This window comes from Mustela erminea, chromosome 15 (assembly GCF_009829155.1).
Source record: "Mustela erminea isolate mMusErm1 chromosome 15, mMusErm1.Pri, whole genome shotgun sequence".
NCBI lineage: Eukaryota > Metazoa > Chordata > Mammalia > Carnivora > Mustelidae > Mustela > Mustela erminea.
Genome location: NC_045628.1, coordinates 52,255,829 through 52,327,917, shown reverse-complemented (window position 1 = coordinate 52,327,917; position 72,089 = coordinate 52,255,829). Strand labels below are relative to the sequence as shown.

General features: G+C 45.0%; 1 pseudogene; it reads right to left on the bottom strand.

Moving 5' to 3' along the window:
- Nucleotides 1–60,399: 60,399 nt before the first annotated feature.
- LOC116574083 lies at nucleotides 60,400–60,947 on the bottom strand (annotated as a pseudogene).
- Between the last annotated feature and the right edge of the window lie 11,142 nt (nucleotides 60,948–72,089).

Below are 72,089 nucleotides of genomic sequence, written 5' to 3'. Positions count from 1 at the left end.
CATCAGTTTGTTCTCTATAGTTGAGTCTGATTCTTGGTTTGTCTTTCTCTCTTTTTTCTTCCCCTTTGATCATTTATTTTGTTCCTTAAATTCTACATGTGAGTGAAATCATATGGTCTTTGTCTTCTCTAACTGACATTTCTCTTAACATAATACCTTCTAGTTCCAACCATGTCATTGCACATGGAAAGATTTCATTCTTTTTGATGGCTGAGTAATATTCCTCTCTCTCTCTCTCTCTCTCTCTCTCTCTCTGTGTGTGTGTGTGTGTAATATAAGTACATATACACACACCACATCATCTTTATCCATTCATCAGTGCATGGACACTTGTGCTGTCCTACCCAGCATTATAGGTAATGGTGCTATAAACATTGGGGTGCAGGTAACCCTTTGAATTAGTGTTCTTTGTTTTTTTTTAAATTTAATTTTATTTAAATTCAATTATTTAATATATAATGTATTATTAGTTTCAGAGGTAGAGTTCAGTAATTCATCAGTTGCATATAACGCCCAGTGGTCATTACATCACGTGCCTTCCTTAATGCCCATCACCCAGTTACCCCATCCCTCCACACACCTCCCCTTTAGCGCCCTCAGCTTGTTTCCTATAGTTAGGAGTCTCTTATGGTTTGTCTCCCTCTCTGATTTCTCTTGTTTCATTTTTACCTCCCTTCCCCTGTGAGTCTCTGTTTTGTTTATTAAATTCGATAAATGAGTGAAATCATATGATAACTGTCTTCTCTGCTTGACTTATTTCACTTAGCATAATACCTTCTAGTTCCATCCACATCACTGCAAATGGTAAGATTTCATTTTTTGATGGCTGAGTAATATTTCCTTTTATGTATATAGCATATCTTCTTTATCCATTCCTCTGTTGATGGACCTCTAGTCTCTTTCCATAGTTTGGTTATTGTGGATGTTGCTGCTATAAACATTGGGGTGCAGGTGCCTCTTTGGATCACTACACTTGTGTCTTTGGGGTAAATCCCTAGTAGTGCGATTACTGGGTTGCAGGGTAGCTCTATTTTTAACTTTTTCAGGAACCTCCTAACTATTTTCCAGAGTTGCTGCACCAGCTTGCATTCCCACCAGCAGTGTAAGAAGGTTTCTCTTTCTCTACATCTTCACCAACATTTGTTGTTTACTGACTTAATTTAAGCCATTCCCACTGGTATTGAGGTGGTATCTCATTGTGGTTTTGATCTGTATTTTTCCGATGCTTAGTGATGTTGAGCACTTTTTCATGTGTCTGTTGGCCATTTGGAGGTCTTCTTTGCAGAAATGTCTATTCATGAATTCTGTCATTTCTTTCTTTCTTTCTTTTTTTAAAAACCATCAGCAGCCCTTGTTCTGTTTAAAGATTTTATTTTATTATTTATTTATTTATTTATTTGACAGACACAGAGAGAGAGAGAGAGAGAGAGATCACTAATCTAGGCAGAGAGGCAGGCAGAGAGAGAGGAAGGGAAGCAGGCTCCTTGCTGCTTCCTGATGTGGGGCTTGATCCCAGGACCCTGAGATCATGACCTGAGCTGAAGGCAGAGGCTTAACCCACTTAGCCACTCAGGCGCCCCACTTCTATCATTTCTTGACTGGACTATTTGTTTTTTAGGTGTTGAGTTTGTTAAGTTCTTTACAGATCTTGGATTCAAACCCTTTATCTGATAAGACATTAGAAAATATCTTCTCCTATTCTGTAGGTTGTCCTTTGGTTTTGCTGACTGTTTCTTTTGCTGCACAAAAGCTTTTTATCTTGTTGAAGTCCCAGTAGTTCATTTTTGCTTTTGTTTCCCTTGCTTTTGGAGACATGTGTAGCAAGAAGTTGATGCAGCCGACGTTGAAGAGGTTGCTTGCCTGTGTTCTCCTCAAGGATTTTGATGGATTCCTGTCTCACATTTAGGCCTTTCATCCATTTTGAGTTTATTTTTTTGTGTGGTGTAAGGAAATGGTCCAGTTTCATTCTCCTACCTGTGCTGTCCAATTTTCCCAACACCAATTGTTGAAGAGACTGTGTTTTTTTCCCATCAGATATTCTTTCCTGCTTTGCCAAAGATTAGTTGACCATAGAATTAAGGGTCCAGGCTCTTTATTTTGTTCCATTGATTTATGTGTCTGTTTTTGTGCCAGTACCATGCTGTCTTGATGATTATAGCTTTGTAATAGAACTTGAAGTCTGGAATTGTGATGTCTCTGGCTTTGGATTTCTTTTACAGCATTCCTCTGGCTATTTGGGGTCTTTTCTGGTTCCACACACGTTTTAAGATAATTTGTTCTAGCTCTGTGAAAAATGTTGATGGTATTTTGATAGGGATTATATTAAATGTGTAGATTGCTCCAGGTAGCGTAGCCATTTTAAGAATATTTGTTCTTCCAGTCCATGTGCATGGAATGTTTTTCCATTTCTTTGTGTCTCCCTCAATTTCTTTCATAAGTGTTCTGTAGTTTTCAGAGTATAGAGCCTTCACCTTTTTGGTTAGGTTTATTCCTAGGTATCTTACGGTTTTTGGTATAATTGTAAATGGAATTGATTCCTTAATTTCTCTTTCTCCTTACATGTTGTTAGTGTATAGAAATGCAACTAATTTCTGTGTATTGATTTTATATCCTGCCACCTTGCTGAATTCCTATGAGTCTAGCAACTTTTGGGTGGAGTCTTTTGGATTTTCCACATAAAGTATCATGTCATCTGCAAAGAATGAGAGTTTGATTCCTTTGCCAATTTGGATTCCTTTTTATTTCTTTTTGTTTTCTGACTGCTGGGCAGGGAGCCTGACTCAGGGCTCGGGCTAGTACTATGTTGAACAACAGTGGTGGGAGTGGACATTCCTGTCATGTTCCTGACCTTGGGGGAAAAGCTCTTAGTTTTTCCCCATTGAGAATGATATATGAAAGCCCTGGGCTCTCTGTATATGGCTTTTATGTTATTGAGCTATGTTCTCTTTATCACTATGCTGTGGAGAGAGCTTTAATCAAGAAAGGATGCTGTGTTTTGTCAAATGCTTTTTCTGCATCAATTGAGAGGATCATATTGTTCTTGTCCCTTCTTTTATTCATGTTATGTATCCCATTGATTGCTTTACAGATGTTGAGCCACCCTTGCAGCCCAGGAATAAATCCCATTTGGTTGTGGTGAACAGTCCTTTTAATGTGCTGTTGGGTCCTATTGGCTAGTATCTTGGTGAGAATTTTTGCATCTGTGTTCATCAGGGATGTTGGTCTGGAATTCTCCTTTTTGGAGGGATCTTTGTCTGGTTTTCGATCAAGGTAATGCTGGCCTCATAGAATGTGTTTGGAAGTTTCCCTTCTATTTCTATTTTTTGAAACAGCTTCAGAAGCATAGGTATTAAGTCTTCTTTAAGTGTTTGGTAGAATTCCCCTGGGAAGCTGTCTGGTTCTGGACTCTTTTTTGGCAGGGAGAGTCTTGATTACTGCTTTGATTTTTTTGTTGGTTATGGGTCTGTTCAGGTTTTCTATTTCTTCCTGTTTCAATATTGGTAATGTCTTTGTTTCTAGGAATGCATCCGTTTCTTTCAAATTGCATAATTTGTTGGCACATAGTTGCTCATAATATGTTCTTATAATTATTTGTATTTCTTCAATGTTGGTTGTCATCTCTCCTCTTTCATTTATGATTTTATTTATTTGGGTCCTTTCTCTTCTTTTTGATAAATCTGGCTAGGGGTTTATCATTCTTATTAATTATTTTATATTTTTATTTTATTTTTTTTTAAAGATTTTATTTATTTATCAGAGAGAGAGAGGGGGAGAGAGCAAGCACAGGCAGACAGAATGGCAGGCAGAGGCAGAGGGAGAAGCAGGCTCCCTGCCAAGCAAGGAGCCTGATGTGGGACTCGATCCCAGGACGCTGGGATCATGACCTGAGCCGAAGGCAGCTGCTCAACCAACTGAGCCACCCAGGCGTCCCTTATTAATTCTTTTAAAGAAGCAGATCCTAGTTTGGTTGATTTGTTCCACTGTTCTTTTGGTTTCTATTTCATTGATTTCAGCTCTACTCTTTATTATTTCTCTTCTCTTGCTGAATTTTGTCTTTATCTGCTCTTCTTTCTCCAGCTCCTTGAGGTGTAAGGTTAGGTTGCGTATTTGAGAAAATACGCAACCTAACCTTGTTTCCTGAGAAACAAGGTTTCTTGTTTCTTGTTTCCTGAGAAATCTTATATTGCTGTTTACTTCCTTTTTAGGACTGCCTTTGCCACATCCCAAAGGTTCTGAACTGTTGTGTTTTCATTCTCATTTGCTTCCATGAATTTTTAAAATTCTTCTTGGGGCACCTGGGTGGCTCAGTTGTTAAGCATCTTCCTTCGGCTCAGGTCATGATCCCAGAGTCCTGGGACTGAGCCCTGTGTTTGACTCCCTGCTCAGTGGGAAGCCCGCTTCTTTCTTTCCCACTCCCCGACTTGTATTCCTTCTCTTCCCATCTCTCTCTCTCTCAGGTAAATAAAATGTTTTAAAAAAATTCTTCTTAATTTCCTGGTTGACTCTTTCACCCTTTCATTCTTTAGTAGGATGCTCTTTAACCTCCGTGTATTTGTTTTCCTTCCTTTTTTTTTTTTTTGTTATTGAGTTCAAGTTTTAAAGCACTATGGTCTGAGAATATGTAGGGAAAAATCCCTATCCTTTGGTACCAGTCAAGACTTGATTTGTGACCCAGTATGTGACTTTTTCTGGAGAATATTCTATATGCACACGAGAAGACTATGTATTCCTTTGCTTTAGGATGAAATGCTTTGAATGTAACTGTGAAGTCCAATGTGTCATTCAAAGCCCTTGTTTCCTTATTGATGTTCTGCTTAGATGATCTATCTGTTCATCGCTGTGTGTACGGTGTTAGGGTCCCCTATTATTATTTATTATCAATTATTTCTTTAATTTTATTGTTAGTTGATTTGCATAATTGGGTGCTTCCAAGCTAGGGGCATAAATATTTGTAATTGTTAGATCTTCTTGTTGGACAGACCCTTTCATTATGATATACTGTTCATCTCTTATTACAGTCTTTGGCTTAAAATCTAACTTGTCTCATATAAGGATTGCTACCCCAGCTTCCTTTTGAGGTCTGTTACCATGAAAAATAGTTCTCCACCTCCTCACTTTTGATCTGGTGGTGTCTTTGGGTCTAAAATGAGTCTCTTGTAGGTAGCATATTGATGGGTCTTGTTTTTTTTTTAATCTAATCTGATACACTATGTCTTTTCATTGGAGCATTTGGTCCATTTAAATTCAGAGTAATTATTGAAAGATATGAATTTAGTGACATTGTATTGCCTATAAAGTCACTGTTTCTGTATATTGTCTCTGTTCCATTCTGGTCTTTGTTACTTTTGGTCTCTATCTTTGCTTAGAAGATCCCCTTTAATTTCTCAGAAGAGAACAGTAACCGAAAAGAAAAGAAAAAGAAAAAAAAATAAGAATAAAATCAAAGAAGAAGGAGATCAAAACAGAAAAATAAATTGGATCCAGAGTGTATTTTGGTCTGTTTGTTAGAAGAAACTAGATTCTCAAATAGGCAAGAAATAAAATATGTATATATATATATATATATATATATATATATATGTATATATAAAGTTGAACACAATGAAAGGAAGCCCAAAATGAAAAATATATGTATAAACTTGTAAGTAAAAAATTAAAATTAAAAAAAACTTAAAAACATAATTGATGAAGTAAGAAAATAACTGAAAAGTAAAATAAAATACAAAACTAAAGGACTAAAGAATAATAAGAAAAAAGCATGAATGCTATATAAACTTCTTTTCCAAAGAGGTGGAGTTTTACAGTTCTGTATGATTGGTAAACTTGGTATTAGCCAGACTTTCCTGCTGGTCTTCTGGGGAAGGGGCCTGTTGCACTGATTCTCAGGTGTCTTTCCTTTGGTGGAAGTTCACCCCCTTTGGCAGGGGGCCAGGCTTGATGTAAGTGGCTCTGGAGCCAGTGGGGTGATGAAAATGGCAGCACCCCATCTATAGCCTGGGAACTGAGAGTTCGTGCCCCCTACTCTTCAGTGGGCCCTCACAGAAAATCAGTCAGTCACTCTTGTCTCCCTGGTCTTTGTCCATAATCTGTGTTCGCCCAGCCTGTGACCAAGCATTTTTATCTCAGGCATGCTACCTTGTTTGGAGTCTCCAAACTTTGCAGACTCCTGCGTTGTGCACGTGTGCTGCACCTTGCCCAAGTTCTGCTGCTTGCTGGGCCCCTGCTTGGAGAGCGGTAGCCAGATCCAGCCATGGCTCGTGGTTTATGGAAACACCTAGCTGAGAGGCCACTTCAGGGCTTGCTGATTGCAGCTGGCCTCCCCACTCTAAATCATGGGAACTCTGCTACACTCCAGCACCCCATTCTTTCTGTGACCCCAGGGATCCTGAAACCACCCAGGATTCTGCCCTGTTTTGCCTCCTGAGTGCCTTTCAGGTAAACTCAAAGTTCTGTTTTTGTACTTCATTGCTGTATCACTTTCTGGCAGCCAGCTTGCAAAGGCTCCCTCCACCCACGGTTTATCTTCTCTTATATCACCTCCGATTCACCTCTCTGCACTTCCTTACCTTGCAGAAAGTCATTGCTTTTCTTTTTGTAGAATTGTAACACTTCTTTTCTCAGATATTTAGTTGATTTTGCAGGTTTTCAGATTGGTTTGGTAACTATCTAGGTGATTTCTAGAGACCAGATGGAACTAGGATACCGTACTCCTCCACCATCTTAAAGCCACTCCTAGTGTTCTTGTGTTCTTTGTAAATACCTACTAGTGTGATTGCTAGATTGTGGGGTAGTTCAATTTTTAATTTTTGAGGAACCTCCACACTGTTTTCCAGAGTGGCTGCACCAGTTTGCATTCCCACCAACAGTGCAGAAGGGTTCCCTTTTCTCCACATCCTCACCAACACTTGTTATGTCTTGTGTTGTTGATTTTAGCCATTCTGACTGGTGTCAGGTGGTCTCTCATTGTAGTTTTGACTTGCATTTCCCTGATAATAAGTGATGTTGAACATCTTTTCATATGCCTGTTGGTCATTTGTATGTCTTCTCTGGAAAAATGTCTATTCATGACGAGTTATCACATGAATGAATATGTAAGTCCAAACTGAATGCATGCCCTGAGGGCTGAGAACATGGCTCTGTGAGAGAGTATAGCAAGGGAAACGATCTAGATGAAAGAGTGGAGTCAGTCAGAAAATGGTTCAGGGAGGGGGTCCCTGAGGAAAAGAAATTTGAGCTTAGATTAGAAAGATACCACCGTTAAGAGTAGGCTAAGTGTGTTCCTGACAGAAGAAATAGCATGTGCAAAGACCCTGGGGTGGGAGGTGAACAGTACATTTCAGTCACAGGACTGAAAAAAATGACAAGGTGACTGGAGCTAGAAATACGGGGAGAATGGTATAAAGGGAGGCTGCAAAGGCAGGTGCGAGCCAGACTGGGCAGGGATTTGGAAAGCTACAGTGGGGATTTTTGTGCCTGTCCCAACAGCAATGGGAGGTAACATAAGATTTTAAAACTCTGTGTGTGCATGGGTGCGAGTGCGAGTGTGTGTGTATGGGTCAGGCCTACCAATGAGCATGAACTGGAGGGGAGCAGAAGGGATTTGGAGAGAATAGTAGGGGCATAACAGTAGGAAAGGCAGAACATGGACGAATATTCAGTTAGGTCGGTAGTAGTGGGGAGGCTGAGGACTGGGTACACTTTGGATCTCTCCTGTATCATTTAGGAGGTGAAACTGATTAACCTGGGAGGTTGATTGGATGGAGGGGGTGTTGGAGAGGACCACTTACATGGTTTCTGATTAGTGGGATGAAATGGATGATGGGGGTGTGGGAGAACCAAGGAGGAGAGCTGGTTTTTTAAGGGGAGAAGATCATAAGTTCAATTTTAGACATGTTAAATTTAAGAACTTGGGAGGCATCCAGGAGGCAGTGTTGAGTAGGCAGGTGGGAGTGTGAATCTGAAGCTTGGAAGCAAGGTCTGACCTGGAGATATATGTTTGAGAGTCAAGAGATGGTTATTGAATTCACAGGTGTGGATGAGATTGCTTGGGAAGAAAGTGTGTCTTGAGGAGTGACCAGAGAGTCAGAAAGAAAGTCAGGATAGCGTTGTTTCAGGGAAGCCAGGAAATGACAGTGTTTCCCAAAAAGAAGGGTGTGGTTAACAGGATCAAGTGCTGCTGACAGATGAGATAGGATGAGGGTGAAATGTGTCTCTTAGATGTGATGATGGTGATAGTTAACATTACCGGGGAACTACGCTCAGACCTATATGTGTAACTCATCATTCCTGTTTTCCAGATAAGGAAACCCAGCCCAGAGAGCTTTATATAACTTGCCTGAAGTCACACAGCAAGTAGTTTGAATGAGGGTATATGACTCTAGAATCCCATATCCTTGACCACAGCCAAATGCTGCTCCCTCCTAGTTTGCAGAGGTCACTGTAAACTCTGTTGAGAACCGTTTAGGGATATGAATTGGGGAGAAGCTAGGTAGGAGCTGGTACTCTCCCGAGTTATCTGTAATCTTCCTGAGTCTCTGGACTTTTGCTTCTTGCTGTAGCTTCCCTTGTCATGAGCTTGAGACCGTCTGCTAGCTCATATATAATGGCTTCAATATTTTCTGTCATGTGGGAAAATATTTGGTTGTTTTCTGAGCCTTGTTAAGACACAGTGGGACTTTGTAAGGCAGATTTAGGCATTCCATAGATATGGTGACCATATGTTCCAATCTGCTTGTGACCGTCTCAGTTTATGCTTGTCCTGACATAATCATGAATAGCTCTTCCTTTCACTCTCCAGAGTATCCCAGTTTGGATGCTAAATTATATGGTCTCCTGGGATGGTCAGTTTTATGTGTTGAATTGGCTGGGCTAGAGTCATCAGTTATGTAATCAAACACTAATCTAGGAGCTATTGTGAAGGTATTTTGCTGATGTGAATAAAGTCTACCATCAATTTACCTTAAAGAGATTATCCCAGATAATCTGGGTGGGCCTTATTCAATCAGTTGAAAGATCTTTAAGGGGCAGAATTCAGGTTTCTCTGAAGAAGAAATTCTGCCTGTGAACAGGAGCATTAGCTCCTGCCTGAGTTCCAGGCTATCCTTTCTGATGGCTTGCGTTATGGATTTCAGACTTGTCTAGCCAACCCCTACAAGCACATAAGCCAATTTCTTGCAATAAATCTCTTTCTTTCTTGTTTTTTTTTTTTAAATATTTTATTTATTTATTTATTTGACAGATCACAAGTAGGCAGAGAGGCAGGCAGAGAGAGAGGAAGCAGGCTCCCTGCTGAGCAGAGAGCTCGATGTGGAGCTCGATCCCAGGACCCTGGGATCATTACCTGAGCCGAAGGCAGAGGTTTTAGCCCACTGAGCCACCCAGGCGCCCCAATAAATATCTTAATATATATCTCCTGCTGGTTCTGTTTCTCTGGTGGAGTCCTGACTGGTATATTTCTCTACCAATAGAACCATCTCTGCCCATGCTGCAGTCTCTCAGGAAATGGGGGTGGAGTGGGGTTTGCCATCTTCCAGGGCCCTAGACTGGATGTAGGGGGTGTTTGGGACTATTGGTGGTTACGGTGATTAGGGATACTATTGAGACTTAGTACCCAGGAGCTAGGATGCTAACTGCCTTGCTATGCATAGCAGCCCTGCATGACAGAGAGCTGTCTTACCTAAAATGTGGCCCATAATGCTTCATTTAGAGACACTGGAACTTTTGCAACCTGGGAATGATAAAAGGGAGTTAAGGAGTCTAGTAGAAGTTTGCTGACATGAAGGGCTCTATACGGTGCATTAGGAAGGAGATGAAGAAAGGAAGGCACTATAGGTCTCCATGAACTGCAGGTCACAATGAGGTTGAAATGACCCTGGAGGGAGTCAGTGAACAGTGGGTTGGATGGAGAGGAAATCATCATCTTGGATGACAACTGTAGGATTCCTGAATCAGTGGTTTTGAAGGTGAAAATTTCCTTTGATGTCAGAGTGCACGTGTGACCATGGAGATGGGTGGCGGAGCTGAGAAAAAGGTCAAGGATGACAAGTAGGTGATCCACACAGATATTTTGATGGAGAAGAAGTCAGGCCAAAGTTGTGAGGAGCGGGTGAAATGATGGACTGTGAAATTCTCTGTTAACTCACAATGGAGTTGCTGCGATTACAGAGCCTCTAGCAGAAGGGGTCTTGTCTTTTGGCCCTACAAGTTATTCAGGGTTTCTGTTTGCCTGGGAAAGTCAAAGCCGATTCTTCTGTCCTTCAGTCGCAAAGTGTGTTGCTGGAGTGTGGCTCACCTCTTTGGCCTGACTTTCCACATCCTAAAGCTCAGCATGTGCCACCTGATCTGACTTCACTCATAGGGTCATGTGCATGATACAGGGAGGATTTAGTGCATCCAAAGCAATAAAGAGAACTGAGGATCAGCGAAGAGAAGTGGCACACCTTGGGTTTTGTGCGCATTGACGCTTACAGTAAAACAGCTCAGCACTTGTTAACAAGACCAAAGCCATGGAAGGATCGGAGGCAGAAATGCTGGAGGCTCACCCACAACCAGAGTAACTCTACTCTGATTTCTCTCTGTGTAACTACAGGGATTTGCTGACCCAGAACTTGTTCCTCTCTGAAAGAAGGAAAGCATAAAGGCCCATTGGTCACAGGAGCAGGACATGCTATGTGACGTTACGGAGATGCCATACGTGGGTGTGGACATGGTCAATCATGGCAGGAAAATGTATTGACCCTCTGTTGAGTAAGGAGGTTATTCTGACTCTTCTATCAGAAGGATCGTTTTACTTAGAAGACAAAGCAACGTATTGTTTATGTTCCTTTCTGCATTTTTTTCTTCTGCTAAGCTGAGCTTTGTGTGTCTAACTAGAGCACTATTGCTGATCCAGACTGTTGGCTTTCTTTTTAAAAAAGGTTTATTTATTTATGAATTATTTTTAGACCTCTGGCTTTCCAACAGGGGTCATTGGAGCGACAGTTAAGTTGGTATAATTTAGGAACTCACTGTAGAGTCTAAACATAATTATAATCAAGTTTTCTTCATGACAACTCAAAGCAATAAGGATAGTTACCTCTTTCTCTGCCAGGAAGCTAGGGGCAGAGAAGGCAGGTGAAGGTAGTGAGATCACACAGTAAGTCAGTGGCAGGGACTGGTTCTGAAGTTGCAATTGGCATTTGAGCGCATACTATAAGCTAGGGCTTTGTTTGGTTTATTTGAACTACTCCTTATATCTGTATTATCTTCACTGTCACCACCACCACCATCACCGCTATTACCATCACCATACTAATTGCCACCGGCACCACTATTATCACCATCACCACTATTACCATCCCCATCCTGATCGTCATCACCACCACCATCATCACCATCATCATCATCATCGCAATTACCATCACCATCCTAACTGCCATCGCCACCACTATCATCACCGTCATCATCATCACTGCTATTACCGTCACCATCCTAATTGCCATCACCACCATCATCACTGTCACCATCATCATCACCGCTATTACCATCCCCATCCTGATCGCCATTGCCACCACCATCATCACCATCATCATCACCATCATCATTGCAATTACCATCACCATCCTGATCGCCATCACCACCATCATCATCATCCTCATCATCACCTCTATTACCATCACCATCCTGATCGCCATCACCACCACTATCATCACCATCATCATCATCATCATCGCCGCTATTACCATCACTATCCTAATTGCCATTGCCACCGCTATCATCACTGTCATCATCATCATCACTGCTATTACCATTGCCATCCTGACCACCATCACCACCATCATCACTGCTATTACCGTCACCATCCTAACTGCCATCGCTACCACTATCATCACTGTCATTGTCATCACCAATCTGAACTGAAAAATTATATGTGAAGAAACCAATATACAAAAAAGTGGAAAACCTATTTTTTCACATTAGATAACTGATGGACAGATGGACACATGGTGGGATTTGAACCTAGGCCTCTACCTGTCTCTGTACCAAGCACAGTGAACTCTTGTCTTGTACTGCCCTGCTTTGTCCTGCCTCCTAGCACTAATTCAGTGCCAACTTCCTAGAAAGTTACCCCTGCCAGGCACTATGTTGGATGAGAGTTACGAGCATCTGTAAGGTACCAGAGAAAGTGATAGAAACTGATGGGCCAGGAATATAGGAATAATACGAAGTCACTTTCCAGGTTATTACAGAGCAGTTGCACTGTTACTGCCTGTGAGCATCTCTTAAGTGAATATTGGGCTTGTAGGGAGTGGCTTTCTGACATGGCTATTCTGTTGGGGCCCACAAAATTAAGGTGGCCCTCGTCTGGGTGGGCGTGATCTTATGAAATCATTCCTGACATCTCTTAATTTGGAGCGAGATTCTTAATCAGGAGCCAAACCATGACAGTGGAGAGAACTCGACCCTCTATTTTTGTCCAGACTGAAGAATGACCATGTCTAGGATTATGCCCTGCCTGGTGGAGGTAGAGGACGGTGGCTGCCATGCTAAGGTGATGGAGAGACAGGAAGGAGGGGAGTGTTCTCGTGCTCTGCTAACTGAAAAAGAGTAAGTCGTGTTTTGAGAGAGAGAGAGAGAGGACCCAGAGATTTGGTAGTTTTTTCCTCTCCTGTTGCCCCCAGTCACTAACAAGAACTTTGATTGTTCCAACCCAGAGCCGACTGTGCTGCCATGTGTAAAGGAAGGAGGTGACTTTTGAACATTTGTGTCAGTTATAAAGTGGGACCTGCAGTGTACTTTTGGAACAAGCATGAAATCTGTGCAGAAAGTCTAGAGAAAGGTGCAGTTTCCTAAATCGGGTCCCAGTGTCCCCATAAGCTCTCCCTTCAGAAGACTCACCTCTAGATTCACACCTGGAGGTTAGGAGTTTTGTCTTCTCTATGTTGCTGATAGTGGTATCATTTCCTTCCTTCACAGCTACGTTCTGCACCTCCCACTGCCTGGTAAATTGTTCTTTTGAAGGAGTGAGCTACCCTGCAGCTAAGGGCAGACTTTTCTGCTCTGATTTCTCCCATCATTAACAAAATCCCATAGATGCCCACCAAACACAAGGCTCTCCATCATTCTTGCCATCAGAGAGCCTTATTGCAGAGAGAGATTTAAAAAATGTAATTACTTTCCTATATAATTTCATAACCACATGGAAACATTGAAGCAGAAAAAAAAATTTACCCACAGTCCTGCTACCCTAGCAAATCAAACTATTTTCATGTTTTTATGTCATAATAGTCATAGAGAAGGTACAGTTTAGAGGTCTTTTTCAGTGTGTGTGTGTGTGTGTGTGTGTGTTTCTCTACTATAGGGACAATATGCCCCAGATTTTCTGCAACACTCTTGCTTTCATTTATTTCTGATTTTTTTTTAAAAGGCAAATCATTAAATGTCTAACAAAATGTGATTAGTAGTGTACCTTTGTAAGATGGTAGGAATAAATTCATGTGTGCGGAAGAAATTGCCATCCTGTTCTAGTTTTTTATTCATTTTCCCCATATTTTGACATAGCTTTCATATTTACAATGTGATGCTTCTCAACTGGGAGGTGATTTTTTACACCCACAGGGGATATTTGGCCATGCCTGGGGACATTTCTGGTTGTCACCACTAAGGGATAGTGCTACCTGCATGTAGTGGATAGAGGCCTTCAGAAGTTATTAAACCTCCTGCAGTGCCCAGGAGGAATTCTCTGGCACCAAATGTCAGTGGTGCTGAGGTTGAGAAGCCCCATTATACTGCAGACCGGTGGTTGTGTAGTTCTTTGAGTGGATGTTCAGCTTTCTTAAGTGCCACTGTCCTTTGCTGGACGTTAGCTGTCCCCCGCCATGTCTCAGTGTTTCAAGGGGCGTCTTCAGGCCTTGAGCGTTGCCTTGCTCCGGGCTTGTACTGGGTCATTCAAGGGGAGGCTGCCAGCTGCTACCTGGCTTCCCTGGGTTTGCAAATCATTGCCAGACCAAGTGGGAGCAGCTTTCTACAAATAGCAGTAGTTGTGGGTCATTTCGGTTCTTGCAGTTTAGATGGGTGGACTCCCAGGGAGCAGGAATGCACAAAACTGGGAGGAGAGGCAGACCCTCAAGACCAGGAAGCTTGGGGATCTGAAGGTGAAGTGGATTCACGGCAGTGCTGGAAGCATTCTCGGAGGTCAATCCGCGTGGCCTCCCGAGTGCCTGACCATGTCCAACTGGAGTGGGAGCCTCCGCACTTCCCACCCACCTTCTGGGCTGACCGTCTTTCTTTAGCGCTTCCTGCTGTCTTGTATGCTCTCCATTTTACTAATTTTATCTTGTTTATATCTGTCTCCCACTCCACGGGGGCAGCGATTGGGGTCTGTTTTCTACCCTGCTGTTTTGCAGCACCCAGAACAGTTTTTGGCTCATTGTAGACCCTTTGTGCCTACTTGCTGAACGAATGAGTGGATAATTCACAAACATAGGAGGGTTTTTTTTGGCTGTCAGAAGAGCTTCCCCCACTCCTTTTGTTCTCAGATCAGGTTTCTCTTTTCACTCTCTTCATTTCACTTTGGGTTTCTCACCAATGTGTGGGGAAGGTGTCCTTGGAAGGGGTGACAATTCAGAGAGAGAGAGAGAGAAGCAGGGAGCCCCAGGGGACAGCGTCCTGGCCTCTGTGGGGACCAGGTGTGAGGCAGCCAGAAGGAGGGGTGGACAAGAAATGCCGCAAGTCGGTGGCAGGGCGCCCTCCTTCCTCGGTTGTGATTATCGTGGGAACAGGGCCCCGTGCCAGGGGAGCTGTGCTGGGCTGCCTTGTCAGGTTGTCCCGGCTGCCCGTGAGGCCCTCCTGATTGCCGCATCCCGGGATGGAAGCCCCCTTGGCCAGTGGCCTCAGTGCCAGCCTGGGGCCTCCTCCCTGGGACTCACTATGGGCTGCATTCCAGGACAGCTCGATCCATGCATCTGTGGCCTCCAAGCTGGGGTGAGCCTCCTCCTCTGAAGGTTCATGTCACATTTGAGCTAATGTTCTTGCACTTATGTATATTCTCAGCTCTTTAAAAAGAAAAACCTGCGACAACCTTCATGCACCTATAGCCATATCTTTATTAAAACCCTACCAGCCCAGCTAAATGTGGGTGGTGGGAGTTGGGGTGGGAAGAGGCCATCTGGAACCATCCAGGTGAGTGGGGACGGCCCCACCGCGGCGTCTGTGGCCCGGCAGCTGGCAGCTTTGGAGGCCAGCGTCAGGTTTCACATCGCTCATGGGCAGGTGAGCAGCAGCCCCGGCCCCCTGGGCGTCTCTGCAGCCGCGGCTGCGAGGCTGCAATCAGCTGCTCCTGCCCGCCTCGGCTCGCCAGCGCCGGGCTTGAGAAACGAGTGACAGGGGCAATAATCTCCACTTGGCACAGCAAACCCTGCCGCTCTCTGAAAGGCACAGCTGGGCCAGGCTCAGCAACTTTATTCATTAGGCAGTTAATCTCCAGGCTGTCAGCGGAGGCCACAAGGGCAGGCCCAGGCAGGGAAGCTGTGCTTTCAACGATTCAATCCAGTCCCACAAATATTACTGAGCCCGTGCTCTGCACGAGGGACTCCCTGTGAGTGGCTGCCCAGGAAGGTGACGAGAAAGGGACAGTCTCTGCCTCAAGGAACTTACATCCTAACTTCTCTGAGAGCCCCACGAGAGCAGAAGCCAAGGACGGCTCGGGGGCCGCGTTGGAAAAGAGAAGAGCCAGCTGGAGTCAGGACAAGTGCCATGGAGGAGTGCTGGAGTCTGGAAAGGATTTTTTCTGCCTTCCGTCTCTCCTCCCTTTCCTCCTTCCTTCCTTGTAGTAGACAGAATAATAATTACACACCCCCACCCCCACTCCATCCCCCAAAGGTCCAGGTCTTGTCCCTAGGTCCTGTGATTATATTACCTTATATGACAAAAGAAACGTGGCAGGTGCGGTTAAGTAGATTCTCCAGGTGAGCCTTAAAAGCAATCATGAGAGTCTTTGTGAGAGGGAGGCTGGAGGGTCAGAGGTGGACACAGATCGGAAGAGACCGCATGCCGGCTTTGAGGGTGGAGGAAGGGGCTGTCAACCGAGGGGTGCAGGCAGCCTCCAGAAGCTGGAGAAGGCAAGCAAGGGGTTCTTTCCCTTAGAGCTCCTGGAAGTGACATAGTCCTGCTGACCCATTTTGGACTTCTGATCTCTGGAACTTTAAAGTAATACATCTCTAGTGTTTTTTGTTTGTTTGTTTGTTTGTTTGTTTTAAAGGTTTCATTTATTTATTTGACAGAGAGACAGAGATCACAAGTAGGCAGAGAGGCAGGCGGGGGGGGGGGGGGGAGGCAGGCTGCCTGCCAAGCAGAGCGCCTGATGTGGGGTCGATCCCAGGACCCTGAGATCATGACCTGAGCCGAAGGCAGCGGCGTAACCCACGGAGCCACCCAGGCGCCCCAATACATCTCTAGTGTTTTAGCTATAAATATGTGGTTGTTTGTGAGAGGAGCAGTGTAAGCCGGATCTACCCCGTCTCTCCTTCCCTTGATGCTCTCTCCCTCAGTCTCCACTTCCTTCCCTTTCTTCCCCGACTCACCTGCCTAGTACTCCGCCTTCTCCTCCCCGCCTCCTCTCCTTTCTTTTCCGTCTTTCCTCCCTCCCTCCCTTCTCCCCTCCCTTCCGTCTTTTCTTTCTTCCCTCTTCTCCCTCCCTCTAGGGAGCTAGAAATATGGATGTGGGGCTCTGGTCAGAGGTCAGAGGTCAGAGAGGCAGAGACAGAGGGGGAGTTTTCTGCAGAGCGGTGACGCAAGGAGCCAGGCTGGAGAAGAGAACCGAGCGCAGGACCTTGGGGAGCTCTCAGATTTAGGGGGTGAGGGAGAGAAAGCAGTGAAAAGTGACCGAGAAGGATAGTTAGAGAGGCGGTGGGACACTCAGGGTGGTGAAGTAGCAGGAAAACCGTGGTCCTTTGAAGATGAGGGTGGTCCGTAGAGTCAGTGCTGCATGGAGGTCAGGGGTCTGAGGAGAGAGGAGAGGCCTGCCCTGTGGGGTTGAGGAGGTCGCTCCTGCCTTGCCTAGTGAGGAAGGAGATAAGGGGCCAATGAGGGGTGAGTGGGGAAGCAGTGGACAGGTCAGGGCCTCTTTCGATGCACTTGGAGGGCAAAGGAGGAGTATAAGAATAGGACCTGAGAGAGAAGCAGGTGACCCAGCCTGATTGCCCGTGTGAGTGGGAGTTGCTGGGAGAGCTGGGAGAGCTGGGAGAGCTGGGAGGTGGTGGGGGGAGGAAAGGGGTAGCCTTCTTGAGAAAGGGCACTTCCTGCCTGGGAGAGGCATGGAGAAAAGGAAGGAAAAGAGAGATTTTTTTTTTTTCCCTGCAGAAGACAATCACATGGGTTCTCGGTAAAGCAGGAAACAAGGCCACATTCAAGGAGAAATTGTGTTGGGAGTGGGTCTGGGGACAGGAAGGAGGCAAGACATCCGCATCAGCCACTTCAGGGATTTTAAGAAGGAATAACAAACACAGGCCCCCTGCTTGAATTTTGATGGGCTCTAGTAAGGACTTGCTTTTCCTGTTGTGTTCAGCAGCAGGGGAGCAGAACAGGGAAAGGACAGAGTTCCAGGACTGGGCGGGAGGGCGGCAAAAGGACAAGGCAGGGGCCGAGTGGGGGCAGGGAGCAGTTACACTGTCAGGATGTCTGAGTGTGGCTTCCAGGCTGGGCTGACGTCAGAATGAGGACGACACTAGGAAAAACCATGTAAGTTGAGGACCACAGCTCCTGAGAGGTCACAGAGCAGTTCTCTCTGACTTTGGGCCGATCTCCCTCCCTGTTCCCCTCCCCCACCGGGTTGACGAAGCGCCTCCAGCTACACCCGTGCCATTTCCTTCCACCTGATTGGTTTGGAATGAAAAAACAATGCCTAACAGAAAATGTCCTGTGTGCCCTTTTTTTTCCCCAAGGGCCTCACTGTCCCTGTTCCCTGATGGCATTTGAGATCTCTGAGCATTAGTTTCAGCCCATCTTCATCTGCGTGTCCTCAACCATTTTTGCATCTGGAGGATTTTGAGCATGGGGCTTCCCTCTGTAGGCTCACCCTTCGGTGTCTGTGGGTGGTTCTTCCATCCTTTTCTCTCTTCATTATTTGCCAACTCTAAGTGAGCACCCATGGACCTCGGGAGCTACTCCACACACCTGGGGTTGCCAGTGTGGGAAGACCGCGTGATGCAACACCATGGTCTGAAGGAAGATGGCCTCTGTCTATTGCTGACGGCCACTGGGCCTGTGGTTCCTCCTTGGGTATCTGGTCGTGGGCACTGGGGAGTCCATGAGCAGCCTACAGATGCCTGCCCCTAAGATGCCAGTCTGGTTAGCTGACTGACCAGTATGGGTCCACAAAACGTATGGATTTCTGTTTCCCCCATGGAGGACACGGAGTCGCTGACTTCACGTAATGAAAGCTGTTCCTAGTTACATCATCTGGAATTACACATGCCTGAGAGCGGTAAGAGCCGGTGGGGCCGATGGCCCAAGGCCTCTCACCACCCCTGTGGTCTTGGGTCCCGTAGCTCTTTCCCTTTCTGATTTTTATTTTTAATAGTTTTTCTGCTTAGATTCTTAAATTCCTTCTGAGCAGGGTCTAAGCTGTAAGCATCGAAACCAGGGTCATATTTGTGGAAGCTTTTACTCAGCATTCCCCTTCTGGGAGGAAGCGGGAGTAGGAAGGTCTGCTTAGTGGCCCAACAGTCTTTGTTCCCGGGCTTGAGGGCTCTGCCTGCATATGGGCTTCTCCTTCCGCCTCTCCCACAGGCTGGCCCTGCCCCAGTCCTGCTGTCCACTTGACTGCCTCCGTGCGAAGTGCAGACACTGGAGGGACTGGAAGCAGAGCCCCGGTTTAAAAATGTGCCTCATTCTCAGAGTACAGATGTTGCAGATGGAGCCTTGTTTTTAATTTTGCCCACTCTCTCCTTCCATATTGATTCCGTGCATTTCACCCAGGGGTTGACTTGATTTGGAGGTGGATTATGCAATTATCTCACATATCATCTGGGTAGCACAATAAAGGCCAGAGTGTGGTTTATTTATAAAATCTGCGTTATCCAGATGATGCCGTCCGTGTCGACCTAACCTTGGAGAAGACAGGGCCCGGGGAAGCACGCGAGGAGATCCCCGGCCCTAGAGCACTGTGCTTGGAGACCCTGCCCTGCAGAGGCCTGGAGAAGCGACCGTGTGTTGCAGAGCAAGGGCTTGTCTCTCCTCCAGCCTCAGCCGGATCCCTGTGTCACTCTGGATTATTTCCCGTATACCTGCACGGGAGACGGCGTCGTCAGTAGCAAGGATTCCCAGCGTGCTCTGTTGTGGCGTGAAACACAAACACCATTTCCTTTCGGCTCTGGCTTTTACAGGGCCTGCCTGAATACATTTGTGTCGTCTTCAAACCTGGCACTTTAAAATAAATGAAAAGTTCCCCGAATGACAAACACCGCGCACATAGTGGGAGGGCCATTTGCAGGGAAATGGTGGCAAGGAGAATCAGTACTTTATGAATATTCACTGAAGTGTAAACCTGCACATTGCTTATACGCTTTTCTGCATCCTAATTTGCCCATGAATGCAAATGAGTCCCGTTTAAAATAGATGGGGAGAGCAGGCTCCTCACAGAACACCTAATTGAAAGATGTTTGTACATCATGTCTGATATTTAGTAAACAGAGAGACAAATCCAATCGTTTTCCAAATGAGACCTCAGAAACAATAAAAAATAATGATCACAAAAACCTGGAGAGTAGGAATGTGCAGAACTAACTGCTTTCCTAAAAAGGGGGACATAATTACTCTGTCTCAGAGTGCAATTAGTGTCCTAATTATACGAAGGTGTATTTTGCTTATCTCTTCAAGCAAGCCCTCTGTCAAGATTTAGCGGTCTCGAGGAGCCGCACGCCGGGGGCTGGGTCCCAGGCCGGGGTAGGCGGTGGACGGTCCTGTGGGTCGAGGGGCCCAAGGAGCGGTACTTTGGGAAGTCCCTTCATCTTTCTTTTAGACTGACAGATGGTTTCAGTCTGGGCTGGACTGCCTGCTGCTGCTTTCAATGCAAAAGTGTTACCTTTTTGGATTCATGAAAGCCACTCAATCAAAGATAAAAAGGCAGGCCAGTGTGGGGAATCAATAAAATCTCTACTTTCAGCTGGAGTGTCTAATAGTAATTCTTCTCGTGTCACCGCCTGGTTAAACAGTCATACTCCTGCTAAAAGCCCTATAAGACATAATAGATTCATGTGGCTTTCCTCCATTGTGTTGCATTTGGCCTGAAAAAGGGGAAAGGGGCTCCTGTTTTCCCAAAACAAACCAGACACTGTAGCATTGTGTATCCAAATGTATTCACCCATCCCGGGTCTTCTCATGAGAGCGGAGTGGGCTTCCTTCGCACACCTCTTGCCGAGCAGTTTCCAGGCATCTGATACATTCATTGCAGAGCCTCTTTCTGAGCTGTTGCAGTACCAGTTCGAAGTCACTCTGCTTACATTTCAGTGTGTTCTTTGGTGGTGGTTGTTCTAGGAAAAAATCATAAAAACAAGTGCTTTTTATTTTAAACCGAGCCAGCTGTACACATTGAGATCTGTTGCTGAGAAGCCAACAGCAAATGTCACACATCTCAGAGCTGAACCAGGGAGGGCCAAACGGCTTGGTCATGGCAGAGAGTCTCAGGCAGGGCCTTCGGTCAGGGCTTCTTAGGAAACAAGTTTAGGTTGAGCTGGTGGGCAGGGTTTTCCTGAAGGTCCTTGCGTGGCGGTGGGGTCCAGATCTATGCGCCATGCTCTCCCCCTCCCCCACACACACTCACAGGCCCTGCAGGGGTCCCAAACCCATGGCCTACGTGATGTGAGTCATCGAGGTGTGAGAGCCTCTTCTTTGCCGTCTTTCCTCCTCCAAACTTACAGAGAAAGAAAAAATCCAGTATTTGTGCCTGAGTCAAGTAGCATTAAACGGAACTGGCTGGGTCACCACCCACACATGGACGACCAGGGATTTTGAGTGACTGAGAGCCACAGCGCGTGTTATTTTGCCATCTGGGGTGAGAGAGAAGTGATGGGACAAGGGCCACTTTGTCGGCCATCCCAAGCAGGCCCTTTGATCGGGAGTGGCCTTTGGGAAGGCTTCTGCTGTCCCCTCCTCTCCCACGTCCGAACCAAGGCCACTTCCCACCCTTCGCTTCTCTCAGAAGGGTTGCCTGCTGCTGTCGGGCTAAACCTGATCCTTTTCCGGTGCATCAAGGCTGACTGCAGAAGAGAGGACCATCCAGAGCACCTTCCCCCTCGTTGCCCCTCACGCATCTCCCCAGAAAACTTCAGCAGATGTAGACAAGACTTTAATAGCCACGTAAAGAGACATGCATGACAGTCTCATTAGGGGAGCCATCATGGCCCATTAGAGGATCTCAGAGAGGACAATATATCAACGTCTAGTTTGTCGCGGCCGCCTAACGATGGCACTTTGCCCCTGCCCATAATCGCCCTTTCATCGCCCATTTGACCAGGCTCCCAGGAATACTCTGCCCTCCTTGCATCGGTCTCCCTTTAAGGCCCTGGACAATCGACAATGGACAATCGTCGCCACAGTTCTTTGCGGGCGGGTCACTCAGAGCCTTAAGTGACAATCATAGAAAAGCAGTTAGCCGCCCACCCCTCCCCCGGGCTTGCCCTGCTCTGGCGCATTCAGGCCCTTTCTTCTCTCTCCCCAGTGGCCCTTCACCCGCAGCCCAACATCTGCAGGAGGTCAAGGCGCCGGGAGCCCCCAGATCTCAGCCATCTGCCAAGGAAAAAGCAAGTCAGTGCCGGAGGAGGGAGGAGATGGACCGAAATGATATTCTGAAGACCTTCTTTAAAGTTATTTATCGCGGGCGAGGGCAGGAGAATCGTTATTAATGGTAGCAGCCCATTGTCTCCTGATGGGCCTCAGAGGGCAGCGGACATAATTAAAGTCGAAGCCCAGTTCATTCCTCCCCTTGGAGGCTTAAATAGCCCGGAGTCATTTCCCATTCCTCCCTTCCCATGAGTGCCCGTCCTCCCTAGCTGCTGAAAAATTCAACATTCCTATAAACTACAGTACTTTGTAAAGGTCATGCGCCAGTTAATCTGAACCCGGGGTCTGGAGCCCTGCTCGCTTGAGCTGCCGCAATGGTGACGCGGGGGCTGCATGCGGAGAACCGGAGGGGCACGAGGCAGGCGCGCAGAGCTCTTTAAATATTGCCAAGCATTTCCTGGATCAGCATGATATTTAAAGATTTTTGTTCCACCTGCCTGCGAAATATAGAGTCCAGCCGAGAGGCAAGAAAATGAATATGGATTTCTTGCCCTTTCAGTGTATTCACTCCAGAAAATAGCCATTTCTTCTTCGTCGTCTTCTTTTTTTTTTTTCCTTTTGCCGAGCTGGGGACTGCAGGCTTCAGGCAGCCATGATTACAATCATGCATCATGAATGAAATGTGCCATTTGGAGAAAATCAGCCACTCATTCCATTTCAAAACCCCCCACAAATCAATAGCACTAGCGGAGTTTTCGGACTGAGCTGGATGTTGTGCTTGAACTAAAATACTTTCTCAATGCACTTCTGATACTCAGAGCAGTGGCCAGGGGCGGACTCTGTGTCTGGGGCTCCAGCAAGAGGATTATCAGCCTCTAGAAGCTGGGACTAGTTCTGTCCGCGACAGCCTCGGAGTGAGACTCGGTGCCGGTGGGTGAACATGGGGTAGGATCCCAGGATGTGCTTCCTCCCTTGGGCTCTGCCTGAACTAGCATTTTATTAATCCTCTTGCTCAACCCCCCCCCCCCCCCAAAAAAATGTCTGGGGCAGTTCCTGTGTGCAGGAAGTCGTTTGAAGCTCTGGGAATACAAGGGCAAGCAGGGTAGACAAAGACAGTGCCCTCATGTGGCTTCGAGTTTAGTGTGAGAGGAAGAACAATCCTTGGACAATTACAATACAGTGTGATAAACCTTAGGTCACTGGGGACATTTTTCATCTCTCGAGTTTCCTGTTTTTGTTTTTTTTTAATGGGTAAAATGAGGAGGTTTAGAAAGGTAAACCCTCAAGATAGCCTCCCCTTCCAGGATTCTTATCAATCTGTAGGGCAATTAGACAGTCAGACTTCCAAACTTACCTTGTTTCCAGAGCTAGGCAAGGCTCTTACTCCCTTTGTCCTCAAGGTCACCACAACCTATTTGCAGATAGGAAGACTCATGCAGATGAAATGTTAACTCACAGTTGAGGTGCCAGATAAATGTTAGGGCGTTTGAGAAGTTTCGGCAGTTCTGAGTTCCTTGGGAGTTCAGAGGAGGGAGAGAGGGCTCGGTGCATTAGCTATGCCAGTTATACTTCTCTCTGTCCCTTTTTAACCACTCCCCTGACTCCCATTACTTACACAGAGAGAAGACTCCTAAATTCCTGTCTCCAGCCCAGATCCTTCCCCAGTCTCTGGCTCTTGCCTTGGCTAATGCCTAGACATTTTCCATCTCCCACTTAAGTGCCATTTGCTCCAAGAGGCTTATTCATCTCCTAGAGTCACATTAGGTTTCCTTTCACATGTTCCTGTGGCACCCTGGTCTTCATCAAAGCACTTGTTACAGTGTTTTTGTAACTCTTCAGTCAACTGTCTCTTCCACCGGTCTGCAGGATCCTTAAGGGCCGGGACCATGCCCGACCAACTCACTGTTGCTTCCCAGGGCCGCTCTAGTGCTTTCGCTTTTTTCAGTGTTTGCTAAGTAATTGGTTCTATCGATGAATGGCTATCTACTTCTTCTAGAGAATAAACTTGCCTTTCTTTAAGGCATACATCCAGACCATTTCACCCTATTTGGGTGGTCCTTCTCAGAGTAAGATGGAATTAAGGGGCTCAGTACCAATAAATTCCCAACAGAGTGTGGTATGTTAGGCAGAGCTCCTTAAAAATCAGAGCTTAAGACAGAGTTTGAGTGCTAATGTGGTGTCCCATATGTGGGAAGTGTTATCCTAGGACAGTGAAGGAAAAGAGGAAAGAGGCGGAAGCAATGGGAAGCAGCTCAAGGTGATACGTCACTGTCATGGCCTCTGATTCGTGATAGCGTGTGCGTGTACACACACACAATGACAACAAGCAAAATAATCATAGCCAGTTGCTCAGCAGGAGCTCCTGGCCAGCCACGCAAGATGTTTTTGGCCAAACCAGACAGAAAAACCATGCCTCAGAACTGTTCTTGGGAATAAAAAGGGAAGGGATGTATCCTCTCATTTCTACTTCCACGGTCGAAGTTAAGCCCCAGGGGGGAGAGAACTTCCCTGTATTTATGTTTTTGTTTTTGTTTTTGTTTTTTTATGTCTGACCCTCTTGAAAGCCACTGAGGAAATCAGAGTTGATGCCCTGTGATATGGCATGTATCCAAGCCACATATATGTGGGACAGGGTAAATACTGGAGGCTTGAGAGTGCTGTTCACCAAAAGGCCCACTGGAAAGGTTGGGCCTTGACTGGAATCTGGAACTTGGCTTTCAGAGGGTTTCACGTCATTGTGCCTAGACCTTTATGTACAGATTTATGTTGATCACCTGTTTTCCTTCCACAAGTCTGGAGTTTTGGTATGTGCTGGCAGATGTTACCTCCATGGCCAGCGCCTGGTAAAAATCACAGGGCACTGAATCTCATGAACTTCCCCCGTAGGCAACATTTCAGACATGTTGCCACACCCCATTGCTAGAGGAATTGAGTGAATCCTTGGGATCCCACGGGGAGATGTCTCTTGGCATCTTGTGCCTGGTCTCCCCTGAATTTCTCTCCACATACCCTTTCTCTTTGCTGTAATAAATCACAGCCATGAGTACAACTGTATGCCGGAGTCCTAGACAGTTACCCAACTTGGGGTGGTGGGCGTCTTGGATACCCTTGACACGGTGTATGTAGCTGATGGCATCATGTGAAGGAACCTATCAGGCTTTTGGGTAATTGGTCAGCATAGGCGGAGGTGGAGTTGAAGCAAGAGGATGAGGATCCGGGGGACAGGGGAGGCTGAGGAGGTACAAAGGGGCAGAGATGTGTCTGATACAGGTAGCGAAAGAGCCCAGATGGACCTTGGCAGCCACCAGCTGTGCAAACTACTCCCTGGATTAATGTTTTTTTGTGCTTTAGTTCCATCAGAGAAAATGGGTGGCAATTATATCTACTTTGCAGGATTGTAAGGATTGGCATTGTGTATGACCTCTTCCTCTTGACTTTTGAGGAAAGATATCTTTAAAAAAAATTTATTTATTTATTTGGCAGAGAGAGACACAGTGAGAGAGGGAACACAAGCAGAAGGAGTGGAGAGGGAGAAGCAGGCTTCCTGCAGAGCAGGGAGCCTAATGTGGGGCTCGATCCCAGAACCCTGGGATCATGACCTGAGCTGAAGACAGATGCTTAATGACTGAGCCACCCAGGCACTCCTGAGGAAAGATATCTTGACCCTTTACTTTTAGGCATAGTATTTGGCTGGATTACATGGATCGTGGCGGGGATGGAGCTGGAGGGAGTGAAGACACAGTAGTGCGTGAAGATTGCCAGTGTGTGTGAGGAGGAAGTCACCATTTCTACTTCGCCAGTGTTGAGTGAAATGTTACAGAGAAGATAGTACCTGGTTCTAGATGTTGTGGTAGGTTTTGCTGGATATAGAAGTATTTCCAAGAGAGTTCTCTCGGAGTCCAGGCAATTATTAGACTGCTAGATACAACCTTCCAGATGGTGGTCATCTTGGGCTTGACGTGGGATCTGTTGAAGACCACACAGGACATTCTTAGGTCCCCATTTCCTCTGTCAGTGAGTATTAAAATTATTCAGCTACCAGCAACAGACTTTAACTAACTCAAGCAAAAATGCATTCTTGGAAGGCTTCAGTGTAGCTTGCAAAGAGTAGTAGCTGAACCAGTAGGCCTCAGGCAGGGCAGAGACGCCCGCGCATTTCTGGGTACCTCAGCAGTTGGACTAACACTCCAGAATGTGATCGTTGGATGGCAGCTACCGCCTCTTGGCTCCCCTGTTTGTCAAAGATTCAGATTCCCTACAGAGGGGCTGTGATTGCCTTCCTTGGAACACTTAAACACCTCGGTATGCGGGAGGAGGATTCCTGTAACTGGCAACCAAATAGAAATACCTTAGGAGAGAGAGTTCCCCAAACGAAGGAGGGTGCCATTACCAGAGGCAGGTCAGACACTGACACAGACTTGTTTTTCTGGCGTGGCCTCTGCCCAATGGAACTCAGGTCACCAGCTCACAATTCTGGGACATCTGAAGCCTGGTGCTACCGGGGGACCCGGGGGCTTTGTCAGATTCAGTCACTCTTGAGGGTTTTTGCTGCATCTTGGTTTCTTCATGCTTTCCAGGCATGCCCAGAAAACATTTGGGGACGGTCCCCTGTAAATGTCTTTGTCACCTTAGTTTATACCTTCGTAGAGCCTCAGTGGTTTGTCATCCTGAGCGCTTTCACATTTCACGCCTCTCCAAGCCTTGAAGATGCTCTCCGGTTGGCTCAGTGTTTTTTCCTCTGCTACAAATGCCTGCTCACCTTACAAGCTCCACTGCCACTTTTCTCTATACCCTGAACTCAGACAGCTTTGGCAGCGTCTCATGTAGAATTTAGATCCCTAAGCTAATAGTTGGAGTCATTTCAAGAACGTAGCTACTGATTAGGGCTTTGGAGTCCAACAAACCCTGGGTTTCAGTTCTGAATTTACAGCAATTGATAACCTTGAGAATTTTACTTACAGTCTCGGAGACTTGGTTGTCTTTTCTTGAAAGGGAATATTAATAGAACTTTTCACACAGGTTCTTGGGAAAATTAAATAAGATAATGCATGTAAAGTGGTTTGCACAATGCCCGGCACACAGTACATGCTCAATAAATGGTAGCTGTTACTGTATTGTGTTCCTGTCCCGGGAAGATGATGTAAATGAGATAAAGGCTAGAGAGCTTGAAAATCCTCAGGAGCAAGTAGAGCAACCATAATGTGCAAAGACTTGGAAAGCCCTCGGGAAGGTTCACTATTGAAGAGCCTGCTACTGTAAAAGTTGTAAACAAATTTTAAAATACTAATTAGGCAGGCGCATAACTTGCTCTCCTAAATAGTGAAATATATGCAGTTGTTCATGGTTCAAAATAATAAGTTCTAAATTAGTCACTCAGAGCATTATTAATAACGAAACGCAGCCTGCAAAGTAGCTAAAGTTGTATTTTTGACCCTCATGAATTTAGTAATATCGAAATCAGCCTTTTCTGAGATTATCACGGATCACTAAGAGGGTTGGTTTTTATGGGAAGATGATTGGATTTGGAATTGGAACACCTGTGTTTGGGTCCAGGGACTATTGATTGTTAGCTATGTGATCATGGGGGGAAGGACACAGCCCAGAACTGGGGGGTTTCAACTGGGGACAAAGAGGCTGCAGAAGATGTCATGTCCAGTCTCAGGAAACCAGTAGACTAGTTGACTATACACAGCACAGAAGCCAATGCATCCTTCTGAGCTGTTCTGTATTTAAACCTGGGGAGATGCCCCATAGGAGAAAGATCAGAATTGACTCAAGAGAAGTCATCTTGAGGGAGGTCTTGGATTGTGTCCTGTGGTTCAGTTTAGGGGTGGGGAGGACCATTTGCACGATTGTATCAGAATGAGTAAAACAGATGAGGAGTCAGAAATGCATGTGGTGGTAGGCAATTGGTAAGCAGTGCGTGGACCCGTCTGTATCAGTGCGGGATGATCCCAGCGCTGTCCTAGGTGCTGTGGTCAGACCAGAAGGAAGAGGCTTGATTTCTATCTGGGAGGAAGCAATCCACAAAACACCAGGAGAGGGAGAAGAAATACTTGTAAAATACCCAAAGAAGAGAGGGCATGAGTAAGTGCTCCATGCTTTTGAACGGACTGCAGGTTTTAGCCATCTCATAAAGTCTGGCTGACATTTTTCTATAGAGGAAGACTGTGCCTTTAAATCCACAGCACAAGAAAACATTTCAGTTTGCCAAGTTTCTGCTAAGCCATCCTGAAAAAAAATATTCAACAGCTTTCACCAGCCAGAGGCTCTAATATCCAATCTCTGTCTCAAATGATAAATGACATTTGTCAGTTGACAAAGCAAATAGCCTCAGCCATTTGAGGACATGGTCCTGTTGTGCATAGCACTTCTGTCGAACCAGCCAAGAGCACCTTGAGGTGAGAAAAAGCCTCTTTGTGCGTGAGCCCTCTGGAGAGAAGGCCCAGAAACAAGCCGCCTTTGTGTCGCTCGGAGGGCAGTTCCTCATTAGGAGCTGAAACCTTGGTAGAAAATATCTGCTTGGGTGAGAGGGATTGCTCATGTCTGGGGCCAGATTAGCTGGGGATGGCCTGGAACCTTACTTTGCTGGTGGCCATGCACTTTGCTTATGTTTCCGCCGAGATCCGTGCTCTCTCCCCCAATATCCTCGAACTCCAGTTGTCTTAGCGCATATGTCAGTGCGATTAGCTAGAGACAAAGGGAAGGAGCACAGCTCACATTGGTACCGGTAGCATAGTTGGCAGGGTGCACGGAGAGGAAGGGTAAGTCATTTTGGCATTTGGAGGAGAGGGACACGTTTCCTTTGTGCAGTTTCCGCTCTTGAATTGCAGGGTGTTAAATAGCTGTGGCCCCACTCACTGAGTAAGGTGAGTGCCCGCAGTCATCGTGACTTAAAATCCTCCACACCTTCCCGGCCGTCACCTGCAAGGGCTTGTGGGGAGCCCAGAAGCACGTGGGATGGATGGATGGCTGCATGGGATCTTGTCCTCTCTTGGGTCCCAGCCTGCTCTGCTGTCCTGGAGGAGCCTGGGGCAGGGCAGAATCTCTGTCCTTCTCAAGACTGGCCCCTGAGGTAGGGATGAGGTTTGTGGACTATAGATTTGGTGTGTCCCTTATTCTGCTTCCTAAGCTAGATGTTTACTCCATGCTGAGTCCCCCTGGAGGAATCTGTCCGCTTTCCAGAATGGGGACAAGGGCAGGGCGCTGGGCTCAGGGGAGCTGGGAAAGGGAGGCAAAGACAGCTAGTTAGTTATGGGACATCACAGTTTTCTCTTGACTGCAAACGGGTCCTCAGGGGAAGGACTTTCCTATGTGGTCCAGTTCAAGTTGAGAGCCAGGGACAGAGAGAACCCTAAGGTCTGTGTTCCAGTGATTTCTAACGTGTGAGCCATTGACCATTTGCATTAGAATGACCTGGAATGCTTGTGAGGAACATGCCGATTCATGGCCCCAGAGACCTACTATGTCAGATTCTCTGGATTTGGGACTGGGAATCTGAATTTTCAAAAAACCACCCTCTGTGATTCTTCATCAGCTAAAGTTTGAGAGAGCTAAGGATCTTCCAGTGCTCAAATTCCCTCTGTAAGAACCCTGATTAGTAACTGTCCATTCTCTGAACATCTCTACTAGAGGCAGTTCTTATTCTCTCTGGAGGCAGCCCATCGTCTTCCTGGATAACTCGATGCTCTGCAAGCTTTCCCCAGTGGATAAAGTATGGTCTCATTGATGGGGAGAAACTCCAAACCCAAACTGTATGTGTGTGTGTGTGTGTGTGTGTGTGTGTGTGTGTAAGTGCATTTTGCACTGGGCTTGAAAGGGTATACACTAAAAGCACATGTGGCTTCTTATGGAAAGAGAGAGTAAAATCTGGGTATATGGGAAATTAAGAGGGTTACCTTGTGTCCTCTGTATGTCTGCACTGCTTAAAGTTTTCTTCAACAATATACGTGTGTTTGTTGTATAATTTAAGAGTAAAAGACAGAGCAACACCAACACTGATGTTCTTAATACTAAGCCAAACATGTTTCGCTCTATATTTCCCCCTGTAGTCCTAGGGACATCACAAGGGGTTGCATAGAATGACTAGTGTTTTCTCCACCTGCCAAAATTTTTGAATGCTCTTAGGTATCTGCTTTCCAGGTACTGGCTCTCTAGGCCAAATGGTTCTGGCTCCTTGACCTATCTGGTGCTTGACTCTTCTGGAAATTGCCCCTCCTTACCTGCCTGGTGATGCTGTTCAGCTCGACTGTATTCTGTGAAATTTACATTCTGTGCTCCATACGGAAAGCAGTATTCTGGGTGTGCTGTGACCAGAACAGTAGGACAGTCATTTCTGACTTACTAGTCCCATCCTTCCATTAACACTGCTCAAGCCTTTTTGGCAGCCACATCACACTGATGACTTCTCTTGAGCAGACAGTCAACTAAAACCCCTAAAATCTTTGTCACACCAGCTGCTGCCAAGGCTCATCCCCAGCACCCTGTACTGCTTTCAGTTCTTCAGTTGGCTTTCTGGACCGAAGTAGAAAACTTTAAACTAATTCCTATTAAACTTCCTCTTGCTAGGCTTAGCTCATTGATCCAGGAGACTGAAACCTCTCTTTTTTTTTTCCTTTTCTTTTTTGGATCCTGATTTTGTTTTCAGACGAGACCTTTCTTTGCAAAGTTTAATATTATTCAACTGCAGAGGGGGAGGCCCCCACAAAACTATCTTTATTTTGAACAGGCAGCTCTCCTCAAAAATCAGCCTGAGCTTGGCATTTTCTAATACCCTGAACCAATGCAGAACTTGCTGTCAGTTTGATTGGACAAGGCTCCATTTCAAGGTCTGCTACCTGCAGGCTTTGAAGGCAGGTCCCATGACATACGCCACCAGGCTGAAAGAGAGCTCTGCAGACAACAGTCCCCTTCCCAGACAGATGGGTGTCTCTCTTCATCTGCAAGATCCCCTGGGAAGACTCAACTAGGAGCATCTTCCTGAAATGGGATGACTGTGTATTGTGAACGGCTTTATTGCTCAGAGCATCTGGATGTGTTGTGATAAACAGCATGATAGATGGCTTTAATGCCTCTAGAATGGGTTGCCCAGAGAGAAGGAACAGAACAGAGAACATTTACTTTCCTGTTGCTTGGAACAGAGCAGTGTCACTCACAAAGACTCCACCTGAGTGGTTCTTCCTATTTATCCTTGTAATAATTTCAGCACCATGGACCAGAGGGAGACGTAAAGAAGGAGAGATTTGCTGGAGTTAGTGAGCTGGATTCATGGTATTCATTTATACCTGCAGCAAACATTCCTTGAGGATTGATGGGGGGGTCACTGTGCTAGGCACTAGGGATAAATGGTAAGAAAACTAGGTATGAGCCCTGCACTCCCAAAGCTTTCAGCTTAGCTGAAGAGGTATAGGTTAATAAGGTGGTCGCTTAAATACAAGTATAATCACAAGAGGGTAAATGTAACAAAGAGAACATGTAATGATGGGGAGTCTAGTTCTGTTCTGGAAGGTCAGGGAAGCCTTCTTGAAGCCATGACATTCCAGATGAAATTTGCAAGTTGAGTAGGAGGTAACTTGGCATTGAGGTGGAAGATATAGTAGGTATATATTAAGTATGTGCTAAGGCCCTGTGGCAGGTGGAGACACAGCATGGTCAAGGATAGGGAAGAAGGCCAGTGTGTCTGAATGAGGAGAACAAGGGGGAAAGCATGTTGCAGTATAAGATTAGAAATATTGATAATGATTGTCTAATAATAATAATATTGATGTTTTTACCTAAAATTTAGTATGTTCCAAGCATCAGACTAAGTACTTCATATGTATCAACTCATTTACTCTTTCTGATAAACCTATGAGATAATGTGCTCTTCTTACATCTATTTCCTAGAAGAGGAAACTGAGATAGAGAAGTTAACTAACTTCTCAAATTGATAAGGTGCCGTGTTCTTCAGCATCCTGGAGTTCCTTATGGGAATTTTGCTCTTTATCTTAAGAACTGTGGGATGAGACATGGTAAGATTTGTATTTTGAGAATGCTGTGGCTACTGGCTGGGAATGTCAGGAGAGAAGCCAAAGGGGCAGGGGACAGCCCACAGAAGCAGTCCCGCTGATCCAAGTGAGAGCTACCACGAGCTTGTACTGGCATGGTTGCAGTGGTAACGGGGGAAAGGACTCGTAGGAGAGGTAAAATATTTTTGAAGTTAATCAAGAGCTCATAAGAAATTGGCCAAGGGTGAAGTGAGAGGGAAGACGATTGAGGACTACTCTCAGCTTTCTCTCAGAACCAGCCGGATGTATGGGGACAATGACAAGTACTGCCTTTGGCACCCTAAGTGTGATGGGCTTTTGAAAGAACCAAATAGGCAGTGGTACATGAACTTGTGCTCAAAGGGGAGGACTGGGTGCTGATTGTTGGAAATCATTGGTGAATAGGTGGAGAATGAATTGGTGGCCTGGGGGGAATTGCTTTGGGGGAAAGTATGGAGTAAGAAAGCAGGAGGGCTAGGGCCTAACGTAGCCCTAATGAACTCCAATGCACAATGGCCAGATAGAGGAGGGAAGTCTATAAAGAAAGGTGACTGAGAAGAAAGTGACCAGGGCATGGAAACTGAGAGAGTGTGAGGGCAGTGTCCATGAGAGAATCTGCTGGTGGGAGACGTACGGCTACCAGAGCCGTATGTGGCTGAGATGTCAAATGATATGAGAAACTGTCCTCGGGATTCAACAACATGGAGATGGTATTCATCTCCTGGGGCTGCCCTAACAGACCACAAACTGGGGGGTTTAAAACAACAGAAATGGATCATTTCACATTACTTGAGGCTCAGAGTCTGAAATCAAGGTATCAGCCGGGCCAGGTTCTCTCTGAAGATTCTAAGGGAGGATGCTTCCTTGTCTTTTCCTAGTGTCTGGTAGTGGCAACAGTTTCTGGCCTTCCTTGGCTTGTAGGTACATCACCCCAACCTCTGCCTCCATCTTCACGAGGGGCCTTCTCCCCTGTGGGCCTTCTTCTGATAAGGATAGTAGACACAGGGCCCACCCAAATCCAGTATGGCCTCATCGTAACTTGATTACATCTGCAAAGAACCCATTTGCAGATAAGGGCATAGTCACAGGTACTGGGAGTGAACACATCTTTTGCGGGGGGACATGAACCAACCTGCGACAGAGGTCATCGATAATTTTTGAGAGCTACTTTTGTGGGAAGACGAGAGAAGACGAGTGGACCGTGTTGAGAAGGAATCGACAGGTGGGAAATTAGAGCCAGCTCAAGAAAGGACAACTCTTTCAAGAAATTTGGCTTCCTGGGTCACTAGAGCACTGGAACAGGGCGAACAGGGCCAGAAAATCTTCCCCTGAGGGCGAACTCCACCATGACTGGTGTGACCTTGGGTAGAACACTTAGCCCTGGAAGCCCTGCTTTCTCATTTGGGGAATGATCATGTCCACACAACTCACCTTTAGAGTGACTTTGAACTCTCTGGAGGCTTCGTGGAAAAAGGGCAGAGGAAGATTTCATAGATTCTAAAAGCAGTGAAAGACACAAGCAAACATGATGATGTGGTTTTCAGGAAGACTCCTACCACGCTTGGATATGTGTCGGTGGGCCAGTTTGAGGCAGGGGTCCTAGGCGGAACACCAGGATTATGGAGTCTCTGTCCCTGAGCCTCCAGATAGCACCAAGTCCCACCTGTTGAGCAGCCTAGCCTTCCGTGGCCCACCCAAGCACTTTGCCTGCTGCGTGGGCATGACTTTGTGGCACCGTGCTCCGATGTCCCTGCACATAGGAGGGTTTGTGTCAGTCTGGAGTCTTTCGTACTCAATCTTGGAACCTGTGATGCTGGCAGAGAAGGTGGAGCTTTGAGTCTTTGTTTCTAGGGTACCAGTCAGGGGCCGGCGGACTTTGCTTTGCTGAGGTCGCTGATCCTGTGGCTCTCGCTGGGGCAGGTCACTTGCAGGCAGGTCTTGAGACCTCTGGGTTGACGAGGGGGACACTGGGCCACAGGGGTGGGGGAAACCAGCCTGGGGACAAAAATGGGTCGTCAAGCAAGCCAAGGCAGGCTGGATGCACCACCTGAGTTGTAACTGCAGATTCTCTGCAGCTTGGAGCTTGGAAATGGGGCAGCAGGCGGTAGGCAGCACCAGGCAGTTGGTGAGCCGACAGCTGGGGCAGGCTCTGCGAGGAAGGGCAGATTGTCCTCCTGAGAGGAGGAGCTGCTTGGCTGTAGGGCCTTCATTGCTAGCAATGATTAATGCACTCCTTGCTGGATTTGTCAGGTGTCAGGACGCAGGTGCTGAGCTGGGGCGGGAGGGTAGGGTGCACCAGGGCTCAGAGGCTACAGCAGGGGGCTGGGTAGCAGGGACTCTGGGCGCCCCCTCCACCCTGGGGGTCTGGCTGGGCTGGCGGGGAGGGGCACAGAGGGAGCAGGGTGTCTTAATAGAAAGAAAAACTCCCACCACAGCAGCCCTTTGTGTGCAGGAATCACTGGATCACCCAGGATCTCCTTCAAATGCACATTCAGTTAGAGTAGCTCAGATTCGGTACCCCTGGGGTTGGCCAAGAGATTCTGCATTTCTGAAAATTCCCAGGTGCTCCTGTTGCTGGGGTTCCACAGCCCACATGTTGGGGGAGCAAGATTTGCAAGAGGGGGAATTCATTGTCAGCATTCAGGAGAATCTCAGGGAATTTAATCCCAGGAACTGCAGCTGAGTTTCCAGAACCAGGAACGCACAAGCTGTCAGCACTGACGGCTTTTCTCTCCTGAGCCACATGGTCTCTTGTCTGCACATCTGCTCTCTCCTCTCTAGCCTGCCTTCCTCTGCAAGCCCTTGTAACTTGCCTTGCCCTTGGCTGTCATTACCACCTCAAGCACTCCGGCTCTGACCTTATGGCTTAAGCTCCTAACTCTGTTGGGCTATCGTGGTTTTGGTCTCTAACTTTGGACTTTTTCTCTGTCAAAATTATGACTGGCTTGGCTGGTCAGGCATCTGTGTTTGGTCCACGCAGCAGTGCAGGGGTCCGAAGAGCAGAGGTTGTCAGGCATGCTTTCATCCAACGAGGTCATGCGACACCGTCGATCGGGCATGGATCTGTAAGATGGATCAGGAGAGTCGGAGCCTTGATGAGCTGTTTGAAACAAGGGTGATCAGAAACTTTTGGGAAAAAACAAAAAAGAACAATTAGAATTTTAGCATATATTTTGGCCGCTTTCCAAAATGCAAATTTATTTTGAATTATTTATGGAACCAGGTGGGTGGGCACCAAGATCTTTTTCTTGCTTCAGGCCCTGGAAGGAGCAAGGCCTTGGCATGAGCCCAGATATGCCTCAAAGAGAAGTGACCAGGTGGCGTGCAGAGACGAGGCCCTGTGGCTTGAGACAAATTAGGAAGAGAGGAAGGCGAGTGTGGCGATGGGGCTTTTGGTTGGTTGGTTCGTGTGTCCCCAGGGGGGCTTGCCCGTAAAGGAGCTGTTGTAGCCTGCAGGAGCCCCCGGCGATGACCCAGCCTCGTGTCTCGGCTGCAGGGGGACGGCTGAAATTTTGGCTCCAGCAGCGGGGTCTGGACATGGTGAAGGGTCATGCTCACAACATCTTGGGTTGTTCAACCTAGAAATGTACGGATAAGGAAGCAAGATGCAGAGGGCCTCTGACCTGCTCAAGGACAAACTCCCAGTTGGTGGCTGAGCTAGCCAAGAACGCCTGTGCCCTGACGCCCGGCCCTGAGCTTTGCTGAAAATGAAGGGAGTCTTAAGAATACACAGTGCTTCCAAGCATCTTGTTCACACCAGAGTTCGTCTGCAAAGCAGTTGCGGAGGACTCTCTGAAGAAGGGCAAACAGTCCCCGAGGGGCGGAGGGGGTTGCTGCAGGAGCTCCGTTGCCAGTGATTATGAATTCACTCCTGCCGGAGCTGTCTTGGGGGCCTCCCTCGCACAATAACATTAGGAGTGTTGGCAGCTGCGGAGGGAGAAGCCCTGCTCCCTGTGGAGGGAGGAAGGTGCGACTCCTTGCAAAGTCGCTCTCCTCCCAGACTCTGCCTTGCTCGGGGGAGAAACCATCAATGCTTGAGGGCCCGGGAGCGGGCTGTGGAGGACACGATGTTCCGGAGATGGTGGCAGATCTTGGAGAAGGGACAGAAGCTGGGCCAAGAGACTGGAACTTATGCAAATCAGGCCTGAGGAGGGTTCAAGGAGGGGGCAGCCCCTGCCTCTGCCTTCCCACTCAGTATACCCAGGGCCAGACACCTCAGAAGAGGGAAAGAGAAATCCTCAGGAGAACAGAGGCTTTTATCCTCAGTGCTAAGCTTGCTCGGGAGGGTGTGTGTGCTTGTGTGTGTGTGTCAGTGAGTCTTCTTTTGCTCTAAACCTTTTCTTGCTAAAATAGCCCACATGTCAAATACCTGTAGGGCAGAGAGGTTTAGTAGAAGGAAAAGTGGGTGGTTCAGGAAGCAGCAAAATTGGGTTAATCGTTGCAGTAGGCCTGGGAGCAGCTGAGCATTTCTTCTGGAGTCTGGAGGTCTCCAGAGCTTCTTTTTTGAAAGGCCAGACCACTGGGGGCTGCTGCCTACCGCTGTGCGAGCTGTGAGCCGCATAGTTACAGGGGCCCCATTCCTGCCGTGCGTGTGAGGTTCCTGGACAGTGGCCTGAGTTTGCACAGGTAATTCACTTACGGACCACCTCGGGCCAGCTGTAAAATTTAGAAACCGTGTCTTCCTCTCCTCTCTCACTTCAGTCTTTCTCCTGTTGGGCCGCTTATGTTCCCGCAGCTGCTCTGTTGGGACCGTATGCTCCGGTTTAGAACTTTCCCTTTCTTCCCCCCTGAGCCCACTCCCTCGATTTTCTGGGCACAACTGACTGCCATAGAGGAAATAAGTCTGACAAACACTGTGCTAAGAAAAATACGAAAGAATAGATTCAGAAAGCTGGGAGGCACCAGGGAGGTCATCCAGGTCAGAGACTGCGGACCCCGGGCCAAAGGGCTGGGGTGTATTTCTTCAATTCAGACATAAAGGCTTTCCATTTTCCAGTTCTTCCCAGCCCCACTACTGTTAATTGTTTCCCAACTGCCTGCTTCAATCAGTTTTGTTACCTGTCTGCCTCGGGGTGGTTGTGTCTGGATCCAGGGGCCCCCAGTCTGAAGATTAGGCTGTTTGAAGATTAGGGAATGGAGGCTCCAAGAGGTGGCCTGATTTGCTGCACTTTCTTAATGTGTTCGCTCTCTGAGGAATATCGGCTTTTTCAAGGATGGGAGCTGAAGAGGAAACTCTGAGGAATAAATCTCAAATGGAGAGGAACTGCCCAGCATCCTACAATTTGTTGGCTGGACTCCTTGAGACATTTGTCCTCATTTTCTCCAACTGTAAAATGAGGGTGTTGGATTACTTGACCTTACATCTTCTTTCCAGCTCCTTTGTCATCTCATTTCCTCCCCAGAGAAGTTGGGAAGATTCCACTGGCAAAGATTAATGGTTAGAATCTCTCTCACAGTCTCTCCAGGGTTCACACCCCAACAAAGTGTATGCACGCTAAATAACTCGATCAAACCTCATTAGAGTCAGTCATCTGATGGTGAATATCTATCTGAGAAGCTGATTAGATTGCTGCATGAGCCTTCTAATTTCGTTAAGATGACCTAGAAAGTTGGATGGACTCTTTAGTAGTCATTAAATTGAATCTGTGCTGGTTTCTCATTTTGACTCTGTTTTCAGCATGTGATCACATGATTTGTAGAAAGGTGTTTGTTTCCCCAATTTTGCTTTATAGGTGTGAAATAACGAATGTGGGTGGCTCTTTACCTGGTTCCTGGGAGGTAGTGTCTAAACCACTGGAGTTTCCCAAGTGATAGGAGTGTCTTTGTTACTCTTGATGGGTTCCTTCAACTACACCTAATAATTTTTGATAATGAGGTCACTCAGGATGTCACTCAGGATGTGAGCTGACTATGGCAGCAAGACCAACCTTGTGATGAGAGGTTCGGGGTTTTGGGCCCGTGATACCAGCCCAACCTCTGGGAAGACAAGGGTGGCTGGAAATTGAGTTCAATCAATGATTCAGTTAATCAGTGCTGAAACGTGATGAAACCCCAATAAAAACTCTGGATACTGAAGCTTGGGTGATATTTGTGATATTTTTTCATATTGCCACAGCAGATGGGAGGGAGACAATCCCTGAGGAGGATGGAAGCTTCATATTCAGGATTCTCCCAAATGTCACACTATAGGTCCCTACCTTTGATTGGGTTTTTGTGTGTGTATACACACACACACACACACACACACACATATTTAAGATTTTATTTATTTATTTGACAGAGAGAGAGAGATCACAAGTAGACAGAGAGGCAGGTGGGGGGCAGGGGAGCAGGCTCCCTGCTGAGCAGAGAGCCCAATGCAGGGCTTGATCCCAGGCCCCTGAAATCACGACCCGAGCTGAAGGCAGAGGCCCAACACACTGAGCCACCCAGGCCCCCCCACCCTTTGATTGGTTCTGATTTGCATCTTTTTGCTATAATAAAACTGTAATAATCAGTATGGCACTTTCCTGAGTTCTGTGAGTCATTCTAGTGAATTATTGAACCTGAGCGAGTGGTGGGAATGCCCCAATTTGTAGCGAGTGGGTCAGAAGTGAGTGTAGCCTATAGATCTTTGAACTTTAGCTGGTGCCTGGTCTAAGGGCAGAGGACTGTGTCTTTAACCTGTGAAATCTGGCTCAACTCCAGGTAATAGGAAAAAGAAAAGGGAAGAAGCAGGAGGTTATGTGGAAAAGAGCTGGTGGGTAGAGAGAAGAAATTCTAAGAAGGTTCCAGGACTACTCTTTACACATATGCAGAGCATGCTTTCCCATATATCTGTGGGCACCTCTTTCTGCTCTCTCCACCGTTCCCTCCCCCGGGCCCCAATTCTCAATTCTGGAAGAAGCCACTGGATTCTCAAGAGAAGTGCCCTCATGGTCTGATTCGTAGCCTGCAAGATGAGCAAAATATTGATCCAGAGTGCAGTCTGTGGAGAAATTGCATGGGTTCAAATCCTGATATCACCGTTAACCAGCTGTGTGACTCAACTAGGAAAATTACTCATGCTCTGTGCTTCTTTCTCATCTATAGGATGGGGATAATAACCCTACATCATTAATTAGATTAGTAAGTATACATAAAGCACTTAAAAGTTGCACAGAACACAAGAAAGTATTAATTCTTCTTCTTTTACATTGAGCGTTACTCTTGGAGAAAGCATAATGTGCCATAAAGGGTGTGGGCTTTGGAGATAGATCTGGGTTCCAAGACCTGTGTCTGCCACTATCCTGTAGCACAACTTTGGGCAAGATACTCCAGTTTCTCAGTGTGCCATTTTCTAATCAACACAGGGGAGCTATGGATATTTAAAGCCTTATCCAAGGCACAGAAGTGAGGTCTTCTAAGCCTCTGACCCAGGGTAAGTGTTCAGTGAATGGTGGCAGTAGCTATGGTCACTAGCTCTGCTGGTAGGTGTTTAGAACTGAAAAGATGCCTGCCGACGATGTATGGAGTCAGAAACATAAGGAAATCTTACAGGCAGTCTTCACAGAGGCTCAGTGGTGGTTCTGGTGAGTGTGTTCTCAGAGTCCCTGAACCTGAAGGAAGTCAGGTTATAGGGATACACAAAGTCAACCGAAAGTGAAGCCCATGGCCTCATGGTTGAATTAGGTTGCTAAGAGACTGATGGGGGGAAGGGAGAGGCCTGCAGTCTTTCCAGGGGATATTCCCACAGAGCGAGTTGTGGGGCGAGGTCCAGCAGCTCAGGGTTTTGACACCAGGAAGGTGAACTCCACAGCTGTGGCCCACAATGGGCTTTGTTATTTATATGTCATGTTGTCTGTTTATTGACTAGGTATTTGACAGAAGTATACTCAGCAGAGCACATCAGCAGGGATGGTGTTTTACCAGCAAATAAATTAGAATCATGGAGTTAGCTAAGGCATAACGAAGTACGTGGCATAAATATGTCATTTGGCCATTATGAATTCATTCATGTATAGGGATCTTTAATGCATCTCTATCAAACCTTTAAATGAAAAGTTCTTTTTATAGCAGGACTGTATTTTAATTACAGGCAGCAATAATATTAGCACAGCCTCGAGGAGCGGTGGCAGTCTAGCTGGCGCCTGTCTCTAGTCCCCAGCTCTCTGTGAAAGCCCCAGCAAGCCCTCAGAGCGCACTCAGCCCTGCTTGGCCTCTCCAGTGCCTTCCTCCCTCTGTCCTGCTTCACTCTCCTCCAGTTAGCATGGAGAGTGGGAAGGAGGCAGCAGGCTGGCGGCGTGTGGACAGGGAAGGAGAACCGGATAAGACCTTGGGGCTCAGCCAAGGCACACGAGGGGAATGAGGTGCTGGGATCAGTGGAGCCCAACACCCCCCCCCCCCCCCCCCCCCCCCCCCCCCCCCCCCCCCCCCCCCCCCCCCCCGGGAGGCCAGGGCAAACACTTCCAAAGTGCTCTTGACGGGTGCTTCAATTCCCCACTCCCTGCTGAGGGAGCTTTCTTTCTAGGGCTTGTAGTGGAAAGGCCCGTCACCCCCTCCCACTGCCTTTTGCCTATTTTTTCCGCCTGGTGGGGAAGAAAGGAGGAAAAAGAGGCTAAGAAAGCAAAGAAAGAGACTGTCACAGCGCCTATTCCTTGGCTATCAATCATTGATGGGGGGGTGAGGAGGTGAGTTGGGGGAGAATCCAGGAGGGGTGGAGGAAGGTCCCAGGCTGCTTTTTGAAAAGCTGAAAAGTTTCCATTTCTATTCAAATATTATTAACAAGATGGAAAAGAGCCATTTCACAAGCTTTCTCATAAATAATTTGGCCCCTGAATGCAGCTTCGTGTGCAGTGTTCCTCTGCCTGGCCCGGCCTCACTCATACCACTCAGTGCCTCACGATCTCTGTGTGCCTAGTCACTAGCAACCTCAGGAGCCTGAGGTTCTTTTTTTTTTTTTTTTTTTCTTCATTGACCAATTTAAAATGATTGGTTGGGAAGCTCACAAGATGTGCTGGGAAGTTCAGAAATCCCTACAGTAAATGCTGATATCTGATGTAAGTCTTCAAAGAACTCATCTTAAAGGTTTCGAGGGTAGAAGATTTCAACTTTGCCAGTTTTGACTGTGCATTCATAGGATCCATTCCCACCCCGCTTTTCACTTCCAGATAATATAAGAGAATTTGAAGGCTCCCGGGAAGAGAAAACAACTCCAGTCAATTTCTATCACCCAACTCCTTCCTTTTGCGCGTAGGAAATAGAAAGAAAGCAAAACGTCTTTAGGTAATTACCGGGTTTGCCTGACTAAAGGGAGCCAAAAGACTGGGGCAAAGGAACCTTGATGTTGACGTCATCAAACCTATTCATTATCACATCCTTCCCCAGGAGAGTGTGGGTTCTTTTCTCAATGCAATCATTGTACCCATTTTATTTTCGACATTGGGCATGGCCCGTGTATTCTTTTTCTTATCTTATATTTATAGAAACGTATGCTATTTGCACGATATTTAAAGGACATTTTGGATCACTGAGTGGGGAATTTTTCGAAAGAAATTTGATTTTAGAAATTACCAGACCCATGAGTTAATTGTAGCCAAGGGATTCAACTCGACAAAGAACAGACAAATGCCCAGTGGACTGCTGTAAACAATGGGCAAGTGATGAATACCGATTATCTTGCCGTCCTCCATTATTCTAATTCATCAGTAAATGCACTGTTATGTAGCAGGCCCCGGGGATGTAGACAACTGTCACTGGTGGGTGTCAAGATGTGTGTGCTCAGAGAAAGAAATGACAGGTACAAGTGTGTCATTTCCAGAAGAGCAAGAGAAAAATGAAAAAGATGGTGATTTTTTTATCATTCCTATTTTTAGTTGGAAAAACCAAGGCTCCAATTTCCTCTTTCAGACATTCTATGGAGTATAATATGGACTGTGGGCTTATTAGGGCCCAGCGACTCCAGGTTAGTCTGAGGTGCCAATGAAAAGGCTTGGTGCAGCACTGGTGTCTCCATTTCCGCATCCTGCAGTATCAGGAGCCGCTGGAGGGGGCGGGAGAGCAGGCATTCTGGCACGAGAGAGAAGGTGTTCTCCAGAAGACAAGTAGGGAGCAGAGAAGGGAGGAGTGCACTGCATGGGTGCCTGTGGTGGGCAAGGGCTAAGAGGATGAGTGGGGACTGACATCCAGTTCGTGCTGCTGGCCAACCATGCGCCCTGGTAGGGAGTGAGATTGCCCAGGTGGGCTTGGGGAGAAATGCTCTTTCTGATTTAGACATGAGTCCCTTAAAGGCTAGAGGTGGCCCTGCCCCTGCCCCATTCTGGCAAAGCAGGGAAGAAGAGCGGCCAGACGGAGTGCAGTGGCGGGTGTCTGGCTGAGGAAGAGGTCTCTCAGTGAGCTCTAGAGTCAGTTTAGGTGCTCCCAGCTCATCCTACGAGGGTCCTGCTGCCCAAAGCCTTCATGTCCCAGGGAGCTTCCGCAAACCCCTGTGCTTTCTAGCTCTGCGCCTCAAGGGAGAGGGCAGAGGCTTTCAGGATTTTTCAACTGGGACTGCCCCATTGTGTGTGTGTGTGCGCGCACGCGCACATGTGTTCTGAGTGGCAGCTGCTGGCTTGAGAGGGAAAGTTGGTTTTCAATTCAAATTCCTGCCTGGGGTTGCGGAGGGGTGGGGGTGGGGGTCGGAAGTTTCATTTTTGGAGGTTGGGGTGGCTGTGCCACCAAGGACGTTTACAAATTGCCATGGATCCAATCCCAGCGTAAAGCCTTAAGCTCTAGAGGGGTCTCTCTTGCCGCTAGATTGATCCCGTGACCCCAGAGGGCATTGTGACGTGGAGGCAAGCGGTGAAGCGAGACTGGGGCACGGTGGCAGGAGCCGGTCGCGCTGAGAGAGGACTGCGTGCGCGCACGTCTCCGTCTCCGGGGTGCGAGAGGAGGGCAGTGTGGAGCTGGAGCCCTTTACAACCTGCAGGCACAAAAACTCTTAAATCATCATTGAAAAGTCATTAGAAATCTGGCGGAAAAGCAGGGTGCAGATTGCCAAGAGAGGACACAAAACCCCATTTTCTCTCCACAATACCTGTAATGAACTGGAAGGGGTAGGGTGGAGCTGAGAAACAGATTTCCTGCCATAACTAAAGTCTCTTTTCAGCCCGGTTTGCCACAGTTTCACAATGTGTTAGAATTTACATTCAAGTGTTTGTTAACCATTCTGCAGCGCAATGAAACGTTTTTATCCGTCTGACCTCAACCTTTGCCATATGGTTCCCAAACTGTTGCACTGAAGTCAGACGGTGGCAGGGAGGTTGTGGGGGAGGGGGGTCGGTGGTGGGCAGCACATTCAGACCAGGCCTCAATGGGGCTCAGTGACAGGAGCCCCGTCCCTACCCCTGGGAGGCTGTTCCCACAAATTCATTTAAAAGGGAGATAATGCCCTCTGGTGAACCTGTGTCCTTTACAATTACAAAGTCCTATGTCATGATTGGTGCTAATTTTCAAGTTTTCTTTGGGAAAGTTAAAGGAATTTGTGGATCACTAGCAGCAGATGTGAGGCCTACAACTTGACCTTGGTGTGTGAGTTCCCTGAAGACAGAACCATCCCTAACTTGAGATTTGGGACAGCACCTTCCACTCTCTGAGGCTTAGTGCATCTTGACTTTCCAGAACAATTGATCAATTTTCCTGTTCAGAACATAGTGGGAGGCAGCTCTGTGTGTTTTGAGGAGTGGGAAGAGGACCAGGGGTCAGGTTCTCAAAAGTTAACTGAGGTTTAGCCTTGATATGAAGAATTCAGATATGGAAAATTAAATAATTCCTTGAGTGTGAAAAACCAATGAGGAAAGACAGCTAATAATTAATTATTCGACTCTTTGAGGCTAGGAGTGGAGTGGTCTGAGAAGAGCTCTAAGTCTTATTAATTCATTTGTACAAGGCCACAGGGACAACTGGGAGAGAAAGTTTGCCTTCTGCCAGTTTGTGTATCCTGAGAGAGATGTGTCCGAGAGATGACAAGTCATTATGTCCATTCCTTTCCTTCCCTCTTCCCTAGACAGGAGCACTTGCCAACGCTCACAGGCAGGATTTTATCCTATTCCCAAAGATCTCCCAGGACAGACAGACACAGATTCCTCACCAACCTTTTCAGCTGCATTGTCTTACTCTGCTGATATTTATTATCTGGAAGGCAATGCCACCGCCCAGTTTATTAGCGCTTGGGGGTTTAGAGCAACTGACCTCCGGTAGGTCTCTGTGGCCATTCAGGCACGGACTGGGTGCCCACCACAGGATGGGTGCTGACGAAAGGCAGCGGTGAGAAGAGATCGGAGGCCCTGACTTCGCATTCAGGTGATATACGCTTTGATCTGATCAAAGTACGAGCCTCCCTCGATTCTACCACCCAGAGTATTTCGTGGTATGCTGTGTCAACATGTGTGTCCTTCCTCTCCATGCTTAGGGAACTGGTCACCAGTGGCGCAGTTGGCGGGTAGATGCAGGACACCTGCTCAGATGACACAGCCTAGTGATTTCTGGAGCGTGGAGCTCTCTGGTGTGCTCTGCTGGGCCCACAAAGGCCAGCTAACACACTCATCCTGCCTTGCTCTCTGAGGACTGAAAGTTTTGGAAAGAAACTCCCTACAGGGCTAGCAGAGCTCAGGGCCCCTCTGTAAGCTCATCTGCAGTTCCATGAATGAGTTTAAAAACCGCTCGTGTTCCATCTTTCCAGGACACGTTCCCTCACTCTGGTTGACTGAAGTGAACACAACTCTGATGGCTTCCAATTTGGAATCTAACTTCTTATGTGGAACTTTCATTAGCTCCCAGCAGGAGCATCGCCTGAAGCTTTAAAAAAAAAAAATTTTTTTTTTTTCCCTCAGTGTTTGGCTTGGCAAACCTCCTTTTCCCTTAATTGATCAATTTTCCTGTTCAGAAATAGACATAATCAGATATATTGCTCAGTAGCCTCTCTGAGAAAGCATTAGCTCCGTCTGCTTAGACAGGCATTAGGTTTCACACCCCTGAGGGTTGCTTTTCTTTTTCAAGAAAAATTAAATGGCTAAGTAAGAGGGTGCTAAAAAACAAAGTTGTGTTACTGCTTGGCATTTAATTGAGAAACTTGCTAATGTGTCCTTTGAACTCTTGGTTTCCCCTTTCCCTGAGGGATTGCTGATACTTTGCTTTAATGGCAGCATAAAAATCTCAGTTTGACTCCTGGTGGCATTATCTGGGCTTTAAGAATGCAAATTGTTGTTTTTACTGCATTCCTTGGTCTAGTGATTCTGACAGCCACCACATCCCAGTAACTGACTGTTCAGAGAAAGTTCCTAATTTGGAAGACTTCTTAGGTCTTGAGATCTGGAAGCATTCTCCTGGTGGTTGGCATTGACAGCTCCCACCATTTCGGAGGCTGATCAGTAACGGAAGTCAATACTTCAGAAAAAGAAGAGGGGTTGGAGGGTGAAAACTGCTCTCCTTGAATAAGGAGTCACGAGTCATGGTGGTGGGAAGCAGGTGAGCTTTGGAGCGATGGACCTGGGTGTTTCATTCTCTCCTCCCTTTGCTCAGTTTTGTGGAAAGACTCAGCAGCTCCCCATCGAGTTTGTCCACTTACGGCAGGTAAGCGGTAGCGCTGAATTTCCGTGCATCAGCTCATCCATGTCAGTTGCACAAAAAAGTGACTTTCAAAATTTTCCAGTAACAATTTTATATGTATTAGAAGACTCCGCACTGTTGGTGTCTGCAGTAAATTAGTCACAGCTAAATGAGGGACCATCCTCACTTTTCTTTCTTTGTCACATGGTCAGCCCCTTGGGAGAGCTCATCTTTCCCCATCTGGATCTTGGTCACCCATTGACCTCAGGTTGCCCCTGGGGTGTCCCTTGCTCCTCTCCATGTAGATCTATCACATCCTGTGGTTTTCTTTTAATGCCATCTTCTGTGTGAGACCCATGTAACAATGTTGCTCCTTCCAGGTACGACTAGGGCAGAAATCTCCGGCGTGCTGCTAAGGGATTCTTGTTCTGACTCATTATACATATTTCTCTGAAGGCCTTATGGTCTCCACGGGGCTCTGCTGGGCAGTAGGTGTGGGACCCCTACTCCGGGGCCCAGGAAAATCCAGGCTGTCAGGCCTGTCTTTGTCTTCCCTCTCCCTAGCCAGAAAAAAAAAAAAAAAAAAAGCTTTCTAGTCTCCAGGGAAAGCTCTGCTCTGAAACGTCGTTCCGTTCAAACATTTGACCTATGCCCAGGTCCTCCTGAGTCTTGTAAGAACATTGAATTTTTAGAGCAAAATGCTAGAATATCCTTTCCTTTCCCTCCCTTCCTTCCCTGTTCTGTCCTGTATGATCTGCCCCTTAATGAAGTGAGTATTGACTGGTCTCGCTGCTTGAATTAGGAGTGTTGGAGAAAGTGAGCTTAGTCGGGGAAAAACAGGAAACTAATTAATAATTCCAAATATTATCCTGCCACATGTAGATAATAACAGCTAGTAGTAGCATTGTTACAGAGTTCAGAGGTGAATGTGAGTTGCTCAGCGTTGAAATTCTCAAAGAGTACGTATGCCACAACCGAGGCCGTCTCTCCTTCTTCTCAGGGTTCTAAGGGACACGCGAGGGCCCAAAGCTGGGGTGTGGTGTCCCTTTTGCTAATCCTGTTTCTCTTCCTGTTTTCGGTATCTCAGTGTTCTTTCTTTTACACATTTGTTCCCGTGTCAGAAATTAGGGAATTATCTTAAACATCTCTCCTTTACCTCTTTTTCCTAATCTATTCCCCAAATCCAATCAGTTGGCAAGTCTTGTTGATTCGGTCTTCAGTGTCCTCTCCCAATCTCTCCATCTGTCGCTGTGTCTCTTGTCTGTCTCTCTCCAGGCTGTCTGTCTCTCTCTCTCTTCTTCCATCTTTTTCCTGAACATTAACCTAATCTCCCCAAACATCTGTTCTTGCTCACCTTTAATTCTTTCCCCACAGGTAGCCAAAGGGGGCTTAAACAACAGCAAAGCCTCTCACTGACTTGGCTTCCTGACAGCTGGGGAGAATGAAATGTAAACCCCATGACATGGTCTTTGAGGTCCTGCATTTGGCCCTGGCTCCCGCTTGAACTTCATTTTACTCACTCTGTCCAGTAAAGGCGGACATTTCCAGAGCCGTGGGCCCTCCACGCTTCTTGGCATTTCTTTCCCCAGTTGGCTGCCCCTTCCAGTCTCCACAGTCAATGATCCCGCCTTCTACGTGCCCCCATCACATCTCTGTGCTATCCTCTGACTCACTCACTTTCTACAGATAACTTGACTTTCATCTTTGAGAAAACACGGAACGTGATTTCTGGAGGTCCCTAAAGTGGCTTCATGCTGTCCTCTGAAATATGTTTCCCTCTGGTGGTCTCCTCAACCCTGTCAAAGCAGACATGTCCACACCCCTTCCCACTGGTCCTTCTTGGGCTCCTTGTCCTCTCTCAGCTTAGGATTGCCTGATGAGATACAGGGCACCCAGTTAAACTGGAATTTCAGATAAAAGGCAACAAAATTTTTTATTACAAGTATGTCCTGAATATTTCACGAGGCATACTTATGCTGAAAAATTATTACTACTGTTCTGGAATTTAAGTTTCGCTGAATATCTTATAGTTTTCTTTGCTAACTCAGGCAACCCTACCCCTACCTTCTTAAAATTATTTCCCCTTCTCTCCTTTCGCTTCCACTGGGTGCTCCCACTCAGCTTTGGTCTACCCTCTATTTCAACTTCTTTACTTGCTTTCTGTTCGTTAGGTCTTTGCAATATGATTTCTGGTTTTACTACTCAATACTCTTCTTAAATATCACAAATGCTTTCCAGATTCCCTCTCCTGCTATCTTTATATCCAATTAGGCTTCTCATTTAGGTGTCCCACAGATATTTCCCCTTACACACTCTGTTCTCCTAAATGTTCAAGAGTTAACTTTTAATTGCCCTTTTGTAATTTATCCCCCTTTCTGTTCTAATTGTTGTGATTTAAAAGCATCTACACGGACCTAGTTGCCTAGGCTGAAATCCATGGAGTCACATTCCTCCTTATTTATCATTCCCAATATAATTGGTTACCAGCTTTTATGCCTTCTGTCTTTGAAATAAAGCTTTTTCAATTTTCTCTTCTTTACCTTACTACTTTCCTGTCTGTGCTTTAGATTAGGTTTCTACCATTTCTCATGTGAATTAGTAGCAATTTTAGATCAAAAGGGATGCAATATTTTGTATATTTTATATATATATATATGCCAAATTAACCTCAAGAATTGTGCCAAATTTAACTCCTGTCAGTAAGGGATAATACTGTTAATTTTCAGGAATCCTTGCCCAAAGTGATTGTTGTCTTGGAAAACAGCTTTGGTAGTCCAACAGGTTAAAATGCCATTTGTGTTTTAATTGCATTACTAAGAAAGTGGAAAACATTTCCTAGACTCCAGATGTTTTTTGAAAACTCAAAGGTGGATCTAAATTAACTGCTTAAAATCTTGTATTGCTCCCCATTTCCAATGGGATAAAATCTAAAGTCCTTGGCAGGACGCTTAATGCTTTTCACTCCCTGCCCCCCAAATATTTTCCCCAAATTTTATTTCCCATAATCTTCTCCCCACATGCTGAGTAAAAGGAAGTAGAGAAGGAGACTTTGGTCATTTCCCTGTGGTCAGGAATTGTGTCTTTCCTCTCTCCTGCCACTGTGATCATAGCTCCAGCACATAGCAGGTGCTTAATGAGTGGAAGGGTGATGGCTGAGCGTGAGATGAAGGGGAATGAAGGCTTTGGTGGCGGTGTGCTGGAGATACCCTCGGGTCTGTGCCTCAAAATGTCTGTTATCCCTAATGCTACCCGTCTGTGGAAGCTATGACATAAAAGTAGATAATAAGGGATAATTCACAGAAATGGACATGTAGTTGTACATGTTGATAATATCTTCACCAATATATGAGGAAAAGCAAAGAATTCATTTTCTGTAAGCCACAACAGTAATCCCTTCTCCAGCAATCTTAGCTGGCTAGAACTCCCGTCCCTACTTTCTGGGCTTTCACACCTGGTGATTGGCTGGCCGGGATTTGCTGACTTTTTCTTCTGTTTCACCCAAGATGACAATACCCAGGAACCACAGCTATGCACAGCACCCTGCCCCCACACCCCGTTACCCTGTGCCTCCTAGAGCCGCTCCTCTCCCTGCTGGTTCCTGGACAGCTCCCTTCCTGTCTCTGAACCGCCCACAGAGGGCAGCTCTCGGATCGTCTTTGCTGCACCCTCTAGTGGTCACTAGGATGTTGCACAACATCAAAGGAGCAGCTTTCCAGAGTGGAAACAGGGCAGTAATGTGTGCGATCCTGCAGCATCACAAAGCATTAACTCTGTTCCAGCTACTCTTCCCTGGAACACAGCTCTTGTTCCCTGTATGGCTCAGACAGGGCCTGAATCCATTTTGGAGGATCTTGGCAATAACCCCCAAACTCCTCACCCTTCTTTCAGGGCACAGTGTCCCTTACAGACTCGGTAGTTCTATCAGGGAGATGTGTGAATTCAATTTGAATATAATGATCCTGAGTTCTAGGGGTGATTTATAATCTATGTGATAAGACCACCAATTGGTATTAATATGTTACATATTTGCATTAATTACAATATAAGGGAACACATAATAGTTCGAAATGGTGGCATTGCGGCTGACAGTCCTGATTTATGAAAATAAAGAACAGTGTGGAAGGTGTCATCTTGCCAATAACCTTTGTATTCTGAGGCTGCCCCCATTTTTAGGCCAAGTGACTTTCACGGCTCATGCTCATTTTACTTTGGGGGGAAAGAAGCAACCCCGACATACAGAGAGAACCTTTCCCTAAACTCCCAGCCTCACTGCAGCACAGCCCATGCTCAAAACTGTCAGTCTGATGCCCAAGTTGTCATTTTCGTCCTGCTGACTCTCTCCCGGGAGCCCGATGGAGTCTCCTTGAGGCAGCCGAAGGAGTGACAGATAGACACGTTGGATAGTAGGGCCATTTGAGGCAGCCACATGAGGTATGGAAAATGTGATTTATAGGTATTTTTTTCCCCCGGGGAAAATGGATTTCATTATTTTCCACCTCAGGTAAGGGGTAAACCTCTGGGCTTGACCTTGGAAGGTTGTACAGCTATAATATGCTGCCTGAAGTGCTGATATAGAGTAAAACCTCATTAAATCAATATTGGTTATTCAAAATCATGCTTGATTGGAAGCAACTGCTTTCCCTCAGCTGCCTCATGCCCCACTGTTCCTTGAACAAAAATATTAGCTACTTTAAAGCCGGTTAAGCTGTGAAGTTTTCTTGGTCCTTGGAGTTTCAAATTAATATCATTATTTATTATTTTTCAAATAGAAGGCAGTTCTGAAACACCAAGTCCAAAACTGATTGTAATTTACTACTGTCGCAGGTAGGTTTAGTAACCAAAACTTCCTGTCTGTTTCAGTAAAAATGTCATGCGTTTTCTCCTCCCATGTACACAGGTGTACAGTGAATGCTTATTGGAATAAATAAGCGTATGGGTCCCCAGGCAAATAGAAGTTGCACAAATAAAAAGCCATGGCTAATTATCCATGGCAACGGTCAACTGGAATGCAGACGGATGAGCTCCATTGTCAGTTTAAAGGCTTCTTTCAAGCAGAGTGAGGCCAGCTTGAAGAAACTGGGAGGTGATCTGAGGTCACAGATGATCTTGAACCATTTTACCTCCCATCCACTCCCCACCCCACCCCCCCAAACCAAACCTATGGTAGTCAACATTACCAAAACCCATTATTTGGGTTTTCAGTAAAGGACATCAAAGTACCTCAGAAGAGAACAGGCAGTTAGAGATATGGTTAATGCACCCATTAGTAAGTAGCTGTTGTATGTTTGTCTTCATGATCGCACCAGAAACTTCCAGATTTATAATGCAGCATGCAGATCGCCAGAATGCTGGGCCTTCCCAGGCCTTCCGAGGCAGTACTGTGTATTTGTATGTTTGCCATCTCTTGTCTACAGTTTTTAGGGCTTAAGTGACGCAGGCTGTTGGATTGAATGTTTGCTTTCTGTAAACCTTCTTTCTTTCCTTTGGTCCTGTCCCTGGCTGAAACCAGGATAGAGCCTGTTGCTTTTGTCTTTACTATGCCTCCCTCCTCCCAAATCTCTCCAAATTTCCAGATCCGTCTGGTGGGGAATGGGAATGGGTCCAGGGGGTGTTAGGGTGGGGCTCCTGAGAGACGAGAAATTCGATCTAAGTTAGAGAAGGCTGGGAAATGGGTTTCTGACTTCTCTGGGGTCCTGGCATGGGATCCCTTATCACCAGCCAGCACTTGGGGTGGGGATGAGTGGCTGTTCATGGTTGGGGATCCCATTCTCAGTTTTTCCTCTCATGCAGGGACACTTCTAGGTATCCCTATATCCCGGATTTCGGGATAAAACCAGGCCCCTCTTTGCTGGAATGCAAATGCTTGGTGATCTTCTATGGCTGCTGACCATGGCAAGATCTCTGCCTTATAGCTTCCCCATGGCTCCCGCTGCTTCATCCCAGCGGGGATCCTGAACAGCAAGGTTCCTCTTGTCTACTTTGGGAAGGCTGCTGACTTGCCCAGGTGGATGTGGCTTTCCAGGTGACCAGTATACGCCGATTTTGAGAAAAATCTCATGGAAAGCAGAATTTTTAAAACTGAGAAATGAGGACATGGTCAGTCCCATAACAAAGGGAATTCTTCCAGATTTCTGTAAACCAGTAACTTTCCTAAAGTGTTTTCAGTGTTCCTCAATTCTCTTACAACATTTTTTTTAAGGTACCTTTCTACAGAGTGAGCAGGAGAAACCCTTGAGGTAGTATAAGGGAACACGTGGGCTGAGAGTGTGGAGACATTAACACGGGCAAGGAAGCCTGTAATCCATGGTCGCTGGGATGGAAGAGTAGCTGAGGACACTCAGCAAATTAAAGACATTTCTCCTTCATCCATCCCTGGCCCTCATTAATATCCCCCAATGCACTGTTTTCCCAGGACTGCAATGAAATGAACCTGGCTCCTGATTTGTCTAGTCATAATTAGAGTCTTCCTTTCTCTTGTTAGACAGTAATGCCAATAATGACTGCAAACATTTTGTCTTCTTTTAGAAAGGCAAAGAGCCAAAATCATTATATCTGAGTTGATGTCAGATTTATAATGCTGAGACGCAAGCTTCACATGCCATATGTGTGCCAAAATTTCATTAAGCCTTTGGAAGGTTTAACTGTGCATTAGGAAGAGATCTTGTTTTTTCCCGATGAATTTTTCTTCCTATTTATTTGTACCCAAAGCCAGAGCTTTCTGTTTACTGTGGCTCATTTTCTGGGGAGGCAAGTGGGAGGGAAGCGAGAGGTTGGGGGATGAGGAGGAGGTATCTGATGGGAAGTAAAGGGGAAGCGGGTTTGGGAAAGTGGTAAGAGGAGGAGAGGGACAGGTTGAGGGAGAAAGGAATGGAGGCTGAAGAATCGGATGAGAAGTGGTGTGTGCACGTGTAAGGGAAATGGATTACTTAGAAAGAAGCCAACAAAATAAAGGGAAAAGTTAACTTGATTGACTTGGTTGGCTAGGTCTCTTCACCTGGGCTCACACCCAGGCACGCCAGAGGATAGTCTAAAAATAGGCGGAATTTATCACATGTGGTTGAGCAGATTACTCCCAAGGGGGTGTTTTCCAGGGCCCAAATGGTAGGATCCCAGCCATTTTGCACCTCGGAAGAGGTAATTTACTTCACACAAGTGAGCACTTGGCTCCCAGGGAGAGTATTTCTTCTTCACAACAGAATGGTGTTCAATATTCCCAGCCCTGTAGGTGGGAATTACATACCCATAAACCAAGGAAATGAGATAATGAATGGATTTTTGATATTCTTTAGATGAGAGAAAGGCAGCAGATCTTTCCAGGATTCCTGCTTTGGGCTCCATATCCCACTCCTGCGTGGCAACTCAAGAATGTTTTGAAAATTGTGCTTAAAAGCTAGAGACAGAACACACATTTTTTTCCTTTCCTCCCTGCCCTTCCCCAGTGTTGCACCCAAAAGTGCATTTTTCACATGTAAGATTATCCAATGGATAATTCACTCCCCAGGCACCGGGAAAAATAGGTTTGGAGTTTGATGAGCTGCCTGCTGCTGGCTCCTCTGTTTTCTGGCATCAAGTTTTCTCAATAGCAGACTCAACAGTTGCATTTTTCACCTACAAAAGAATTGCTATCAGAAAACCAGACAGCGGATAATTGTATTTTGTGAATTGACGGTGAAACTACTTGGTTTCAGCGAAGGTCCAAAGGCTGGTAATGTTCAACCAGGAGAAATGGTTTGTGTGAGAGAATTCATTTCTGGGGGCTCATTTTTACTGGAGGAAAGATGTTTGCTTAGATTTTTTAAAAATTCTTTTCTAACGCTCAGCTAGAAGGTTCAGAATCTTTAATGGCTCTGGTGAACCTTGCCGTATTGGTGTGAGTGCGAGACTCCTGGGAAAACTGGAGATTCCAGCTTCAGCTAGAACCTTCATCTATCCCCTCAAACCCACTAGGAAAGAGAATAAAAATATATATCCTTCTTGACCGGCAGCGAATGTTCTGGCAGCTCGCCACCTGGCTGTATTGGATAAGGAAACACGAGGTGCTGAGTGTTTCCCTCCAAGCACACGCCTCGGGCTGCTCCCACACCTTGCTAGCACAGAACCAAGATGTTTCCCCAGAAGGGAGCCAGCTGCCCATGGCTGGGCTCATTCATCCAGAGCTGCTGAAGAACAGCGGCTTCCTTTTCTGTCTCGGTCCACCAGGACTCTGAAGGTGTCTGGGACTCCTATTTTGTATCATTTTTCACTGAACCTTGAGCAAGATAGACCTATATTCTCCTCCTTGCTCTGGAATATTTGCACCAAGGGAGGGAAAATAAAGGCAAAGGCTGTGAATCTGTTCCTTACACACATTGGACTCATTCCCACCTCTGTGCACGCTGTTCAACCCACTTGGAACACCCTTCACTCTCCCATCGGCACCCATTTACCTAAATTTTATTCATTCTTCAAGACTCATTAAATCCCATCTGTTTCATGAAGGTTTTTCCATCTATGAGTTTACTCCCTCCCCTGGTCTCCTGTATCTACAATCTGTCCCAAAATTTAATGTGCATACAGACCATGTCTTGTGTTTTTTTCTCCATTTCCCTCCTGTGCCCGCACAGTGGTCTCCATAATAAGCTTCCAGAAATGTTTGTTGATTGACACATTGAGGAGATGAGCTGAACCTCCTTCTCATTTCTGCAGTAGGGAACGGGGCTGAGGAAGTTATAGTGTATGTCCCACATGTAAGTTTAGCCCAGTGGATTTCTGGGTCTGTTTCCTCACTAAAGAGCAATCTTAAGGACAAGAGAATTGTTCCCTGCCCCCATACCTCCTTTATTCTCACCACTAGAATTTGTGTATAGACCAAGGTAAGATAAAATGGCTATGGCATGGGAAGGGCAGGCCATAGGCAGTGGGTAGTTCACACAGCATGGAAGGTCCTGCCTGCTCCGCTTCCTGATGGTGGGGAGTGTGTACATGTTTCTCGGGATCAGGCTCTCAGAGCTCAGTCTTCAGCTCCCTCAGAGGCCCCCTAAACAAAATAATGTGATTATAGTAAGAAGCTGAATTGAATACCAGGAGGGCACAGAACAGGGAGTAACCAACTCTGTTCGTAAGGTTGGTAATGGGGAGGTGATCATGCAAGGATTCACAGGGCAGGAGACCTTTGAATTGGCTCTCAGGTCTCTGGTCAGAGGCATGATCCTTTAGCCTGGTGCCAGTAGGGAGGGGCCCCCAGAAGCCCCACAGAGAGATGCCCTGATTCCAGTGTCCTAGATAGTAGCACACACGGAGGCCTTCATTGGCGCTCGTTGGCATTGGTAGGGCAAGTGCTGCGTTCCGGGCTGTCACAGACCCAGCATCTCAGGGTGAGGTAGCGGAGTGTTCTGGTGGTCCTTCTGTCCCATTTCCAAGACACACAAAGAGCCTCCTAGCTGATGGGTAGCTGGGAACCCAGGGGGCAAGGGTGGCCAAGCAACTTTCCAAGGCTGGCTGGCAGTGACATAGGCAAGCTGAACGGTACTCGCTAAGAAGGGGAAATCTGCTCTTAAGATTGAATCCGGACTGCAAGTGATGGGGACAGAAGGCTCAGTCCCGGTGCGCCTGTTGTCAGGGATCTGTCAGAGCCAAGATCTGAGTGAGCCACCCTTCTCTGGCAGTCATCAACTCACTGCACAGCAAATCCCTTTGTTGGGATGCCTGGTGGCCAGTGGCAGCAGCAGCTTGATAAACACCGTGCACGGACACCAGCTAAAAAACAAACAAACCAAACTAGAACGTGGCTCTCCCTTCGGATGCCTGCTACGTCTGGTGATTTCTAATGCCACCTTCAGGATTTGCTGAGAACCGATTGTCTGGGTACCAGCTTATTTAAAAGAGCTTTATTAAAATGAAATAACAGGGAGGGAAACCAAAGGTGGGCTGATTCGCCGTGTGGTCCCAGGCTGCCTTCTGTGCTGGGACATTGTTTCGTGAGAAGCATGAGAAGATGGAGGCTCCAAGGCCTGAGCTGTGGAGGGACAATGTGGGAGCCGTGGTCCCGATGGAGGCCTGAGAGGTTGCAAGCGGGACATGACATGTTTGTGGTGGGGTTGTGGGGAGCAGGAACCCCTGCAGGGCTTTTCCCAGTGATGTGCTGTTCTGACCAGGCTGGAGGCTGGCTGTTATGCCCCCATCCATTTGAAAATGTTTGCTGAACATTTCTGATGTGTAGGGCATGTGCTTGGTGTGGGACATACAAGGCCCTGCTGTCTCTGTGCTCCGGGGGCTCGCCCCACAGTCTAGTCGGACATTTGACCAGCACGGAGCTTATTTGGTGCAAGAGAAGGACCAAACGAATTCATCTAAGGATTTTGTTCTTCATTCCCCTGTTCTTTCATTTGTTTGACTTAACCTCTATTCATGAATTTCTAGATGCCAGGAGCTTCACTCACTCGTGCTTGAGGAGCTCAGCACTTCATGGAGGTGGCCATGGCAAAGAAAAGGGACACTGGGGAGGGGGAGGGCCCAGAGCAACGAACTCAGGTGTTTGAGTTATGGGGGCAGCGGGCTGGGTCGTGGATGTCCCCAAGGGCAGGAGATATTTGGATCGTGTCCTGAGAGAGGAGAACTGTGAGGAAAAGAAGAGGAAGGGACTGACGGCCGGAGGGAGGGTGAGGCAGACAGAGCACCCACATGGATGAAAGCACTGGAGAGAGAAGGAAGCGGGCACATCTGACAGAGGGCCTGTGGGCAGGTGGACGGTGGAAGCCAGCCGTGTGTGTGTGTGTGTGTGTGTGTGTGTGTGTGTGTGTGTGTTTGTGTGTGTGTACACATGCGCGCACGGACTTGGGCTCTGTGTTTGCGCTCTGTCTGTGAATGTTGACTTTGTATGCTGCTGAGATGAAATCTTAGAAGATGCAGAATTCTACAATCTGTCTTTGAAGGGGAGCTGTGAAAAATGTGGGCATGACACTCCCAGGCCTGCAAAGTGTGAGTTTGCCTTCACACTTCAAACTAGAGGCCTCCATCGGTGTTCCTTGTTTTTCTGCATCCTCTCTTAATGAGAAAAGGCTCCTGCTTTCTAGGAGAGGTGGTCATTGTAAGAATGCCATGGGCACACTTGCAAACATCTGCTTTACTCCCCGGAGGGTTTCGATGCTGGAAGCATTTAGTCCATATGCTGGGATTCTGGCAGGAAGGCAGGGCGCTGTCCTGGGCGGCGGCCGGGGGGCCAGGGCTGCTGAACCCCACCCTGGGAAGAGAAGTTTCCACCAGAGCTATCAGGACTCTGGTTTCTAAAAGTAACATCTCAGGGACAGTCTTTATGTTTTAGCAAATTATGCTCTTATGGACAAAGCTGGAATTACTTCTAATCATTTCACAAGGGACATTTTTAAAACTTACTGACGATTTTGCTATTTTGTCAGTGTGGAACCGACCCATTTAAACTTTCCAGTCTTATTAATTTTTAATTTAGATTTAATGAAATTAATTCAAATTAAGAAGGTGACCATTATCAATTTCCTTTCCTATTAGTTCCTTAATGCTTTGGCAAATTGCATTCTAAACTTCTCCTTCAACGAGCTGGATACATATTCATGGGTTTCCTAAGAAAAGATGAATTTGATCTTGATATGCTAATCCACAGCCACGGCAGCAATCAGGGAGCAGCTAGGGAGAGAAGTGCATTCTGGTATTAATTATGGATCAGGCATTAAGAGCTGGTAAATAATTAAAGCTTCATGTGTCACAACTCAAGTTAAGGATCAGTGTATATTTCCATTACCAAATGCGTTTGGGGGCTATTTCTAGCCCTGTTTTGATATTGACTGAACATAAACTGGGATGCAGCTAGGCGACTCTCAGTCATGGAAAACCCGTTGTACAGAATTTTGAACTTACTTATCTGCTGGAGTAGGTATTCATTCCATTTCAGAAGCTGACGTCTGGTGTTTCTAGGAACTTCTGGGTCATCAGTCCCCCCGCCACATGCCCCTCTTAAAATTTCTTCATTCTTTGGGGGTCTGTGCAGGGGAGTCATGCATTAGGCAAGAGGTTGTGCTGCTCCAGGTGTCCTTGGAGGAGCCGTGTCTTTAGCGGCCAGGGGCTTGTTAGAAGTGCAGGGTCAGTTTCCTTGGGTTCCTCTTCCACTTCAGCTCTCTCCGGGTTCTAAACGGCCAGTCTCCCCTCTGGGTACTGCTGAGGGCCGGCTGCAGGCCTTTACGGTGCCAGAAGCAGTGGTCTCCGGGGTGAATCCTGGTTCTGCTCCTTGTTAGCTGGGATCTTAAGTTCCCAGCAATCTGAGGCTCAGCTCCAGTGGGAGTGGCACTGCCTACCTCACCAGGCTGTTGTCAGGAGCGAATTTCGGTGGGAAATAATGCTGACCAGCCCCCTAGCAATCTACAAATGGGAGTCATGTTGATGATGATGGTGATGACGATAGTGGCATTGAGGAAGGAGTCACTCCTAGAGAGAAGACTTGATGGCCACGAAAGATGTGATGACCTCAGTGGACGATGGGAGGATGTTAGAGATTCTTGGAAAATAGTCCTGCATTAGGTTTGACGGCCTAAAGGGGAGTTGAAAAGGAGAGGTTTTCTTGGCATGGGTTGTAGGAGAGCAGGAGTGATATTCTCAGAGAGTGAGACTTGCCCTGAAAAAGAGAAGAGAAGGGCATTTTTAGAGTGAGATCCCAGTGCTCCATCTCTCTGGGCCCCATTCCCATCCTGACTTCCTCTGCATCAAAATGCTGTCTTGGTTCCACCGAGGAAATGAATGTGACTTATGTGGATGTCATCCTTTTCTCTGGACGTGACAAATAAAATACCCTTTCATGTCTTTTCTACAGTTGAAATGCAAGAGGAAGGAAAAGCAAACGTTTGAAATTCTGAAGTCTGAAAATCTCAATATAAGAATTTCTAGTTTATAAAGACACCTACAGTTACCTTTCTCAGAGACCCTGTTTCATACCCCAAACTGTGAGTGTCCACGATGGAATTGGCCCTCTCGAGGCTTTTCCACCCCAGAGAATCTCCTTTCTTCAGTTCCTTTAGTCACTCTGCTCTCAAGAAGTATGAAAATGATATTACAATAATAAATGTTGACCTCTTCAAAGATAGAATGAATCGTTAGTGGGATGGGGTTAAGAAGCCCAGAAGCCCCAGGAATGTTTTCATTGTCCTTTTAAAATGCTGGGTGAGCCGCTGAACAAGAATGAGAACCTTTGGGCATTTCCCATCAACGGCTGCAGGTCACAAGGTCACGGGCTCTGGCCCTGCAGGAACATATGAATACCAAACACGGAGGGCTCCTTCTTCCTTATTCTCTAGAAGGCACAGAGTGGAATTACCCATTATGGCCATGAATTGCCACTTTATTTTCACAGCAATGAAAGAAAGGAAAACTGAACGTTTAAAAAAAAAAACCTCATCTTAAACCTTTTCAATCTTTAAGCCCATAAATACAGGGGTCAGAACAAGAGGCCCTCTTTTAAAAAATATTTTATGTCAGGTTGTGCCATATGTAATATTTAGCAAGCTTATTTTCTCTCATCTGAGAGGTAAAGGATTTTTGACCAGCTCCACTCACAAAGCAATTTATGGCCATATGCTGAAATATATTAGAATTAGAACCTCAGGTTCCCATTTAAATTTGGGGCAGTGAGTTTGATCAGGTGTTGATAGGTTCTGAGACTTTGAACTTGGTTCCAAAATCAGTTGTTTGCAGAATCTATTAAGTTGGGGGCAGAGAGGAAGAAGGGGACGGAGGGTGCTGCTAAGGTCTGACATCAGAAGCCCTTATCCTTCCCGTCTTCCCGAGCACGGTGTACCTCACTTTATCCACAGGGTGGGTGTGACTCACGCTGCATGTTGTCTTCATCTGGGACCTGAAAGGTAACGCAGCCAAGTGGGGAAGGGCTTGGGCTCAGGAGCCTGCTGCCTGGGCTTGTACCATGTGTCAGCGACTTACTAGCTTTGGGAGCTTAGGCAAGTCACTCTGTGCCTCAGTTCCCTTATCTGTATAATGCAGCTGATGGTCGTTCCTACCTGTAAGGTCACGAGGATTAGATGAGTTAGTACATAGATGAGTTAACACACACAGCGCACTTCCAGCAGTGCCCTGTGTGTAGCAATCGGTGTGTATTTTTTTACTCTTTCTCATCCCAGATGCTTGACCCTGAGCTCAGGTAGAGAATTCATCTTTCTGTTTCCATACTGCCAGGGACAGTACTGGTCAGTAGTTCATATACATCATTCTACCAACACGTATCACATGCCTGCGATGAGTCGGGCCTTGACTGAGAGGCTTGATCACTGCCCTTCTGGAAGGAATGGTTTCCCTGCAGAGAAGAGCAAATGTTGCCATACTGCTAGTTGGGGAAGTTTGGGATGCTGTGGGACACCTCTCAGCGGCACTTATCTCAAACCTGTGGGGTGCAGGTCCGGCTTTCTCGAGGGAAACTGAGCCTTAGCTGAGTCTGTAGCAGCAGAAGGGCAGAAAGGACTCTAGGTAAGAGGAAGCACCTGTGAGAAGGTATCCCATGAACAGCTGTTGAACGAAATGAAATTTGGGTCAGCTTTTGAGAAAGGGAGGGAACCTCGGCATCTTCTTAAATTATCAGTTGAAACAGGAATACCACCCCTGATGGCCATACCTTAATTCCCTGAATCACGGTGAAGATGGAAGAAGGCAGCCTGGGAAGAGTCGCCTTCTGCCAGGAGGGTCTCCGGCACTCAGGGCTCTGTGCTGAAGCCACCTCAGGCACATCTCTGTGCTTTATGAAGCATTTTCTCCCTCAGTCCCCCTTCCTTTCCCTTCCCTCTCCCCTCCCCCTCTGTTCTCCTCTCCTGTTCTCTCTCTCTTTCTTTCTTTCTTAAATTTAGATTTAATTGACTTATTATGTTAGTTTCAGAGGTACAACATAATGATTCTGTATTTGTGGATACTGGGAAATGACCACCATGAGAAGTTTAATTCACATCCATCACTACAACGCACTGTTACAATTTTTTTTTCTTGTGGGGAAACTTCAAGATCTATTCTCTTAGCAACTTGCAGATATATAATACAGCGTTATTTATTTATTGCTACAGATTTATTCAACACAGCTTTACTGAGGTGGCTGGCCATGTCCACGACCACATCCACCTGTAAACTGGAATTCAGTTGCTGACCCGGTCCCAGCCTCAGCTCGCTTGTTAGCAGCAGGGGGCACAGTGCTTTGTCCGCAGTTGTCTCTGTCAGCTTTCCCTCTGGTGAGGCTTGTGGAGCTTTCCAGACCTTTGGGCCGGGGTCCGCCGGTCTCGGGATGGCTGGGGCACAGAGTGGCAGGCACGTCTCAGGGGCCAGGTGGAGGAAATCACGGAGATCTTGGATACACTGGTTGGTAAGCTATCACTGGAAATGCCTTCAGGAAAGCTATTGCTTTACGTAGCCTCATGGTCTGACGTGAAGATGAGGCATATTCTTGTCTGCCAGTTCAGGGTGTTTGAGCATATGGGCATCCTTCTTGGCCACCGTCACTCTCTCCTTGAAAAGGACTTCGTAACTGGCGATATGACTTTTCATGGGCGTCAGTGTCTCGGTGGCTGCTACGTCTGGGGCCAGGGCTGGAAAGGCAGTAACGTTGTTAACAGTGTCATGTGCTGTACCTTCCATCCGTGGGACTTAGTTCTTTTATAGCTGTAAGTTTGTGCTTTTTAACTACCTTATCCCCATCATTGCTTTCTTATACATGTACTTCAATGCCCTCTTTTTCTAAATACTGTGCTGTTGCAAGCAGCTTAACTTGACAGTAGTGGTAGATGTTTTGACTGCAGAGGAACGGACAATTCATTGCAAAGAAAACATAGGGTCAGGTTTCCTTCATTGCCCTCCGAGACCTGGCAAAACTCTGCCATTTTTCTTCTTCTTCTTCTTCTTCTTCTTCTTTTTTTAAAAGATTTTATTTATTTATTTGTCAGAGAGGGAAAGCACAAGCAGAGGGAGCTGAGGCAGAGGGAGAAGTAGGCTGTGAGCAAGGAGCCTGATGTGGGACTCGATCCCAGGACCCTGGGATCATGACCTGAGCTGAAGGCAGGTGATTAACTGATCCACCGGGGGTCCTAAAACTCTGCCATTCTTGGAGGGAGTTTTGTTCCCATATGGATTGCTTGTGGCCACTACCCCTTCACTCCTGCTGAGCCTCACCTGTACCCTCTCTGTCTTCCTTGTCATGTCTTCATAAGATATAGGCAACTCTTGATGTGGAAAATAGTGGGGTCAAATTAAAACATTGATTGGCTAGTCATTTAAAAGCCATGGAGCAAGAGGTAAAGTTTTTCCAAACTCTTATTAGTCCCCTCATGGGGAGGTTTTGTCACTGGGCAGTGTTGAACCAGTCACCACCTTACTTTCCCTGGAAAGGAACAGAAAGTAGCCCTTGCCTATATATATGGCACCTTTCTCTGAAGATAAATCCTTGATTGAGTTGGAAGCTTGGCTGCTTTTTTGTGCCCTTTGATAGTATGGTCCCCTTGACTCTCAGTAACCTATTCAGCATTTCCCTCAACATGATCGATAGCTTTCTATTAATGCTCTTGGACCCAGAGGAAGCAGAACAGACGAGAGAAGGCAAGTGGGGTGATAGATACCTCAGATTCACCCAAAGGTAAATGGTTATTTCATATAGAGAATTCAGGAGAGAAGATTCACTCTAAATATACACATTTCCCCAAGACAGGTGAGTGACTGTATTGCTCTCTGGAGGGGGTTGAGGTGGCCGTCAGCACTTTGAGAATTAGCCTACTTTTGCCTTCCTTTCTATGAAGAAGAAAATGTCCTTAGAATAAATGTCTCCCAAGAGAACTTTCTAGAACAACTGAACATGTGCAGTGACTTTCCCAAAAAAGCCTGTGTTTTTCTTTTTATGGTGAATTTATCATTCCACAAAATATGGGAGATGGGACTGCACTCTCAGGAGAAGAGCAGAAAGATTAGGTAAGATTAGGTAAGTAGGAGGTTTCACATGTCAGCCTCTCTGCCATGCCTGTTTTTGTGTTTCACATTATAAAAATGCCCTCGGAGTGCATAGTTGGCACACAATTATGGCATTGCAACAGATCAGTCATGCCAAGAGCCTTGGGCCTATGAAAATCCCACCAGATAGGAAAGAAACAGGAAAACATGGCTCTCGGTGAAAATGGAAATAATCCCATCATGTTTCTCTAGTTAGGGACCCACTAGACTAGGTGCTAGAATAGCTTTGCAGCAGCATTTTATGGACCCGTATTTCCTTCCCTCTAGTCCCCATCGTATCTCCCTTATAACCTCACGAACACCTTTTATTATTCGTTTACTGATTTATTTACTGTGCCTTAAAGGTTATGCAGTGTTTCCTTTGTAATAGTCTCTTTTAAAAACAGTATTTGCTTAAAAATGATCAAAGTAATATATGGACATGAAAAAATAAAGCCCCAGGATTACAAAGTGGCTTATTGTGAGAGGAATAGAAGCTGTCTCACTTACAAGCAACTCTCAGCCTACCTCACAGAGGCAAAGGCTTTGAACTATTTTCGCTGTTTCTTTGCATAGTTATTGTTATTGATTGATTTATTAACATTAGGTATTATTTGCTCTCTTTCTAGTATAATCATATACCTCTCATAATCTACTCCTCACTCCTCCCTCCATTCTTTAGATAGATTTTTTTAGTTATAGCAGTGGAATGATTATGTTATTGTATTTGACTATTTTGCATTTCAGAGTCCAGTAGAGTATCATGATTATATTTTCTGTCTTCAATAGCTGTTGGTTTTTGTTCATGGTTCCAGTGGGCTTTCTTTGCTCTGTGCATTGATCGCTCTTACATCCTTTGCTCTTCCAAATCTTTAAGAACATGTTGATCCCTAACAATGTCTGAGTTACTCCCCTCCATGCTCCTCCTCAATTTCCCACATAACTCTCCCTTTAGTGACTAGTTCACCATGAAACAGCAAGCTCCTTTAGAGGGCACCATACCTTTTCATCTGTATATTCTTCATACCTGTCCCATTGTTGGGCACGTACTGGGCGTTCACTCCATATTTGATAAATGACTGAGTGACTATACTTCCACAGACTGTTGAACAAACAAAGTTAGGCTTTATGGGCTTGAGGGAAATGAGTTTCAGATGTTAAATGTGATAATATAATTTTTTGAATCTACCAATTTACTTTCTCATCATCTTTACATTTTACTCTTGAGTTCATCTTGTAAATATTCACGTTCCCAAACATAACCTGAACAAAGTATTATCAATCACATAAAAAGATTAGTTATGATTACTGAAGTCTAGATATGAAACAGCTGCCGTTTATTCAATAATTTAATGCAGTGTTTGTTCAACTAGCAAACTACTATTTGTGCATTTATTATTATGACCTCCATGTCTTCCTGGTGTGATTATTGACTGTAAACCATATGTAGTTTCAGCTGTAGTGACTTCAGCGTCACACTATCTGGTCCCTCTGCCTGGAATGTTTTCCCCATCACCTCTCCCTCCCCAACCCCTGCAACACACATGCCTAGATTTCACCTACTCTTTCTTCTTAGCTTACCTCCATCATCACTCACCAGGCCGTTTCTTTCCATTTGACACTCTGCTTTCATGAAGCACTTACCTCCATTGTAATTGAACTTTGACCTCAGTGATTCTTTGATTAATGACTATCTCCCCCACTAGACTGTAAGCATCCAAGTGTGCAGCCCTGTTTTGTCTTCCGTTTCATCCCTGGCTTTCTGTGTGGAACTTAGTGCATGGCAGGTGCTCAATTATACCATTAAAGCTTTCCCCCATGATTTAATTTTTTAAAATATGTCCTCTACGAGTTTAAACTACTGGAATTTCCTTTCTAAAAATAATTGTCAAAAGTTGACTTTGGGCTGTGTGAAGGACTATGAGTAGGCTTAAGAAATCTGGATCAGTGAGATATCAAGAAATCCAAGTAATTTTGTTATTATTATTATTATTGGAGAATTGTTTGCTGAAATGGAAGTATTTTCCATTGGGTATGGAAAGAAAATATAAAGAACTTCTATTCATAATTATTTTATTTTAAATATGGCTTAATACTTCATCTGGGATTGTGAGTCTTCAAGTCTTTCCAGTTAAGTGAATTTTCTAAGTAACTAATGCTTATTCCATTTAGCACAATAGTATTTCTGTATGTACTATTTTTAACAAGTTTTTTTCCCAGGAGACACAAAGAGCTTTCTCCCATCTTTGGAAGAGTGCACTGGCCTTAGACTTTTTCTTGGTGACTCAGTCATTGCCAGACATGCTGGAGAGCAAAATGGACTTATGACTGATTTTCACAGGGTTGTATGTATCTTAGCAGAAAAACTGGTTAGATGTGAAGACTGACTTTTTAAATGTTAGAAATCAAATATTGAGTGAATGCTAAAAGGCCACCTATAAAATATGAATGGAATAAAAAGGAAAACAATATAAGAAATACAAGTATACCCTCAGCCCTGTTTTAAAAATAGAATATTTTAATTAACCCTAAAACCTGGAAATGTTACTTTCTCAATCCTTCTCTCTCCCTCTACCCTTAGGTGCAACCACTTTTCTGAATCTTGTGTTCATGATCATCTTGCTTTTTTATGGCTTCAAAATGTGTGTTTGCAACCTGAATAATATGTTATTTAATTTTGCATGTTTCTGATTATAAATGGAGTCATACTATATGTACTCTGCAGCTTGATTTCTCTTTGCTCCATATTGTGTTCAGGAGATTTCTTATGAGGGAGTGTAGCCATACTTTGTTCATTTTCAATGATACGTGATATCCCATGTGAGAGGAGACAACATTTTTTATCCATCCTAGTTGGTTGTATCTAGGTTTTGCTTTCACGAACAGCAGTGTTTGAATATGCTTTGCACACATGTCTGTGTACATGTGCAAGAGCTTCTCTTGAGAATGAATCTAGGGTTAGAATTTCTAAGTCATAGGTTTATGTGAATTTTGAACTAGATAAAGCCAAAATGTTCTCCAAAGAAATTGTCCAATTACACACTCCCAGTGGCAGAATGTATGCGTGTTGAATGTTCTACATTCTCTCTAGCACTTGGTGTCGTCAAACTTTTCATTTTTGCCACATTGGTAAGTATGAAGTGTTAATTCATTATAGTTTTCATTTGTATTTCCCCACTTAGTAATGAGGTTGAACATTTTTCTCCCCATATTTATAGGTTATTCAGATTTTCCTTCCTATGAAGTGCCTGTTCAAGTATTCTGCCCAATTTTTAATTTTTTTTTGTCTTGCTTTGTGTGTTGATCTATGGTTCTTTATAATGTTTTTAATCAAATCTAAGAGATCACTGATTGTAAGAGGTGCTCCTAAGGTACTACTATCACTAAGAAATAAAAATGCTAACAAATTGGGGCACCCTGTTGATTATAAGATGCATCTGATTTAAAAGTCGCTAAAATATGAGAGAAATGAGCATTTCAGAGTGAAGAAATATATACTCTGGATATTAATCCTTTGTCAATTAAATGTATTTTAAACTGTATTCTCCAGTTTATATTTGTCTGTATCTTCTTTGTGCAGTCTTTGAATGCAAACTAGTTCTAAATTTAATATTTTACATTAAAACTAATTTTAAAATCCTTTCCTCTATATTTTGTACATTTTATGTCTCAAGGAATCTTTCTCATGCTGAAATCACAAAGATATTTTTCAGTATTTTGTTTTATATATTTCATGGATTTGCCTCCCACATTTGAGATTTTAGTTCACCTGTCATTGATTTTGGAGTATGACTTGAGGAAGGTTTCAACATAAGATCAATTGTTCTAGCATCAAAAAACCCGTTCTTTACCAACTGCCCTATAATTCTACTTCCATCTTAAATCAGTTGTCTGTATATGTGGGTGGGTCTATTTCTGGGCTCCCAAATATGTTCCATTAGTATACTTGATTCTCCCAGCACCATTACTATGCAGATGGACGTGGATCTACCTTGAAGGTCCAGAAGCTTAAGCATGAATACCTCCTCATTTCAGTACCTCTCATTTTGCTTGGATCCCTGATTTAATATTTATAATTTTGGGTTATTTTATTTAGAAGGGTATTCCATTTGCAAACATTTTAGGTCCTACTTAACTTGGACCCTTTGGTGCAATCTTAAATACAATTAACTCAATTCCTCTCCCTGCCCCCCATTCCTGTTCTTCTGGAATGCCACCCCTATTCCTGGGCCTTTGGTTTTTTTCTATGCATTTTAGAATCCCCTTGTCATCATTCATAAATAAACCAGTATTTTCAGTGGAATTATATCACATATCTAAGCAAAATCGGGAAACATTGACATCTTTGCCATACTGAGTTTTTCAACCCATGATCATGGTGTATTTCTCCATTTATTTAGCTCTTCACTAATGTCTTTCAATACAGTTCTCTCTCTTTCTCTCTTTTTTTAAGAAGATGCCATGCCTAGTGCAGAGCCCCAACACAGGGCTTGAACTCATAACCCTGAGAGAGTGGGATGCTCAGCTGACTGAACCACCCAGGTGCCCCAAGTTTTCTAAATTTTTGTGAAGATTTTGCATATCTTATTTCTTGTACTTCATGTGTTTGGGGGATACCATAATGAATATCTTTTTAAAAAATTATATTTTCTGAATGTTATTCGTGCTATGTAGAAATGCAATTGAATACTGAATACTGATTTTGCATTTGGCAGCTTTGTTTATCTTTATGATCAGTTCTAATAGCTTAGTTTTAGGTGAATCATATGTTAGTATTGTCAATGTTGTTTCTCTTTTTCCAATCATATTCCGCACCTTCCTTCCATTTCTCCCTCCTTCTCTTCCTTTTTCACTTCCTTTTCTCCTTTCCTTCATTCTTGGTTTACTACACCACCTAGGGCCTCCAGTGCCATGTTGGAGAGATAGATAAAAACAGCTTTATTGAGACATAATTCACCTACCATACAATTCATCCATTTAAAGTGTATGATTCAATGGTTTTTAGTATATTCAAAAAATGATGCAACCATCATCACAATTTAATTTTAGAACATTTTTAATTCTCCAGAAGGAAACTCTGTATCTCTTAGCAGCCACTCACTCTCCATCCTACCACTCCTCCCCATCTCCATCCCTGACTCAGCCAGTCCTAGGCAAGCACTGATCCTTCTGTCTCTATAGATTTGCCTATTCTGGATGTTTCATATAAATGGAATATGTGGCCTTTCATGGCTGGCTTCTTCCACTTAGCAGAATGTTTTTAAATTTCATCCATGCTGTGGCCATGTGTCAGTACATAATTTGTTTTTACTGTCAAATAATATTCCATAGAATAAGTATGGCATATCCATTCATTTTGTAACTGAACTGCATTTCTTCTACCTGATGCACAGCAAAGCTAGTCACCGAGACATCAGGCATGCAGCAAGCAAAGAGCTTGTTTGTGAGGCAGCCAGATGAGGAGATGGGAGGACAAGTCTCAAATCCTCCTCCCCGAAGGGGAAGAGAACAAGTTTTTATAGGAGTCGAGATTACATCATATTGATAAAAAGGGCAGGGAAACTTATTTGAGGAAAGATGGTGCATGTGCATTGAGCAAATATATATGTAACATGCATCCCATGTTCACTTTGGGGTAGAGACATAGTATCAGAATGAGATCGTTGAACCGGATATCAGGAGGTGATCTTAGGACAAGGAGAAGAGGCTATACACATGCTCTGAGAGCCTGTATAGACTGGATGGGGTCTTGGGCTTGTTATCTTGGGTAAGGCATTTAGGGTTTTCCCTGTTCATAGACTGGAACCTTATCAGTTGACCTTGAGTCCAGACTTCTGCAGAGACAGCTAGTGGATTTGTTAGTGAGTTCTGAAAAGACACAACAGCTAATGAGGGAGAAATTATTTTCTGAAAACCAAGCTTTAAGTTTTCTGCTAGTTTCAGGGTGCCTGGGAGGCTCAGTCAGATAAGTGCCCACCCCAAAAGCTTTCTGCTAGTTTCATGTCCATTAACCCTATGGAGCTCAATTTCAGTTGGTTGATGGACATTTGGGTTATGTCCACTTTTGGGCTATTTTGAATAATGCTACTGTGAGCATTCATGTACAAGTTTTTGTGTGGACAAATGTTTTCTGTTCTCTCGTGTATATGTCTAGAAATGAAATTTCTGGGTCATATGTTAACTCTTTCTTTCATCTTTTGATGAACTGACAGGACTCTTTTTCAAAATGACTGCATCATTTTATATTCCCACCAATGGGGTATCAAAGTTCCAGTTTCTTCACATTCTTGCCGACACTTGTCATTGAATGTATTTTTGATCATTGCTATCCTTGAGGGCATTAAGTGTTATCTCATTGGGGTTTTGCATTTCTCTGATGACTAATGACATTGAGTATTTTTACAAATGCTTATTAACCATCTATCTTCTTTGGAGAAATGCTTATCAGGTCTCTTGCCCATTTTTAAATTAGGTTGTGTGTCTTTATTTTTGAGTTGTTAGAATTCTTTATGTATTCTAGATGCAAGTCCTTTATCAGGTATGTGATTTGCAAATATTTTCTCCTATATGGGTCGTATTTTCATTTTCTTGATGGTGACCTTTGAAACACAAAAGTTTTTAATTCTAAGGAAGTTCACTTTATCTTTTTTTTTTTGTCATGTGCTTTTTTGATATCATTTTTAAGAACACTGTCTAATCTGAGATCACAAAGATTTATGAGTCCTTCAGGCTTTTCAAAAAAATCTCTTTTAAAAGGCTAAGAAACTCTCCTTCTGAAAATACTTGGAATTCTATCAAATACATTTACTTGCAATTATTGAAATTACTGTACTTTTTTTTTTATTTAATCTTTTACTGTGGTGAAGTATGTTAAATTGATTCTCGAATATTAAACTAAACTTTCAGTCCTGGAATATATCCAGTTTGTTCTTGAGAGTATCTTTTCCCACATATTGCTAAATTTGATTTGAGAATATTTGTGTAGGAGTTTTAGATCTATGTTCATAAATGAGATTGATTCTGTTGTTTTTTTTCCCTCAAACTGTCTTTGCCAGATTTTGGAACTGAACCCTTGCTCCCTGCCTCATAGAGGAGCTGGTGAGTAGTCCCTCTTTTATTCTTCTCTTGGGTAGATTTCTCTAAGATTAAAATTGATTGTTCCTTGAATATTTGATAGAATTTTCTGGCAAAACCCTTTATGTTTCTATATGGAAAGATTTTTAGCTGCTGATTCAAGTTTTTTTTTTTTTTTTTTAAGGGACTTAAGATTATGCAACTTTTTTATTTCTAGAAGTTTTGTAGGAATTTGTCCATCTCATTTAAATTTTAAAATTTATTGGCATAGAATTGTTCATAGTATCTTTATTCTTTTTAAAAAAATTCTGCTGCATATAGTTGTATCTTCTTTTTATTCCTAAAAATGTATGTTTATGCAATTTTTCTCTTGATCAATATTGCTGGTGTCTTGTCAATATTCTTGCTCTTTTCAAAAATCTAATTCTTGGCTTTGTTCATATTCTCTATTACACTGACTCTCCCAAAGATGAACTCCAGGTAGCCCCAATTCCTTCTTTTCCTAAGCAGAGCTATAGTGCGCATCCTCAACATCTCTCCTTTTGGACCTATAAGGGCAGTTGTCTGGAATGTATATTCAGGACCAGAGTTTCTGGGCAAGAGGGTATATATATGTGTAGTTTGACCAGGCAGGGCTGGTTTCTCTCATTGATCTATAATTTCAATGGCAATAGTTGGGGATTCCTATGTCCCACATCCTCACCTTACACTTGAGTTCATCCATCTTTCCAATTTTAACAGTTTTAATAGGCATAAAGTGCTAAGCAATTTTATTGTTTTTAATAATATTTTGTTATATATATTTATTTTATTTTATATATATTTTATTATTATTATATTTTTATTATTATGTTATGTTAGCCACCGTACAGTGTATCATTAGTTTCTGATGTAGTATTCTAAGAAGTGATAAACATTTTTGTTTTAATTTGTATTCTCTGATTACCAGTGTTTTGGTAAATTTTATTATGTGCTTGTTGCCTTTTTGTGGGTATTCTTCTGTACCTTGCCTGTTCATATGCTTTGCCTCTTCTGTTTTTTTATAGTGTCTGTCCTCTGCTCATTGATTTGAAGTCATTTTTTGGGCTATTCTACATAGTTGTCTTTTGTCAGTTTTCGAAGTTGCAAATATATTCTTCTGTTTTGTTGGCTGTTTATTAATTATTTGCCATGGTATATTTTGCTGAATAGAAGTCCTTAAGTCTGATGTAATCAAACTCATCAGTTCTTTTCCCTAATCGTGTATACATTTAAAGTTTTATTTAAGAACTTCTTTCCAATACTAGATTACAAAGAAAACCTGTTTTTTTTCTTCTAATAACTTTATCCTTCTATCTTTTATATATATGTCTTTAATTCATCTAGAGTTCAACTTTGTAGGTAAAGTTAGGAAGGAATCTGGCTTGTTTTCCTTCATATAACAAGACAGTTTTCCTAACATCATTTACTAAAGCACCTGTCTTTCCCTGTTGGTTTTTGATGTCCACATTTATTGCATAATACATTCCTATATATTTATGATTCTGTCTCTGAGTTACTTGAATCAAAATCATATTATTATTGTTACTTTTACTATAGTTTTAAAGAGTGTCCTAAGCAAAAGACTCAATAGCCAACTCAATATTGAAGGAGAAGAATAAAATTAGAGGACTGAGACTACTCAACTTTGAGACCTGAAGATAAAGGCACAGTAATCAAGACAGTGTGGTATTGGTGAAAGAAAAGACAAACAGATCAGTGAAACAGAATAGAGAGCCCAGAGATAGATCCACATAAACACAGTCAGCTGACCTTTAGTACGAAGAAAAGCAATATAGTAGAGCAAAAATACTCCTTTCAACAAATGATACTGAAACAACTGGACCTCTACATGCAAAAAAATGAATCTAGACACAGACAAAAAATTCACTCTATAGGTTGAAGGTATAAATATATAATCCCAAACTATAAAACTCCTAGAACATAACATAAGAGGGGCACCTGGGTGGCTCAGTTGGTAAAATGACTGCCTTCGGCTCAAGTCATGATCCTGGAGTCCTGGGATCAAGTCCTTCATTGGTCTCCCTCCTCAGTGGGGAGCCTGCTTCTCCCTCTGACCTATCCCCTCTCATGATCTCTCTCTCTCAAATAAATAAATAAATGAAAATAAAATCTTAAAAAGAAAAGAAGTTAACACAAGAGAACACCTATATAGGTGGGAGGAGCAAGATGGCGGAGGAGTAGGAGACCTAAATTTCATCTGGTCCCAGGAGTTCAGCTAGATAGTTATCAAACCATTCTGAACACCTACAAACTCAACAGGAGATTGAAGAAAGGAATACCAGCGATCTGTGAGCAGAAAAGCGATAACTTTCTGGAAGGTGGGACAGGACATGTGGAGAAGTGAATCTGAGGCGATATTTGGGAAGACAGATGGTGAGGGTTGGGAGCCGCTGTCAGCTGGCTACCAGCTAGTGAAGAGCGGCAAAGCACAAAATCAGAACTTCTAGAAGTCTGCTCCACTAGGTACGTTGCTCCAGTGGCTCAGCAGGGGTTGGAACCCTCACTGGGACATCTTATCAATTCCTTTTTAAAAATCTTAAATTTTCACTTTTACAGTCATGTTCTATCTCTTCATTGTATTTAACCTTATTTTTTGTATATATATAACTTTTTCTTCTTTAAAATTTTGGGATACAATTTCTTCTGATAGACCAAAATATACCCTAAATCAAGTGTATGGCTCTGTTC